At 36.2% G+C, this 72,089-nt stretch overlaps 2 protein-coding genes and 1 non-coding gene across 3 annotated transcripts; 1 reads left to right on the top strand and 2 right to left on the bottom strand.

The window, feature by feature from the left end:
* Window positions 1-17,649: 17,649 nt before the first annotated feature.
* Window positions 17,650-20,319, bottom strand: LOC145048703 (uncharacterized). The gene is made up of 11 exons (XM_078997287.1): window positions 19,803-20,319; window positions 19,619-19,718; window positions 19,435-19,543; window positions 19,123-19,211; window positions 18,959-19,015; window positions 18,755-18,863; window positions 18,564-18,665; window positions 18,404-18,468; window positions 18,157-18,325; window positions 18,018-18,072; window positions 17,650-17,922 (listed from the first exon to the last, which is right to left on the bottom strand). Exons 1-11 carry the CDS (start codon window positions 19,858-19,860, stop codon window positions 17,762-17,764), a joined length of 1,074 nt encoding a protein of 357 aa, XP_078853413.1. The 5' UTR covers window positions 19,861-20,319; the 3' UTR covers window positions 17,650-17,761.
* A 16,760-nt stretch (window positions 20,320-37,079) lies between these two features.
* Window positions 37,080-37,186, top strand: LOC144999080 (small nucleolar RNA R71). Its single transcript, XR_013660605.1, has one exon. It is a non-coding gene; the product is annotated as a small nucleolar RNA R71 (small nucleolar RNA).
* A 9,000-nt stretch (window positions 37,187-46,186) lies between these two features.
* Window positions 46,187-48,045, bottom strand: LOC145048701 (protein VAPYRIN-LIKE-like). Its single transcript, XM_078997286.1, has one exon. The coding sequence runs from the start codon at window positions 47,729-47,731 to the stop codon at window positions 46,334-46,336; it is 1,398 nt and encodes a 465-aa protein (XP_078853412.1). The 5' UTR covers window positions 47,732-48,045; the 3' UTR covers window positions 46,187-46,333.
* Window positions 48,046-72,089: the final 24,044 nt, after the last annotated feature.

Raw genomic sequence — 72,089 nt, 5'->3', positions numbered from 1 at the left:
TTTTTGGCTGGAATTGGACTAGGAACATTACCCTAAGATGTTTTTGGACTTATAAACTTGTTTTTGATGTGGTAATGTTCATGCTAATCCAATTTCAAAGATAATTGTCAATAGATTCATGTTTTGTATTAGTTTAAAGTTTAGACTAATTACATGAAAAAGTTTGATTTGAATTATCTTGTTCTCATGAGTTGCTTAGATTAATAGTAAAGTTGAGTGAAATAGTTGTTTTCAATCCAAATTAATCTAAGAGTTATTCTAAAATGTGTTTTTTGTAACTTGTCCTCAAGTTATATGAAAAGTCACATTTAAGTTTCATAAAACTCATAAAAGTTGGCAAATGTTACAAAAATGAAGAGTCTTGTCTCATTGAATGGTTTTATGACTCCATAACTTGTCCTCAAGTTATGGAAGTTCAAGAGTCACTTCATTAAGTAATAAAAAAATATAACCTTAATTAATTCCATAAGTTATAAAATAAAGAAAAGTTAATTCTTTTATTAGTTTAAAGTCTTCCATAACTTATCCTCAAGTTATGGAACTTGAAGAGTTTTTTAATTAAAACTACTTTAAACACATAAGTTATGGAATAGAAAAGTTTTGAAAGTTACAAAACTTGCCCTCAAGTTTTGGAATTTGAAAAGTTTTCACTTATGAATACTTTAATTCCAAGTTAGCCCTTAGAATTTTAAAAGTTAAAATTCAACCCTTAAACTTTAATATATATATATATATATATATATATATATATATATATATATATATATATATATGTGTGTGTGTGTGTGTGTGTATAAGAGTAAAGTCAGTCTTACCGCTAGTACGCCTCATTCACGAAGTCGGTCTATAAGGTGGGTATAAGGTTGTTGCCTATAAAATGACAACTTAATGGGTGTCCACTCTCACCCACCGCTTGCTTGACTGGTGGAGGGTCGTCAGCCGAACGGGTTTGACAGGACTATAATTCTCCCTTCATTAAAAATGTTAATGATAAATACTAAGTAACTAAACTCTTAATAATACCCAATCTTAGTTACTTAGCAAAATGTGAATAAGGTGTTAATCCATGAAATTACACTTTGCACTTTGTTTAAGTCGGTTAGTGGAGCGTGTGTGGTTAACCGACACACTAACTCGTATTTAACAAGGTAGGCAAAGGGTAACTTAATGTTTATCATAGTATCGATGGAGCGTGGGTGGTTAACCGGCACATCGATTGAGGGGTAAACACTTAAGGGTACCAAGTAATTTGCATGGTTACTTCACACCTTGTTTTGTGATCCTCGGCATCCCAGTCACAAAACCTGAAGGACACACTCGAGATTGAAACATGCCATTGAACAGTTCAATGAATCTCAAAAGATCTAGGATTTTCAAATCCAATTAAAACCTAATTATACATTTCATTTATCTTGGTGGAAATTGGTGAATCGTTATTCACCTACCTTCAAATATTTTATAGCTTGGATTACGACATCCCTCTTCTAAGTTATAAAATAGTTTGTTGGGTCCTAGCCTTAATATTTCATATTGGTTGTCATATTAAGGACTTAAGATCAACTATCTTGAATATCTCCCAAAAAGATGTCTGGTCTAGACATATATGATCTTCCCAAATCTCTTGAAACAAGCTTTCCTAAATGAAGATGATGTCATTTGGAAATCATACTTCTTTAACCTCCTCCAATTATTCTCCCTAACCCACAAGTTCAAGGTCACTCAAGCCCTATTGGAAAGACAAGGTCTAGGTGTGATCATATCTTGGAGATGTAGTCACATATTGACAAGCCGGGAGAGTTGGGTGTCAAAGTCTTGAGAAGGTTGGTGGTTTAACTACTTTCTAAGTCACATAGTGAGTTCTTTTGGAACACCTATGAAACAGACTATGGCAAAACCCTTAATGATCTTATCTATTTGCTATGATCAACTTCCTAAAACTTTATGGACATTGATAATGATGACATTGGATATCTAGTAAAGCTCTCTCTTCCCAGTGGAAAGGGATCGGCCATAGTCAACTCGGTTGACCAAATGGTAAAGAGAAAGGCTAAGTCTGAGACAGTCCCGTGTACCATTATCAAAGGGTCCATATGTTTATATTGCCAAAGAAAGGGGCATTAGTTGCAAAGCTGCCAAACATACCTAAGGATGTTAAAGTCAATAAGTCTGACTCTACTTCAGGTAAAGTCCGCTATCTAACTCTGCTAAGTTTATATTATGAGATTCTTGATACATGATGTGACTGGGTCACATGGTGATGTTTAAGAATCAAAGAAAAGTGAAGAAACTTAAAGAAATAATATGTTAAATCTGATCGCGTAGATGGATTTCTATCGCGCAGTTTGAAGATCGGATTCTTAAGCTACTTCTTAGGAGTTATGACATATTGCTTAAGAATAGATAACAAGTTTTCATATGGATTGTAAGGATAAGTTTTCCGCAAAAGTTTTAAAATAAAAGAAAAAAATTTATTTTATTTATTTTAAAATATCCTTACAATGACATTTGAGGAAAAATTGTTGCTTATATGATTCCATTAATAGCAAGAGTGGAAATATGTAATTGATTCTTTCATTTGTGGTAATGTCTAAATTTCCCAAATAAGGAAAGATTCTCATCACCCAAGTTTCAATTGGACCAGAACTTGGAATCATGCAAGTTTTATAGCATGATGAATGAGAACTTTCAAGTATTGGAAAATTAAGTCTAAATACTTGTTCACATGGATGTGTGAGTCAAGTAACGGACTAAGGGATCGAGTACACATTCTTGTGCACTGGTCAAGTCCACCACAAAAGATCGATAATATTATTCGTCATAATTTACTAAAGCTCACTAAATATGATTATACTTGCAAGCTTAAGTGTAACTCTGAGACATTGGGAAAAGATTCTAATGTATGACAGAGCGAATAAGAAGAATCAACTTAGGCAGAAGGATAAAAGTTTCTCAAATCTTAAAAGATGGGAGAGTACTTTAGTATCAGTTTTGTGATCATCTTAATGATTAAGAAACCATAGCACAATTAGTTCTCTAAGGAAATCTTAGTGCATTCTTATGACTAAGAAGAGGGATCTTGAATTGTTGAAATGGTTAAATCAAGAAGATGAGCCATACTTCGTTCCAATACAAGTCTTAGAGTCATACTCCAAGATTGTAATTTGAGTGACATGTCTTAAAGAAGGTTTAAAACACTTGTCAAATGTAAGAGTAAAAGTTTCCTACTTTTGTAGATTTGAAATTGTTAAGTTGTGATGTTTTGAATAAAACAAAGACCAACTAAGGCCAATTGTGTGAAGTGTTTGTCTTGACTAGAATCCGCACTATCTCTTGGATGCTTGACAAGGGAGTCTTATAGGTCAAGAGGACAGTGGGAGTCTTAAAGGTCTTGAAAGTCTCAAGAACTAATCAAGAATAAAAACCTGAAGTTCTTCACTAGCACACGACTTGAGGTTTATAACCTATCATGTTGACATATTCTTTGCCCATTCCAGTTAAAGTTGGCTTTGCATATGAGTTCTTAAAGTTCTCAATTGGTTGCGCAACAACTTGGAAGCAATGGCAGGCCCTTGAGTTGCCAGGTGGCAAGAAATCAAGATTGAGTTCAGTCCATATGAGTTTGGATTTGTCATTATCCTTGTCTTGTGACTATGGTTTTGACAAATTCACATGGATAGGAATGCTTACACCATAAAATCTAAGTGTCATAAGGTTTCTCTTCGATTCATGAAAATGATGGTAAGGAAACTCTTTCACTAAGTAGATTTTAAGTAGATAGCAATTGTGATATTTGCAGTTCTCAAAGTCGTTAGTGGAGCGTGCGTGGTTAACCGACACACTAACATTGACTTATGAGAAATGGAAAAAGGTCTAAACAATTTAGACTATGATTACGGTATCCCTTTTCATAGTTCTGAAATTGTTTAGACACACATGTGAGCTATCTAAGAGAGGTGTATGATATTGATAATGTTTTATCAAAGCAATCTAGTATCAGAAATCTGAACTTTGGTAAGAAAGTCAATAAAGTATTGATTTCTAAAAGTCCAACCAATTTCTGGATACATGTCAAAGCTAGTGGGAGCATAAGTGTTATGCTAATAATCATCATGTTAGTGGGAGCATGATAATTATGATAAGTATTGCAAGTTAGCAATGTTAATTATAGAAAACAAAGTTTCAATTGGGAAAGAGTTGTTTTGTTATAATTAAGGGAGAGGAAATTATACTTCATCTCAAATCTAAAAGCTCAGATTAAGGTTTTAATCCTATTTAGTTAAGGAAATATATATGAATTTCATGTTGGAATGGCTCAACATAAGGAAATTTTGTATATGGGTCCATTATTTGTGTTCTAAAATTCGATTATGATTACGGCATCCCTTTTCATAATCTGAATTATGAGAACTTGGCAAATTGAAATGGAAATAGTATAGCAAAAGACCGGTGTAGTCTTTATGTGAGACATCATGAATCGTGTCTCATATGCTTCGGATATAGGATCAATTACATGTGCTATATTCATCCGTTCTAAATTTTTCCAAATGCCTGGGGTATTAAGAAGGGAAAAGGTCTAGAATTGGATATGACTAAAAGGATTAAACAATTGTTGAGGACGATCTAAGGTTTACCAAAGATTGGGTGCTCAAGGACAGTTGGAAGTATAGTGATAATTCTGGAAGGACCATATTGACATAATCTGTAAGGAGGTAGCTCTTGTTCAGAAGTGACAGTCAAAATGGAATTTGGAAATTTTTCAAAGTTAGAAAGTATTCAATCTGTAAGATTAGGAAACTTAATGCAAGAAGGATGTTTCCAAGGAGTTGATCTCCATTGGAATACTCTATAATGATTGTTGCCAAGTCTGGCTGAATTTGTGCATAATCATTACAAGAGGATCAATGCATATAAGTTTAGAATCTAACAGATTTCAGTAAATGGCATGAATTTAGAATTCTTGCATTTGCAGTAAGGATTTGGGACTGTGAAAAGAGGATCATTGGAGTTATGCTCAATTGATCTAGTTCATAAAGTAAAGATCATAGACAAACATAGTACGATACTTGGTGTATGGCATGACTAGTGTTTAGAAAACATAGTGTACATGCTTGGAGCATGGGAGAACTATTGTTTTAAATTCAAGAATAAAGTTGATAGCTGAAACAGTATACAATGAATAATGTGTAATCATATGGTGATAAATAAAAGGTGTTTTATTTATGTTCATAGGTTTTGATACCATATTGGATTCAATTATTATTGTGTTTCATTTTGCATGTTTTGACTTCCAGAATAAACTAGGTTATTCTTCCGGAATGACTAAGTTATTCAAACCATCCACAGTCGGTCATATGTTGGAAGTAGATATGAATCAAGACTGTCATGGGTTGGCTTGTAGAGGTCTAAGATGTTGGACAAAGGGCTACAACACTCATGAGTGCTCATAAGTTCTGAGTATTGGATTCAACCCACGCTCATTGGAAACACTTCATGGATTTTATCACGAGTGATCATGAGACGATAATATCTTATATTCTTCAAACCTAGAGATATGAGTTGTTACTATGAGTTGGTTGTACATTGATTGCACGAAAACGCATTCGGTAACTCGGTGTTATAAATCGTGCCTTTGTGTATGATTCAACAAGTAGCAGAACAATCCATATGAGTCGAAGTTTATCCATTCCTCTACCTTCGGGATAAAAGCGATATATGTGGGCCCCTCGATGATTTAATGATGACACATGTGAGTGCTTAGCCAAGCCAGGATTGATTTGATTTGTTCAATCAGTCAGTCGTCATGAATCGGAAATCGGGAAACAACAAATGGACAAAGAGAATGATTATAATCCATGTCTCAGTCCATATGATATCTAGAATGGAGGAATATACGATCCCTTATCTAATGGACAAGTTCGTTGACAATATCAGAGTTCGACAGCGGCTTTAAGAGCTACGATTGCCAGTTAGGTTTTGAAGTCATACTCAATAATAGTTTTAGACTTATCCAAGTGGGAGACTGTTGGATTAATGTCTAAGTCCATAACTATAATTGGTATGTACTTGACCCAACCCGACATGGTCCATTTGGGTTGCACTTCACCGACACAATTTATATGGATAGTCTTTTGAGAATAGTATATTTATGATTAATATTAATATATTATAAGTTCTAATATATTAATATGGAATCATATTATTTAATTAGTATTAATCAAGAATTAATTTAGAATTAATTAAGTGATCAAAATGAACTAATTAAATATGGACTCTTATATATATATATATATATATATATATATATATATATATATATATATATATATATATGGAATGGGCCAAGTTCATTTAGGTTGGGCTAAGCTTTCATGGATATTCCATGGAGCGTTTAACCCATGGATCATATGAAATGAAAGGTCATGGGTTTAACCCTAGTCTCCATACTATATAAAGATGTCCTTGGTTGGTGAAATTGGCACTAGTGTGGTACACTAATAAGGGCTAGCTGATTTCACTAGATAGAACCAAGTATCCATATTCTCTAAAGTCTTCCAAGGTGTTTTGGTGATTTGTGATTCCACTTGAGGCTTCCACACTATTGGGGCTAAGCTCTTAAAGCTTGAAGACATCAAGCTACATCAAAAGGTATGTCATCTAACTAGTACTTTGTAGTATGAGATCTTCATAATATGCTAGTTAGGATTAAAAGCCTTGGAAAGTTCTTATTTGCATGTATAATAGAGAAAACATAGATCCAAGGTTTATAGGGTTGCATGTACACCATAGGAGTGTTAGAATGCTCAAAACCCAACACCATCACCACCTCTGAATGTTGCTTCCGTCGACCCATTATGTCCAATCACCACTCTAATTTGAAGGTGATTACCTTCCCCCTCTTATTTGCTTCGTCCGATCGAGACAAGAGACTCACTGTGATGAGATTGTTTCCAATCGATGTGGGTGCTTTGCATTAGAATGTGTGTGTCTTTGTGTTTGGGTTTCAATTTCTTTCTATTGCTTGATTTTGGATTTTGTTCATCAATTTGGGGTTATCAGAGATAAATTCCATGAGATTTTTGAGAGAGAGAGAGAGAGAGAGAGGGTGGGGATACTTTTTTTTCTTTTTTCTTTATTTTTTAATTAAAACAACATTAGAATAATTATAAAAATACAAAAAAAGAAAATAAAAGTGCATAATCGTCTTTTTAAGTTTTTTTGGACCAAAAACCCAGAAAAACCTTGATTTTGGACCTTCCATGCAAGCTGGAAACTTTTTGGACCCCATCCAAAGGTTTTTGAAAACCACAAGGACCAAATTTGCAGTTTTGTCTTTTATTTAAAATAAGAACTTGTTGATAGTATTGGGTTTTTACTTTTTAGGTTACAATAACAATGTAATTGCGGAATTTCACATAATACTTATGAGTACATGCAACCTAAAACATTTTATAGCTTTTCACTATTGATAACAACATACTTTATGAAACAAAACTAAAACCCTATGATAATCGAAATCACAAGTAGGAAATATACATTTGCTTAAATCGAATTAAGCTAATCATACTCTTTGAAGACCTCATTGGAAAACTAACTCCAATTGTGTGGTAGGCTCTACTCCATCACACCCAAACCCTAGGAAACCTTAGGACCAATAATATGAGAGAGGGAGATGAGAAAGTCAAATTTCTCTAAGTATGAGATGTAGTGGCCGATTTTGGCTAGGGGCACCTCTATTTATACCTACCATGTAACATCCTGACTTGAGGTATTTCCAAAATTCACTCTTATGTATGAAGCTTTTTGATTTTTAGCCCTTGGGTATGAGGAAGCTTGCAAAATGGCCCATAGTTGCAATTTGGTAGATTTGGCCAAGAGGTTAGTACGTTGGGTGTACGTTGTGTACGTTAGGTGTACTGGGCCTAGGCGTACGTGGTAAATGCTCAAAACCTAATTTTTAGCGTTTGGTCCATATATAAGCATCATTAACTCTTCATTCCTCATTCCCGCTTCAGCCTCCAAACTTCATTTCGTCCTTTGCAACCCTAGTCCATTGTGTGTGATCATTTGAGCTCAAACGTGTGTGTTTGTGGTGCCTTTGAAGCAAGGTGAAGAAAGAAGCATCATCTTGGAAGATCAAGACCTTCTAGATCCAGGAACACCTCACCTTCAAGATCCATTTTGAGGTATAAAGTTATGAACTTGATGATTTTATGCATAGATCTAAGTTAACCATGGAGTTTGTGTAACATCCCGATGATGAGGTACTTCTAAATTTGGTCTTATAATTGAATTATATTGCATTTTGATCCCTAAGTGTTAGAAAGTGTGAAAAAGAGACTCATAGTGGCAAATTGGTAAAAAAAGGGGGGGGGGAATTGGTGAGTACGACGTGCGTACATTAAACGTACTAAGGCGTGCCTTAGTACATTGGGCGTACATTCATATGCAGGGCATATGTGGCCTTCATGCAAAACCTAATTTTTGGGTTTTGGCTCCTATTTAAGCAAACTTATGGACTCATATCCTCTTCTTACCCAACCTCCTTATGTTATTTCGACCTTCAAGCAACCCTAGAGCAAGAGAGAGCAAACTTTGAGCTTTAAAGTGAGTTTTGGAGTGGTTTTGGATAAAGAAGAAGGTGACGAGAAGATCTTGGAGTTGAGTGCACTTTGGATCTAGGATTTCTTCTTGGTTTGCAACATCTTGAAGGTATAAAGCTTGAATTTTTCTCACTCTATCTTATAGATCTAAGTTTATTCTCTTTAAGTCGCCTTTTTGGTCCCAAAATGATGATTCTTGAACAAAGCATGTTCGTGACCCATTAAGTTGTCCTTTCAGACCCTTGGAAGGGTTTTGAGTCATAAAAATGGGTTTCAAATGGTTGGCTTTGCTCCATGCATCATTTAGAAGGTCTTAATGGATTAAAAAGTTGAGTTAAGCTCTTAATCGACATGCTAAGTCATAAAGTTGGAAACTTTATGACTCGTGAGGGTATTTTAGCCATGGATCTGAAAAAATGGACGTGAGTGCGAGTATACCCCGCGTACGAGGTCAACCACCCCGATGGTGGTCAACATGTGAGTATACCCCGCGTACTCACTCTGAGTTGACTCGGTTAGGTTGACTCAACTAGGTTGATTTAGTTGATTTGACCAATTTAACTTTGACCAAGTTTGACCTTAAGGGTATTTTGGGATTTTGATTGAGATTGGTCATTAGTTGGAATAAGTGTCGATTAGAGCTGAGATTCGGAGTCGAGACCTCAGCAGCTTTTGTCCAATTGTAAGGTGAGTTTTCCTCACCGTACTTGCGAGTCAGAGGCACTAAGGATGGCCCATTAAATTAGATATCTTGTTATATGATAGTGCGTTATCATGTTGTAGTGATCTGTTAGATCGGTATCCTGGTATATATGATGATGCTAAGCCTACTCTTGGCCCTGATGCCTAGGGCCTTGAGTACGCCCTGCGTATGTCCGGAGTACTCCCCGCATACGAAACATGAGTCGACTCGGCTGAGTTGACTCGGTTGTGTTGATTTTGTTGACTTGTGGATTTTGACCAGCTTTGACCAATGGTATTCTGGGAAAATGTTATTAATTTAGAATGGGAAATGTTTTGACATTTAGGATTTGGGTTGAGTCGGTTGTCAGAGTGGAGAGTTATTCAGATTGCATTCATACTGTGAGGTGAGTTTTCATCATTGTACTAACTAGGGGTGTAAGTGAGCCGAGCTACTCGTGAGCTACTCGAGATCGACTCGTTAAAAGCTCGACTCGAGATCGAATTAAACGAGCCCGAGCCGAGCTCGAGCCTAGATATGAGGCTCGTTTACTAAACGAGCTCGAGCCGAGCTTCAATTAATGGGGCTCGTGAGCCTAAACGAGCTTAAACGAGCCTCTATATATATATATATATATATATATATATATATATATATATATATATATATATATATATATATATATATATATATATATATATATATATATAGACACACACACACACACATATATATATATATATATATATATATATGTATAGAGGCTCGTTTAGGCTCGATTAGGCTTGCGAGCCCACTAAATTTCTCATGAGCCGAGCTCGAGCTTCATTTTAAGGCTCGAATCGAGCTCGAGCTCGAGCTCGAGCTTCCTCAAATTAAACGAGCCGAGCTCGAGCTTGGTCAGGCTCGGGCTCGGCTCGGCTCGTTTACACCCCTAGTACTAACGGGTCGAAGCCACCAATGTCAGCCCATTGGATTGGTATCATGGTTTATTGTATGTCAATATGTTATACTGATCTGTTAGATCTGTAACCTATTATATAGGATGTTATTATGTTGTGGTGATCTGTTAGATTTGTATAGCTACCTATGTCTGTTAGCTATTGATTGTTATGGTATATGTTGATATGTCTCGATATACTGGGTTGAGGCGGACCTGCTAGGATTGAAGGCCAAGACACCCAGGTCGGTCCGGATAAACTAAAGATTATACGATATTATCGTCTCACAATCACTCGTGATAAATTCCATGAAGTGATTCACATGAGCGTGAGTTTAATCCAATACTCAAATCTTATTTCAAGAGTACTCAGCAACGTTGTGGCAATCCTTTACTATGTCTAAGCACTTATACAATCTACAAACCAATTCATGACAGTCTAACCTCATAACTTAATCCCAAAGTATGATTGATTGTGGATAATTTGAACAATCTAATTATTTTGGAAGTAAAACATGCAAAAGTGAAACAGTAGTAAACAATTGACACAAGATAGTAAACTTTAATCTTAAATAAATCTCCATGTTAATCATCAAATGTCAATTACATTTGTATATTATAAGTTTCTAAACATCTCTCTAATCACTAAAACGAATATCATCCCTCATACCAATGCTTCTTGCATGCTGAACGTGCTTAACCCTACTCAGACCCTTCTGTGAGGGGATATGCATGATTTTCTTCTAACGATACCCTCTTAACCACGAGGAGTGCTTTTTCTACTCCATGTCTGATGAAGTGGTATTTTTTGTCAATGTGTTGGGATCTACCATGATCCCTTGGTTCCTTGGTCAAGGCAACCGCTCTTTTATTATCACAGAAAACTTCCATGGGCTCCTTTATGCTTGGTACAACTCCAAGGTCTCCAATGAAGTTCTTCAACCATATCGCCTCCTTCGACGTTTCGCTCGTTAATATGTACTCTGATTCACACGTTGAATCAGCCATGGTCTCCTGCTTGGAACTTTTCCAAGTAACCGCTCCTCTATTTAGGGTAAATATCCAGCCCGACTAAGAGCAAAAATTATCTTTGTCGGTCTGAAAGTCGGCGTCACTATACCCTATCACTCTCAGTTATCACTCCCACCAAGTATAAGGACCCAGTCCTTTGTCCTTTGCAGGTATTTAAGAATGTTCTTCACTGTTGTCCAGTGAGCTCTACCCGGATTCCGTTGATATCGATTAACCATGCTCAATGCAAAAGGCACATCAGGGTGGGTACATGTCATAGCGTACATGATCGAGCCAACGGTAGAAGCATATGACACTCGACTCATTTCTGCTATCTTGGCATCGACACTCGAACTATGAGTCTTACTCAGCTTGATATTACTCTGGATTGGCAGTTCCCCTTTCTTGGAATTCTCCATGCTAAAATGTTTCAGCACCTTGTCCAAGTAAGTACTATAACTAAGTCCTATTAGTCTTCTACCCCTATTTCTCAAGATCCTTATCCCCATAATATAAGCAGCTTCCCTTAGATCCTTTATAGCGAAACACTTCCCAAGCCAAGACTTAACCTCATGCAAGGTTGGGATGTCGTTTCTTATGAGTAGTATGTCATCAACATACAAAACTAGAAAGCTAACTATACTACCACTAGCCTTGACATATACACTTAACTCATCCTCACTTCTAGAGAAATCAAACTCTATGACTTTCTCGTCGAAGCAAAGATTCCATCTGTGAGACACTTGCTTTAATCCATAAATGGATTTCTCAAGCTTGGACACTCTATTTGGGGTATTTAGCATCTACGAAGTCTTCTGGATGACACATGTAAACATCTTCAGGCAGCTTCCCATTAAGTAAAGTGGTTTTGACATTCATCTGTCAAATTTCATAATCATGAAATGCAACGATTGCTAACATGTCACACCCCCAAACCGGAACAATGGAAACGTTCGGGGCTGAGGACGTCATATGTAGTATCACAACACATGCATCATAGTAATCAAAGTAACAAAAAACCATTGCATTAATATTAAAGTGTTTACAATGTATGATTCACAAAATATTGACTCCAAAAGTAAATAACAAAACAAGACATGAAGCTACTATACTCCATCTTCAGAATCCCCATGCGCGTACCTGTCTACTAGTTTCCTGAGAATACAAGTTATTTTGAAAGAGTAGATCATCATTTAAGCTGGTGAGTTCATAAGTATTTTAGTTATGAAAGTAAGTTATAAGTTCTTTTGAAAAGTTCACTTGTTCCTACAGAAAATCGTATATTTTTTAATGTGATGAAAGATAAGTAAAAATGACTTTACAATTCCTTCTATGAGTATTAAATGGATACAAGTTATATAAAAATTAGAGTAAACAAAAAATCGACTGTGTGAATCTGCCCTAAGCTCACAACCAAACATGGAACAGGAAATGAAGTGGAACTCACACATCCCATTGTTTGTTAGATCTTCATTATATATAACCATGGCGTATCATTTGGTACTTACAGAGTTAACTGTAATAGTTCTTTTATATTTGAAGAAAACATTCCTTAATAAAATCATATATTTCCTTTAGTAAAATGGTAACCACAATAGTTCCTTCTATGATCACTTAGTTTATACTAGTTATATATAATCTCATATCAAACGGACAGTTAAATGTGTGAATCTATCCTAAGCCCACAACCAAACAAGGAACAAGAAGTAAGGCGGGAAACACACATCCAACTGCCTGTCGGATATTAATTATATATAACCTTGATGTATAAACTAAGGTATTATAGAATTAACCACTAAAGGTCCTTTAAGTTATATTGGTTTAATAATGAAAATCAAACCTTTTATAGATAAGTTTCTAGTTTCACTTACTTTAGTCCGATGCAGTTTCCGGATTTCGGTCCGATGTAGTGGGCAAGACCCAGTATGTGCTTTATATGTTATTGTATGGTATGTGATAGTTTGGGGGAGCTTACTAAGCTTCGTGCTTACGGTTTCAGTTTTTGGTTTCAGGTACTTAGTTTTCAAAATAGGAGCTCGGAGAGGTTGTAGTGCACACTCCATAGTCAGTTAGCCTGGGAATGTGTTACTGTGATAATAAGATTATGTTTTGAATTAATACTCGGAAATTATGTTATGACTATGATACGGTTTTTATAAATATGGTTTTAGTAATGTTTTAAAAAAAAAGTTAGTCGTGATTCTTGGGTCGTTTCATATGATTTTGGGTTTTTTGGGGTCTCATCCTAAGATACGATATTGCTTTCAGGTGAAATATACTGCACAAAATTTAAACCTTAATTTCACTCTGCTATGCCATTTTTGCCATATTTCTTATTAAATCAGGTTTCCGGTTAGTAATTTCATTTGGTGTATACTTTCATTATAAGCTTTATTTAATAAAAGTTCTTTCTTTCGACAGGCACTTACCAGGGATTCTAATTTGCTATAGTTAGGAACCAATTTTCACTACCAGAAGACTCTGTTGTGACGGGAGAGTCCAAATTCCTTTCACTTGGAGCTGGCTATCTTTTTTTCTCGGTAAAATGGTCAATTTTTTACCCCACATCTCATTTCATAAAGACCTAACATGTATTATTTTATATTTTGACCGCATTTTTTGTGATTGGTGGTTCTGCAGCTAACCCACGTGATTTGTTTGGCATGTACACGTATTTTCCTTTGCTTGATTCGTTAAGGACCTACCATCAACTTTAAAGAGTAATGCTTCATTGCAATGTAATATAGTTCTCCATGAGATTGATTCAAAAGTACGTCCATATCGACCATTATATGACTTATGCTAGAACAACTTCATATTGATACAGTTTATAGCTGTAAATTGCAAGTAAGTTAGAAAACCGTTTCATTTCCACCAAATCCATTTGACTGGTTCAAAATTTTCTCTGTTATTTGACAGGTATGGATCCTTATTGTACAGTGTTAGATGAAGAAGATGTAACTGAGTTAATTATAGTTTCATGTGCTCTGCATATGGATCCTATAAGAAGTAGTCATGCTGGCTTGAAAAGTGTTATGCATAGGTACATATAGTAGAAAGATTAGCTGAGTTGTATCTGTTTGAAATTGTAAGATCTTATGTGATTTTATGAGTTAATAGAATTTAGGAGTTTGCCCTCGATTTAAGAAAGTTTTTTTGACATATTGAGGAAATTGCAATTATTTGTCATCAGAAAAAGTATGTTTTTTTTATTTTTTATTTGCTAGAATTAATCATGTCTACCACAACAACAAAGCAATGGATCGCTACCGCATGAAATCTTGGTTACTTCTATTCCAATCATAAACAATCATAAACAGTCAATTTGATATATTTTTGATATAATTTGTCAAATTTTATATATGTTGTAAAAAATGTTGATTAAATATTGTTTAAGTGGAATGGTACAAATAGATGTATTTATGGTTGTACATATGTCTTTGGGCTGTTGGCACACATAACAGTTGTATACAATCAGTTTACCTTATTTTTTATTTGGTATTTATTGAATTATATTGTCATTCTTTTGATTTGTTATTTTTATTTTTATTTTTTTGTATTTTTGGGTCCATTAAAAAAAAGGGATGATGAAATGTGTAATTAGTATGATTTCACGACTTCTTTGTCTTATTAGGTTGAATATAAAAATAATGTTAAATTTTTTTAAACTTCTATAGATGAATTAATAATCTTCTTTAAAGCCGACAACCCATTTGTAAAAATTAGAAAACATAACAAGGTAATCTTTAAATCTTCAAAATAGATGATATATATTGTCATTTGTTTCATGTATTTCCTTATTGAGTTATTTTATTTCGTTTCTGTTATTTTTAGAAAGGGATAATAGTGGCTATATGAAGTTATTTGTGTACGTATAGAAGGATTTTGTTGAGTTTTGGTAATTGTCTCTTGAGTTTTGCAATCTTGCATGTTTGGAGTTGTCCAATAATAGTCGCCATTGTTCTGTTGCTTTTTTCAAAAATTGAAAATCATATGTAGGCTTTTGGATCTAAAACATCATTTTAACTAATGTGCCATTTGACGTCCATCAGATTTTGAAATCTTCTTTAGCAATGGAATTTGGCTCAACAAGTATTGCTTGGATGATGGTAAACATGATGAACAAAGCAAGGTTTATGAGTTGTGTGAAATTCCAAAAATACCCCCATCAGAGGAAGAAGTAGACGGATTAAAAGAGGAGAGTGGTTGTCATGAGGATGTGGAGCCATGGTAAAAGATAAGGGGCAAAAAGGTAACTTGTGGAGTTTGTTAACACCCTCCACCAATCTGATACAAATCCAAGATGATACTAAAGTGCTTCAATTGACATGAAATCTTGAAAAAATGTCTTCAAAATTGGTTGATAGAGTCTATTATGCTTAACTTTCATTCAATCAACAAAATGGTCTTATAAAATGTCTTCAATACCAAGCAGAAGTGAGTGATAAAGTTATACCATTGTTATTTAGAAGGTGGGGGAATAAATTGATTGGAATAAGAAGACGGTGAAGACTTACGTGTACATATGGAACAACCTCATTTCACCTTATAAATGATTATTCTAATGGGAAGTTTTTTATTGTTGATTGCATGCCATACATCATATTTATTAGCACTCCACCAACTTAGATCACTTGAGAAACTTGGTTACATCATTTTCCTTACAGAGGTTATTTGTATCTGATTACAATGTTTCTTTTGCTTAGGTAAGTACTGATTTACCCATTGGAAACTCTTTTTGAGAACCTCCTAACAACATGTTTAATGTTTTGTATTAGAATCTTAATGCATATAAAATGTGTTGTTTATTCAAGTATAATTAATATGTTATTTCTGCATTTAAATTTAGTTACATACAAGAAATAGCAACCTACTTTCATAACTATGTCTATTGGTTCATCCTCCTGTTATAATATTATACTTCAACATTGATTTCAATCCACATGCACCATTCCGACCCATACAACACCATTTCCGACCAGCGCAACGCGCTGGAACGCTTCTAGTTACATATTAATAGAAGGTGATGTTTATAAAGAAAGCGCGTATGAAAAAAAAAAAGGTTGTTGTCCGTAGGAATCGAACTGGCATTTATCTAAAAACTACAACGCGCTTCAGCCAACTACGCCAAATCAAATTTATGTTTCAATTTGAATCAAATAATATATATATATATATATATATATATATATATATATATATATATATATATATATATATATATATATATATATATATATATATATAATTGGCTAAAAACCAGTCCCTAATTTTTTCAATGTTGTGTGCGACCGCACACCTTGCACTCCCTTAGGGTCGGCCCTGCATATATGACATGAGTTCTATTTATAATGCTACAAAGAGAATAATTTATATAGTTGTCATCTTGTAAAAAATTCTTTGGTAGAAACATATTGTTAACCTTGCCATCTTGTCTACCACAATCCATGCTGGATCAACCATGATGTGGAAACATGATCTAGCCACAAATAAATTATAATTAGCTGAAACGATAAAGATAAGAGTATCTGAATAGTTGATAAACCTCTGTATTGACATCAAATAACCATTTTTTCGTGGATATTTAATCGATAAATGTCCATATTTACATCAAATAATCATTTTTCAGCATCTTTAATTTCTTTTTTAATGTCGCTAATCCATCTTTTTTATTATTATTATTATTATTATTATTATTATTATTATTATTATTATTATTTTACGTGCAATAATTTCCTTTGCACTTGTTTGATGTCTCTCTTTAATTGACTTCTCCTAACACCAATATTATTTTTGTGGAAATTCTTGATCATGATAAAAATCTTATGACATGGGCCAACAACATGTTTAGGATTGAACAATGATAATTACATTTCTTTATATCGAGTATCGAGGGTACTTGTACTATTTATCGGTTATCATAGATGATTAAAATAATATTTTATTTGAGCTAAAAACAATGTAAAAGAAAAAGAAAATTATTGTTATTTGAGTTTGTATAGAAATAAAAAAATAATAATAATGTTATTATAACACAATCAACTTTTATCTTTGGCTTTTAATGGCTAGTTTTTTTTTTTTTTTTTTTTTTTTTTTTTTTTTTTTTTTTTGCATTATATCTCCTTAAACTTCATTTTACCTCTTAAAGAGAGAACCACAACATTTGATTCCATTTACTTCAAGACCATGTGTTTTATTTTATCTTTTTCTAAAAAGGATAAAAATTAAAAATTAGTCGATGGATATTTTTATTTTATTTTTTTCCTTTTAAAAAAAAATAGAATTCAACAAAATACAACCCAATAATATAACGTCGCATGGCTTGATACGAATATTAATATCAGAGAATGTAGGCAAGAACTGCCAAATTTGCATTAATTGAAATGGACCCTGCCTAACAACGAACGTCCAAATAATAATAATAATATAATATTATCTATTAATAAGAAATAACTCAGAAAGTATAAACTAATAAAAGTAACACTATTAATTCCAAAGAAGATAACTAAGAGTCGAAAACTGATTTACTCAAGAGCAAGGATTGGGAAATCTTGAATGAACCTCATCTATGTCTGCAATAATTTCCGAGCTAAGCTTTGTATCACATGCATTAACAATCTCTTCAAGTTGCCATAATTTTGTAGCCCCAAAAATAGCACTGCTCACAAGAGGGTGTCTCAAAACAAAAGCTGCCCACAATTACCACATACAAAATAAACTTAATTTCTTTTTATGATATTTTATAAAACAAAACTTAAAAAAAAACTGTAACAATATTGTATACCAATTGCAAGAGATGCCGGATGGATACCATAACGTTCTGCAATCGAGACATATGCCTGCAAAATCAATTTTTTTAAAATGAAGAATATGAACAAATTGATGTGAAATTCATTATTCATACAGAAGGAGAGTGGATTTACTTTAGTAGCTTCTCTAATGGTGTGATTTGATAAGTTATATCTGGATTCCCCTTCTGAATACCTTCCTTTGAAAAGATTCAACCGAGCATCATCTCCACCACCATCAGGTAACATATACTTTCCAGAAAGCAAACCCATTGCCAGAGGGCTATATGCCAATAACCTAACCCTAAAAAATTTATTTACAAAAAAACCATAAAAGTTTGAATATTTGTAGCATAAACCATAGTAAGCAATGAAAAGCTACCTCTCCAAATGACAACACTCTGCCAATCCTGAATCGAAATTTCGACACAGCAAGTTGTACGAGTTCTACAAGATCAATAAAAGTTCATGCTAATTGCAAAAATAGTCTGATGACTCAAAACATTATTATTGTTTGAAGTCAAAATAATATGATAAAACACCTGAACAGTGGCTATTCTTGGATAACTAGGGTTATTTTCAGCAGCTTGTAAGAACTTCATGACTCCATATGGCGTTTCATTGCTTACACCAATGAATCTGATCTACATAAAAAGCATCATTTTCATTATCATTAGTTAAAGCTGATTTGGCGTATAATTACAGTTGACAGATGATTGGTGAGGATACCAACCTTACCAGCATCAACTGCTGTTCCTAGAGCATCAAGTTGTTCATCAAAACTAACAGGACTATATTGTCTGACAGGATCATAATCAGTTTCTCCAAACATTGGAACATATCTGCATCAAATAATCTCCAAGAAAACAAAACCTTATAATTGTATACACACTACACAGCTTCATGTTAATGAAGTTATATTAAAGGGGCAACAAACCGATCAGGCCAGTGGAGTTGATAAAGATCAATATAGTCAGTCTGTAGTCTCAGCAAACTGCAGCAGTTCTCCAACATACAAAATGCACCCATCAACTGAAAAGTTACCATTTTTTACTAGAATTACAGCAACTTACTATTCTTGTAAGATGATAATACACTAACCTGTTGTCAATAGCCATCTTTATATTCCTTCCATCCAAACTAGTTGGACCCCCTCGAATCCAACTCATTTGCCCAGAAGGGCCACTAACCTGCAAATTTTACTTTCAGAAGAGTAATTTTACATTCCCTAATGGACTTTTTAGGAAACAAAGCTTGTCGACTTCATACAATAAACCAATTCTATAATTCCTAAGCAAACGACATGTATAGTAACACATTTCATTATTCAATTTTAAACCTAATAACAAACAGACATACATATCGAATTCTGAAAACCAAGCAATCATTAGCAAATAGGAAGGAGACAAAAACCTTGGTGGCAAATACAACACGATCACGAGGTATTTTTCTCTCTCTAAGCCAGCGACCAAAGTATTCTTCGCTCCTTCCTTGTGTTTCTGCACGCTGTGGCACTGGATACCTGAAATTTTCTCGGAAATTATTCAATACAAATTACAAAGTAATAATCAATTAATGAGAAACCAAAATAGGTTACATTTCGGCAGAATCGAAGAAGTTGATTCCAGAATCGAATGCTTTGTCCAGGAGTTTGAAGGACTGTGACAACGAATTTTGCTCACCGAATGTCATCGTCCCTTTCAAAGAAAAAACAAAACAAAACAAAAAATTTGAGTCCATTGTTACTCTCTCTGTAAAAGGAGGAGAAGGTCGAGGACAACCTAAACAGAGCTTTGAAACAAGGAGACTGGGAGTGAGATTTGAAAGAGGGATAGCCATTTTAGCCGAACTGCAAGCAGTCTGCACTCTGCAGCAGCACCACCAATAAGCTTACTTAATACAAACCGATATTGTATATGGTCGTGAGCATCACCAGCCCTCCTTTTTCAAAGTTGATGTGCTAGATCCTTCTTTCTTGTGCTGGAAACCAACTGAGTTTTCAGGAATTCAATAACCTTTCCAGCCGATTACCTCCTTGCCCTATTCATTTGACAATCTACCAGACGAAAGAGGGCTGATGGCCTGATTGCTTGCCTTCTTGGTGTTCTTCACTTCTTCGCACAACACAGGTCACGTGATGGGAGGCAGAGGGGTGGCCGGCGTGAACGGCGGCGAAGGAGTTCGTGGGAATGGCGAGGGAGAACCCAGTCGGTAGTGAGGCAGAGATAAGGTATTCGCGGGAAAAAGAAAATAGTTAGAACTGAAGAGAAGATGTGTTCCAAAGTAGGGCGTAGGGCATAGCCTTCGCTCAAAACCATTTTTACATTTAGGAAAAACTGCTACGTATTCGATTTAGTTTCTAGATTTATTATTTATTCAATTAACTTCTAAATACCGATAATCATATTCAATTTAACCATTTATCCGGTCAACAGGTCATTCAACTTTCAAAAATTATATTTTTAACCCAGATTTCAAATACTTTTACAAATTTAGTCCAAAATTTATACTTTTGGCCCAAATTTTAAATTTTGTTACAAATTTAATCCAAACATTACCCTTTTTACCTAAATTTTAGAATTTTATTATGAATTCATCTCAACTTTAGTTTTTTTACAATTTTTTTTCTCAAAAAAAAATTTCTAATATGTTTTTTCTTTATAAAATCATATTAATACAAAAAAAAATGTATTTTCACATAAAAATTTTATATTTTCTATATAAAAAAAAAGTTTTTTGTATATTAAATATCTAGTTTAAAAAATATATATTTATTAAGTATATAAATATATACAAATTCGTTTTTATAAAAAAATGTATACAAAAACTTATTTTACAAAAAAATGTATACAATCACACACATACATATATATATATATATATATATATATATATATATATATATATATATATATATATATATATATATATATAGGTGTGTATCTATATTTATTTTACAAAATCGTGTTTGTATATATATTATAAAATCGTGTTTGTATACATTTTATAAAAACGTGTTTAAATAATTTTTTATATAATACGTGTTTGTATATATTTTATAAAATCGTGTTCGTATACATTTGATAAAATATATACGAACACGTATTATATAAAAAACTATTAAAATAAGTTTTTATAAAAAATGTAAACAAACACAATTTTATAAAAAAAAATATAGATAAAATAGGTATTTGTATACATTTTTTTTATAAAAATGGATTTGTGTATATTTATATACTTATTAAATATTTATTTTTATAACTAGATATTCATATAAAAAAAGTTTTTAAAATTTTTTTTATATAGAAAATATAAATTTTTTAAGTGAAAATACGTTTTTTTGTATAATCATGATTTTATAAAGAAAAAACATATTAGAAACAATTCTTTGAGAAAAATAGTTGTAAAAAAAACTAAAGTTATGATGAATTCATAATAAAATTCTAAAATTTGGGCTAAAAGGGTAAAGTTTGTACTAAATTTGCAACAAAATTTAAAATCTGGGACAAAAGTGTAAATTTTGAACCAAATTTGTAATAAATTTTGAAATCTGGGTCAAAAATGTAATTTTTGAAACTTGGATGACATGTTGATTGGGTTAAAGGGTTAAATTGAATACGATTACCGGTATTTGGGACTTAATTGAATAAAAAAATATATATATGAACTAAATCGATTATGAGGCCAATATATAGGGACTTTATTGCAGTTTTCCCTTACATTTATACCTACCGTCATATATAGTGTTTGAATTTCCTTACATTATACCTCACTATATATAGTGTTCAATTTCAGTGTAACTCTATATATAGTGTTTAATTTTAGGATAAGATTATATAATGTTGAATAAATAACAATATACCTAAAATATTCTTTTTAACGTTAAATATTATAAAAGGTTAGATAACTTTAATGTTTACATTATATTTTATAATTATTGGGAGAATTTTTTATATACCCTTAGTAAACGTCTAAATATCGTATTTGCTCTTCTTAATGTTTTAAAATGTCGGATTTGCACAAATCTATTTTGTAAATAGTTTTTATTATTATTTAATCCTTTTTTACAATTTAAAATCATTAAAATTGAAAAAAAAAAATAACTAAATTGACAATAATACCCTTTCCTTCTAAATCGCATGAATCCATTTACCCGATGGCAGATTGAGTCTAAGCGATCATCATAACCTTCGTCGACCTCTTTTTTTACCGTGTCGTCTCTTTTTTGTTGCAATCGTCTATTATTATCTGGGATTTTTTTTGGTTGGCTTTGTGAATTGAACATTCAATTCGTTATTACAACTAATGAATAGCTTATTTTTTTTAGAATGTGTGATCAGAATACGTGCAATCGGATACAATCGATAGGTTATTTGTTGGCATTTTTGTCAATTAAACTTTGAATGTTTCATTACAACTAATTATATAATGTGCTATAATGTGCAATACAAATGGGATTACAATCAACATGTTATATTTATACGAATGTGTTACATCCCCATTTTTTTTCGGCCAGAAAATACCGATTTAGTTTATAAAATAAAATCAGAGTAATTTTTCAAAAGATGTTGCAGAATTTGTTCCCAAAACAAAATATAATAAAAATTTATCAAAACATTTCTTAAGGAAATATATTTTCATTGTATAATAAAAACCTCGGAATGTCATGATTCGATACAGACTAAAAACATAAACAGTAAATTATAAGCCTTACAATAGATATTTACAACTACTGACTTATAATTCAAAAATCTCTCTTCAACCTCCAAACTACGTTCGGGTCCACTACCTATAATATAAAAAACTGAGTGGATCAGGCTTGGGAGCCTGTTGAGTGTATAAGGTTTTCAACCCACAAATAATAAATTTATTTAATTTTCATCAACCAAAAATAAATTTATTAATTTCATCACCCAACAATAAATTTATCAATCCAAAATAAATTTATTAATTTTATCAACCAACAATAACTCTGATTACTTATCCTAACTTTACGTCCCTAAACACATATCACAAGGGACCTAGTCTAAGGCTTTTCATCGGGGTGATAACACTGCTTTAAGTGATTCCTCAACAATTTATTTTAAATAAGGCAACCATGTGGGGGATGAAGTATACCATTGAACACTAAGTTCACAAACACCTACATGTTGCGAGCCTACTAGCGTTCCACTTGAATGTCTAGAAAAATCTGTGATCGTCATCTGTACTCCGTTAGACGACTGAAACAACAATAATATCGAGGCCTCTCATCATTTTAACACACATCAACTATTTCATCTACCCATGTTATACCCAAAATATTTTAGATAAAAATACATATACAATTTAAATCATTTTAAAACTTGTATAAAACATTCATTCAATACCCATCTCAATTAGACAAACAATAAATATACACATAGCACGTATTTTATAGAAAAGACTTGATATATATGTGTAAGATGAAAGTGACTACACACTCACTTGATTTAACAATAATCGGGCAACACTTTGTTTCTTAAAACAATATTCTTCGATGAAACCGGGGATTTTAGTTGAAAACCGGCCTTACACGGGCAGAGTTTCAACTTGAAAATATACTTTTCTCGGGAACATCAGAGCATTGGGACTTGCTTCAGGTGTCGGGAATGATACTCGGGCTTTAAGGGGTTAAAAGTAGGCTAAAATAGAGTAAAGAGTGAAAGAGAAATGAGTTTGTAAACAAAAACCTGTAAGCCATCGTTTTCTATTTATAGGTTTGAACCATCGGGTATGCTGGGCGTAAATTTAGAGTACACGAGGTGTACTACTAATTCAACTAGTACGCTGGGCGTACATCATGGTACGCGGGGAGTCCTAAGGGATAACTCCGGACTCATCAAGGCTATGACACGTGGCACTCATGCAAAGGAGTAATGGAGGTGAGCCACCTTGCCCACCAGGGCCGAAACCCTGAACGAGCCAATATATTGAGGCCCTAACTTGCCCCTCTTCCAGAAACTGATGACTCCTTTCCATGGCGACACTTTCAGTAAAACAAAGTTCCCCACCTGGAATTCAAGATCCGATCAACGCCGGTCAACATAGATTTTCTGACAGCTCTGTGCGACTCGCAGCTAGTCGCGCACATACTTAATCAACCCGGTAGTCTTGAGCACTACCTCGGTGCTCCCCATGACTTGGTGTCCAACCTCGCCCCAACAAACTATGGTCCTACACCTACGACCATACAACATCTCAAATGGGGGTCGGTCAATACTACCATGATAATTGTTATTATATGAAAACTATGCTAGTGGGAGGTATGTATCCCAACTTCCTCCAAAATCCAACACGCATGATCGAAGCATATCCTCGAGTATATGGATCGTCCTCTCGCTTTGTCTATCTATCTGGGGGTGGTATGTCGTGCTAAAATGTAACTGAGTGTCCAGTTCCTCATGGAACTTCTTCCAGAATCTGGATGTAAATCGAACATCCCATTCAGATACTACTGACATTGGCACCCCTTGCCTAACCACCACCTCTCGCATGTAAATGTCCGCTAACTTCTCAGCAGAGATGCTCTCGGAGATCGGAATAAAGTGGGCACTCTTTGTTAATCTATCCCCAATGACCCATATGGCATCCACACCCCTCGCCGTCCTCGATAACTTTGTGATGAAGTCCATGATGATCTCTTCCCATTTCCACATGGGAATGGGTAGCAACTGAACCTTGCCATGAGGCCGCTGATGTTCGGCCTTGACCTTCCTGCAAGTCAAGCACTGCTCCACAAACCAGGCGATCTCCCGCTTCATGCAGGGCCACCAGTAACTCAGTATGAGGTCTCTATACATTTTTGTATCCCCTAGATGTATAAAGAACTTGGACTTGTGTGCCTCCTTTAATATCTTCTGTCTCACTCCTCCAGATGCTGGAACCCACACTCGGCCACACTGAGTCAAAAGACCTCGACCATCCCAAACAAACAAGGGAATCTGACCTCGTATCTACGCTAGCTTCTAATTTTCTCTCTTCAAACCCTCCACCTGATCCTCCTTGATCGTATCCAACAATTGTGATATCACCGTCATCCTCAAACAAACATTCCCAATCGGGGAACCTGCCATCTTGCAGCTCAAAGCATCAGCCACCACGTTGGCCTTCCCTGGATTGTATAAGATCTCACAGTTATAGTCTTTCAGTACATCTAACCACCTCTTATGTCGCCTGTTGAGGTTATGTTGATCCATCAAATACTTCAAACTTTTGTGGTCGGTAAAGATGGTGCACCGTACTCCATACAAGTAATACCTCCACATTTTGAGGGAAAACACCACCGCCCCCAATTCTAGGTCGTGAGTGGGGTAATTCGCCTCATGAGGCTTCAACTGCCTCGAGGCGTACGCGATCACATGCCCCATATGCATCAGTACCTCCCCTAACCCTGAGATCGATGCATCACAATACACCACCAAATCATCCAGCCCCTGCGGTAGCACTAGAATTGGAGCCTCACATAACCTTTGCTTCAAGGTATAGAAAGCCGACTGCTGGTCTGGGCCCGCCAGAAAGTCACATTCTTCTTGGCCAACGGGTCAATGACACAACAATCTTGGAGAAATCCTAGATAAATCTCCGATAATAGCCCGATAAATCTAAGAAGCTATGAATCTCAAATGCATTCTTCGGTACTTCCCACCACATCATTGCCTCAAACATGGCTGGATCGACTGAAATACCCTCCTGGTTGATGATGTGCCCCAAAAACTGCACCTCTTGCAACCAGAAATAACACTTTGGGAACTTGACATATAGCCTTTCCGTTATCAGTGTCTCCAATACCTCCCTGAGATGCTGCTCGTGCTGATCCTTGGTCTTAGAATATACAAGGATACCATCAATGAAAAAAAATCACTAATCGATCCAACATCGGTCTACACACCTTATTCATGAGATCCATGAATGTTGTTGGTGCATTGGTGAGCCCGAATGGCATCACCACAAACTAAGAGTGCCTGTAACGAGTCCTAAAAGTTGTCTTCAGTATATCCTCATCTGATGGTACCTGTAACGCCTGTCGATCAGGGCTAGTCAATTTAGAGACGATAAGCGTCAAAAAATGACTTTTTGATGAAAGATTATTTAGAATGAGTAATCTTAACTAAGTTATAATATATGTTACAAGGATTCCGTACATATAAAGTACGCCGAAATCCGAGTTATAACGAAGAAGTTATAACCAATCGAAGTTTCGTGACAAAACCGGCACAACACAACGCGACGTAAAAAATGAATTTATGTTAGAGCAATATTTAGCCTTAGCGATCTAAAAAAAATTCATAGAATATGTTAAACCGTGAGTGTGCATAAAAAAGAACGTCCAAATCTGACTTTGTATGAGGAAGTTATGATTTTTCTAAGTTTCGACTTAGCGATATGCAACCCGAATACTCGATTTGAGATCGAGCGGTTTTTAGCCGAAAAAATCTAAACGAGAATCAAAGATCTCGTTAATAGTAGTGAAACGATAAAAAGATAGGCGAAAACGGACGTCGGATGAAGAAGTTATGAATTTATAACGGAGTTTTCATGTCCCGACCTACTAAAAATAAATAATAAAAATAAATTCAAAATTAGCCAACAGATATTAAACGAAAGTTGTAGAGCGTAGTCTCACCTACGCGGGGATATAAAGAACGTCGAAAACGGAGCTCGTATGAGGGAGATATGAATTTTTGAAGTTTATTAAATAATTTCGATATTTAATTTAATTATAACATAACCGATATTATCCAAAGGGGGGGAGTCAGCGAGCTTATCCAAGTTACGCCTAGTGTAACCTTAATTACGCCCAGCGTAACTCAGTGGTTTAGCCCCTATAAAAGGGATGCGAGGGCAGCTGAGTTCTTTGCTCATTTCTTTCCTTTCTCTCGCGTTTTTGCATCGTTTTTCGTGTAAGAAATATCCCAAAGCCCCGATATCATTCCCGAGGCCCCGAAGATCTCGAGAAGTGAAATTCCCGAGCCAAAGCTCTGCCCACGAGGAGCCCGGTTTTGTGAAGATTTTCCAGATCTACTAAAGAATACTACTTTTACAAGTCGTAGTGTTGTCCGATCATCTTCTGATCAAGTGAGTGTATAGTTACTTTCTTCTAACACTTAAATATAAAGTATTAGCTATGAAATACGTGCTATGTGTTATAGATTGTTTGTCTATTTGAGATGGGCTTGGAATTGATGTTTTATACGGGTTTTAAATGATTTAAACTGCGTTTGTATTTATATCTACAAAAGTGCTGGGTAGAACATGGGTAGATGGAATAGTTGGTGACAATGCGACTTCGTGCTTATTGAGTAAGCCTTGGTGATGGTGCGACTTCGTTCCTATTTGATAAACCTTGGTGACGATGTGACGTCGTGCCTGTTGTGTAAACCCTGATGACTATGAGACGTAGTGCATGTTGTGTAAACCTTGGTGACTATGAAACGTAGTGCCAATTGTATGAACCCTGGTGACTATGTGACGTAGTGCCTGTTGTATAAACTGTGGTAGCAAATGGACTTTGTGCCAGTTCCTTAGGTAAATCCTTAGGAATAAATGAATTAAGGATAGTGGATTCTTAGGGTAAACCCTTGAGAAAAATAAAGTAGATATGGGGATGGGTATTTGGGTTGATTGTTTGATAATTGAATATTATAAATGTATTATTATGGGTTGAAAACCATATATGCTCACCAGGCTCCCAAGCCTGACCCACTCAGTTTTCTTTGCATTACAGGTAATGACACAAGGGTATAAGTTGGTGGACTTGATGAGAGATTTTGGATTATAGATTAGTAGTTATAAATAACTGTTGTAAGGTCTATTTTATATTGTTTATGCTTTTGGTCTGTATTGGAACATGACATCCCGAGGTTTTATTATTAAATAAAAAAATACATTCTCTTTGAGAAATGTTTTGATAAGTTATTATCATATCTTGTTTTGGGAACAAATTCCGCAACCGTTTTCTTTAAATGATTACTCTGATTTATAAAACAAAGCATAAACAAATCGGTCTTTTCAGGCCGTGAAATTGGGGATGTCACAGTACCCTGATTGAAGATCAATCTTGGAAAACCAAGATGCACCCTGAAGCTGATCGAACAAATCATCGATCCTAGGGAGCGGATAAAGGTTTTTCACTGTTAACTTGTTCAACTCCCGATAATCAATGCACATCATGTGCAACCCATCCTTCTTTTTCACGAACATGATCGATGCTCCCCATGAGGAACTGCTCGGACGGATAAACCCTCGGTCTAGCAGCTCTTGAAGCTACATAGATAGCTCTTGCATCTCGGGCGGAGTTAGTTGATGTGTGTAAAACACACTTGTTTTATCCCTAGTTTTTATAAATTTAGCACACAAAGGCAGTGAACCTGTCTTTTAGTGGTATAGATTAGTAAGTAAGGTATCGAACTCAGGGAACGGAAAATTAAACTAATAACTAATTTTAACTAAAACAATTAATAAAAGTAAAGGGGTTTCTTCTAGTTTTGCAAGACTAGAAACTTAGGCACACTAAATTAACTAAATAACTAAAGCAAACAACTAATTCACCAAATTTGATAAAGATGTTTCTATTTAGGTTCAACCAATTCACTCCTATGGTTATTTGTATTTATGATAGATTAATTGTTATTGGTTACCAATTATAATGGTTAGGTTCATGCTCATTACTCCTAACCCTTAGACAATTAACTAATTTAAGCGATGATCAAGTGTTTAAACTAATTAATTCCCTAGATTTATGATTTGGATTAAATAAGATTTGTAGTGGTCAATTAAGTTACTAATTCAATTAACCTCTTGTTTGATGGTTTCTCAAACAAGTTCACACATTAATCTTCCTATTGTCTTATTAATCTTAGTTTCATAATCATTACTTCTAAGCATATGGTTTAGTGTTCACATAGACATATGAGGTTAACAACTAAGAGATGTTCATGCAGCCAAATTGTCTTCCAATTAACAGAAAATAGTAGTGATTAATGCATAAGTTTCTTTAACAAACTTAATTTAATAGATCACCAATAAACAATCAAACAAAAACTAATAATTAAACCATAGAAGTTCCTTGGTATTCCCCAAACAGAAACAAAAACGACTTTAGTTCATAGTTGCAGTAGAAGCAAACACAAAAACAAGTTTTACTAGATCAAACATATTCAATTCCTAAATCTAAGTGGTAGGATTAACCTAGTTGCTTGAATTCATCAAAATATTGAAGCTTAGGGTTCCTCAGCGTCTTCTAGGGCTCTTAGTCGCAGCTTAACCTTCAAAAATCGCCAGGAATGTTGCCCCATTGGATAAAGATTCGGTTTTTATAGATATCTCAAAACAGGGTGTACTCGGCGAGTAGCAGGACCAACTCGCCGAGTAGGTGCATATTTATTCGTCTTGAATCATGAATCGTAGCTATCTTCTGGAACATCCTCGTGTACTCGCCGAGTAGAGTCGTCTACTCGCGGAGTAGGTGGTCTTTTGTCTCTTATTTTCATTATTTGGTCTTCAATTGCTTTCCCTTGCTCCCTTTTACTTCCAAGCATGTCTTCTGGACTGAAAACAAAATTCAAACCATTTTAAGTACCTTTTGTCCACATTGTTCACATAATTAATTAAAAATGATTAAGAATATGTGGTAAATAATTAACTAATTATGCACATATCAAAATACCCCACACTTGACTTTTGCTTGCCCCCAAGCAAAACTAAATTTTAAGCATATTAGAATCACATATAATAACTCCAATCTAACCCAGCCATTATGCCAAGACCGCAACGCATGCATTTGTGTCTAAAATTTTCCTAAGGACCCCCATACTTCACTCTAATTTCTTCAGCAGCAATACTCCCTATGACCCTCGACTCTCACGGACTCAATCATAAGGACAAAACTCCATAATTGCTTGAAAATCTCTCATTCCTTTCTCGACCCTCGCTAGTTAGTATGCTTCCCTATCTTCAATCCTTGAAAAAAATAAACAACTAACAGTGACAATAATAATCCACCCATCATAAAAATCCAACGTGTTTAACAATTGTCTAGAACAAAACATCATAAGCATAAAACATAAAAACAAAACAAATTCTTCAATCTTCATCATCCATTCCAGCTCCTCCTGCTCCACTTCCTCCCTCTCTGTCTCTTCTTCTCATCCTCTTATCCCAATTCATGATATAGGGATAGTCGGGTCCAGGTCTCGGGGAAATTTGCATTTGTTGAAAGAGGTATTCGAAAGATTGATTAGTGTAGTTCACCCCTTGCCCAATATCATCCAAGTAGTGTCGGTACTCTACTTGGTTCCAACCATCATTGTCCTCCACCGGAATAACCGGTGGTTCTTCCCGCACCCGTTCGCTCCTTTGTCGGACCCGCCTTCCCGGCTCCTCGGGGACCGCCGGCTCATCTTCATGTGGAATAATGAAGGAATCGCCAAACTTCTCAACTATCCGTGCCCTCCTATAAAGTGCAGTGTTGAATGGTGGAGGGTGGATAACCGTTAGTGCTTGAGCTTGTGGCAAATCCAAGATCCCAAATGACTTGGCCAGTCGGGTAATAAACATGCCTCCATTTATCTTTGAATTGATCTTCTCTTTGACCGCCCCCTCAGCAAGGAACTTGGCAATGCAGTAAGGAAGGTTGCAAAAAACGTCTGGAGTGATGATGCTCCACAAGTAGAAGATGTCAAGGGTGGGGACTTTGTCCCCATCCTTCCGCATGTTTATTGTACTAGCCACAAACCGGTGAATGAGTCGATGGATTGGAGAACGAATGTGACCTTCTTGCGCGGTGGAAGGGATGTAGACTCGGTTGGCAATTGTGTTCCACCATGTAGAAGCCACCACCTCCTCGGGAAGTTCTTTGTGACAATTCTCCAAGAAAGCTTCAAAATAGTCTGTCATTACCATGTCTTGATCATAAACACCCAACCTCCATGAGAACTCCACCATGCTGCATTGTCGCAGCTCCCCGCCCAAAGAGAAAGAGATTGTGTTAGGATTATAGAACTCACTACCACCTCGAAATGAGATGGTAGCAAAAAATTCCCAGCACAACTCAGCATAAACCGACTCTTGGATCTTAAATAACTGCAACAACCCATCACAAGTTATGTTGGCATATCCCAAATTGCAATCCTTTACCAAGTACGTGGTGAGTTCTTCTTCCAACCCAACATTTCCCATCCACTGCATTTGGAAGGTGAAATCCCTTCTGCCTGAGTGCCTCCAGTCTGTTTAGGGCTCTTGTTTTTGACCATTTGGAAGTAATTTGTTGAAAAGATAGCCATGGCATAGCACCATGGCTTCCCCCTCGCGAAGATTGACCCCTTCTTGCCATGATACATGCATACAAACATCAAGAACACACAAACAAACAACACCCAGTAATTAAAAACAAAAAAAATTGGGTCTGACTGTTACCTACTCGCCGAGTACACGACTCTACTCGGCAAATAGTATGAACACCATGACAGATCGAGTGTCGGATCTGTGTAGACTGACCAAAAGTCCAGTTTTTTCATAGGGTTTTGTTGTAATTACTTATCTAACCATAGATATTGAAGAAAATACTCCTAACATTATCTAATTTGTGACTAAATCAAAACCCTAGAGTTTGAGGAAGACCCCCCAAATCCGAAATCACTTAAAATCTGGACAAATCTATGATAAAAATCAAACCTTTCATGAATTTAAAGGGTAAAGATGTTACCTTTTTGCTTGAATAGGGAGAACTGAGTAGAAAATTGAAGAAATCTTGAAAGCAACTTGAAAATGGTTGAAAGGCTGCTGCACGACGAGTAATGGGATGGAATGTTGAAAACCCTTTTTTTTTTTTTTTTTTTTACAGATTTACGTTTCACTCTTTTTAAACTGGCTACTCGCCGAGTAGAATGGGTCTACTCGCCGAGTAGAAGTGCTTTTAAACATCATTTTAACTGAACCGGGCATCTACTCGCCGAACACACGACTCTACTCTGCGAGTAAATGTCACAGATTGAAAAAAAATTATATTTAGAAAAAGTAATGTATTAATTCATGTTTTTAAACCATCCACCCCACACTCTAAGCATGGCTTGTCCTCAAACAGTTATGGGCATAAAAGTAGATGAAGAAAAATGAAAAAAAATATATGAAAATAAAGAAAATGAAAGAAAATGCAAACTTGAGACTCGGGTTGCCTCCCGAGAAGCGCTTCTTTTTATGGAGTCATTAGCTGGACTCCTCCCCTTCTACGTAGTTGCAATCCCTTCCAGCAGCAACTCTTCCAATCCTTCATTCCGGGGGACTCCTTCTTCATACTTTTTTACTCTATGACCATTAACTTTGAAGGGCGTGCCATCTCTTGTTAACAACTCTATAGCACCGTGTGGAAACACCGTCTTCACCAGAAAAGGACCATCCCACCTTGATTTGAGTTTGCCCGAGAAAAGCTTTAATCGCGAGTTGAAAAGCAACACCTTTTGGCCTTCATGGATTTCTTTATCTTTAATCCTTTTATCATGCCATTTCTTGGTCTTCTCTTTATAAAGCCATGAACTAGAGTATGCATCATTCCTTAGCTCTTCAAGGGCATTCATTTGCATCAACCGGTTGCTCTTTAGTTCTTCCATGTCGAAGTTACACCTCTTTATAGCCCAATACGCCTTATGCTCTAGCTCGACCGGTAAATGGCATTGCTTTCCATAAACTAACCTATATGGTGTAGTACCAATAGGTGTTTTGAAAGCTGTACGAAAAGCCCATAATGCATCATCTAGCTTATCCGACCATTCCTTGCTATTTCTTCCCACCGATTTCTCTAGAATTCGCTTCAAGGCTCGATTTGTCACTTCGGTTTGTCCACTAGTTTGTGGATGGTATGATGTGGAGAACTTATGGGTAACCCCATATTTCTTTAGCACCTTTTCCAATTGATCATTGGCAAAATGTGTGCCTCGGTCACTGATTAGGGCCTTCGGAACGCCAAAGCGTGAAAATAGCTTCTTCAAGAATCGCACCACTACCCGTCCGTCATTGTCATTTGTTGGTAACGCTTGTGCCTCTGCCCATTTTGATACATAATCGACCGCTACTAGTATGTACTTGTTTCCTTTGGACATGGGAAATGGTCCCATGAAGTCAATTCCCCACACATCAAACACGTCGCACACTTGGATACTATGTTGTGGCATTTCATTTCGAGATGAAATGTTTCCCACTCTTTGACAAGCATCACATTCTTTGACAAATTGGGCTGCATCTTTAAAGATTGTAGGCCAATAAAACCCAATGTCAAAGATCTTCTTTGCAGTGTAGTGTGCTCCATGATGTCCTCCCATGCGCCCGCTATGGCAATGCTCTAGTATTCTCCGGCTTTCCTTCCCGAACACACATCTTCGTATGATACCATCCGCACAGCTTCGGAAGAGGTACGAGTTGTCCCAAAAGTAATATTTTATTTCAGCAAAGAATTTCTTCTTTTGTTGACTGCTATAGTCCTTCAGGATGTATTTTGTAGCTAAATAATTAGCTATGTCTGCGAACCATGGCTCTTCTCCCACTGACACCATAATGTATTCGTCCGGAAAGTCGTCTCCATCTTTGTCTTCTTGAAATTGCGGGTTCTCTATCCTTGACAAGTGATCAGTTGCTACGTTCTCCATTCCATTCTTGTCTCGTATCTCTATGTCGAATTCTTGAAGAAGTAGCACCCATCGTATCAGTCTTGGCTTAGCATCCTGTTTGGAAAACAAATACTTGATAGCCGAGTGGTCAATAAAAATAGTAGTTTTAGATAAAACCAAGTAAGGGCGAAATTTGTCAAAAGCATATACCACAGCTAACAACTCTTTTTTAGTGGTGGTGTAGTTTTCTTGGGCTGGGTTTAAAGTCTTGCTAGCATTATATATGGGTTGAAAGTGCTTATCAACCCTTTGACCAAGGACAACTCCTAATGCATAGTCACTAGCATCACACATAATCGCAAAGGGTAAGTTCCAATTTGGTGCAATAATGATCGGGGCATTAGTTAATTTTTCCTTTAAAAATTCAAATGCCTCTAAACACTCTTTAGTAAAATTAAATGGTGCATCTTTTAGTAATAATTGTGTTAGAGGCCTAGTTATTTTGGAAAAATCTTTTATGAAACGCCGGTAAAAACCTGCGTGTCCTAGAAAACTCCTAATGCCCTTCACATTAGTTGGTGGGGGTAATTTGGCAATGGTGTCAATCTTTACCCGATCCACTTCAATTCCCTTTTTGGAAACTTTGTGGCCCAAAACTATACCCTCCTTTACCATGAAGTGACATTTTTCCCAATTGAGGACCAAGTCAGTTTTCTCACACCTAGTAAGCATTGAGTCAAGATTTGTGAGACAGTCATGGAAAGAAGATCCGAAAACGGAAAAGTCATCCATAAAACTTCCATGAATTTTTCCACCATATCGTGGAATATAGCTGTCATACACCTTTGAAAAGTCGCAGGTGCATTGCATAGCCCAAAAGGCATGCGTTTATAGGCAAAAGTCCCACTTGGGCAAGTGAATGTGGTATTTTCTTGGTCCATTGGGTCTATGTGTATTTGAAAATAACCCGAAAATCTATCTAGAAAGCAATAATAGCTATGGCCCGATAGTCTTTCTAACATTTGATCAATAAAAGGTAAAGGAAAATGGTCTTTATGAGTGGCATCGTTTAGCTTTCGATAATCGATGCACACTCTCTAACCGGTTACCGTTCGTGTCGGGATTAGCTCGTTCTTTTCGTTGGTTATGACCGTCATCCCTCCTTTCTTGGGCACCACTTGGACCGGACTCACCCATGGGCTATCAGAAATGGAGTAAATGATTCCTGCATCTAAGAGTTTGACCACTTCCTTCTTGACTACTTCTTGCATGTTCGGGTTCAACCTTCTTTGGTGTTGTACCACCGACTTTGCTCCTTCTTCTAGATTGATCTTGTGATAGCAATATGATGGGCTTATTCCCTTGATGTCGGTGATGCTCCATGCTATGGCCCGTTTCCACTTCTTCAACACTTGCACGAGCTCCTCCTTTTCAGACTTGGACAGATCAGAGGCTATGATTACTGGCTTTTGATTGCCTTCTTCCAGAAAAGCATACTCCAAATGGTCTAGTAACGTTTTGAGCTCTGTTCGTTGGTTCTGAGTGACGGACTCGCCGAGTGCAGGTAAGGTACTCGACGAGTTGGTGGCTGCATTCACGAATTCTGACTTTTCTTCAGAGGTACTCGGCGAGTAGATTGGTCCTACTCGGTGAGTAGGACTGTCAGATTGCTTCATTAGCTCTTCATACTCTACTTCTTCCAACAACCTTTCAATTTCCATTAAATCTTTTTCTGGATCAAATGCTTCATCTAAAGCTGTAAACTTGCTGGAATCTTCAGGTATGTCTTCCTCCAATAGTTTGTCAAGCATATCTATTGAGAATGCTGTGTCGTCACTACTCCTAGAATACTTCATAGCTTGGTCCACCCCGAATGTCACTGAATCGTCTCCGACCCGCAAGGTGAGCTTTGAGTCTCTCATGTCTACTATAGCGCTGGCCGTGTTGAGGAAAGGCCTTCCAAGGATGATTGGAACTTGTGGATCCGCCTCCATGTCTAGAATGATGAAATCAGCAGGAAAGACAAATTTATCCACTTTCACTAGTAAGTCTTCGCATATGCCTCTTGGGAAGGTGATTGTCTTGTTTGCCAAATGTATTGCCATGTGAATTGGCCTTGGTTCCGGGAGGTCCAGCTTCTTAAAGAATGAGTGTGGAATTAGGTTCACACTTGCTCCAGAATCAGCTAAGGCATGAATAGCAGCCAAGTTGCCAAATTGGCAAGGTAAAGTCAAGCTCCCCGGATCACCCTTCTTCTTTGGTAACTTACTTAGCATCGCAGCAGAGCAGTTTTCATTGAGCACTACCTTCTTCACTTCTTCCATCTTTCTTCTATTGGTGAGAAGTTCCTTAAGGAACTTTGCATACTTGGGCATTTGCATGACGGCTTCAATGAAAGGTATGTTGATTTGAAGAGTCTTGATGTGGTCTAGAAACTTCTGATACTCCTCTTCCTGCTTCTCTTTCGTAGCTCGGGCTGGGTATGGCATTGGAGGCTGGTAAGGCTTTTTAGGAACCTGCTCACCGGTTTTTGATGGTGTACTCGTCGAGTCCATCGGCCCTACTCGGCGAGTAGGACTGTCAGATTGTAAATTTTGGTTTTCTGCTTGCTTTTCTGCCTCATCCTTCTGTGAATCCTTGGGTGCTTCAGTCCGAATAGGTGCCAGGGGAGTGATTATCTTCCCATTTCTTGTTGTGACAATGTTTATGTGCGCGCCTCGTGGGTTATTTTCGGTTTTGCTAGGAAGTTCGCCCGGTGACCTTTGGTTAAGTTGTTGAGCAAGTTGCCCAAGCTGTGTTTCTATATTGTGGATAGATGCTTGCTAGTTCCTGAGCATGGTTCTTGTTTCTTGAATTGCAGCATCATGATCACTATGCCTTTTTTCTGACGCAGCTACAAATTTAGTGAGCATATCTTCCAAACTCGGCTTCCTTTCTTGCACCGGCTCCTCCTTTTGGTAGAACCCTCTCCCTTTTTGTCTATACTTCTCCTCCTTGGCTTTCTTGTACTCATCATAAGGGAGCCACCCTTTCTTTTGTTTACGCCAATCTTCATCATATCGGTCTCCACTCGAGTAACACGCTTGCGCCTTCTTGTTGCCATTCTCATCTAAATCGCAGTCTCTAGTGAGGTGAGGCCCATTGCAGTTTTCACAACCCACCCGAATAGCATGGATCGTTTGATCCATTTTATCCATTCTCCTATCCATGGTTTTTAGCATAGCCATGACCGCGGATAAGTCTTCAGTAGCAGCATAAGCGGCTCCCCTAGTGACATCATGTCTAGGGTTATGGTATTCTCTAAAGTGTTTAGAGAATTCTTCAATCAGTTCTTTAATCACCGGGGGCGGCTTCTTTGTAAGTTGGCCTTGCGAGTCTAGTAGTTGCCTAGTTGTGACATTGACTCCATCATAGAAGATGGAGACTTCTTGCTGGCTGTTTAGATCATGGTGGGGGCAATTTCTTAGCAAACTCTTGTACCTCTCCCATGCTTCATATAACGACTCTCCAGCTTGTTGTTCAAAGTTTGCAATGGCCTTCTTCAGCTTGGCTATCTTAGAAGGTGGGAAAAAGTGATCAATAAATTCTTCCTTCATCTTGGCCCAAGTAGTGACTGATTCGGGGGGAAGTGACTTGAGCCAGTCTTTGGCAGCACCCTTGAATATTACCGGAAGCATACAAAGTAGTTGAGTCTCGCGGGTTACATTTGGAATATTGAAGTAATCAGCTACATCATTGACTTCATCCAAATGCTTGTAGGCATCTTCATGATCTTTCCCATAAAAGGTATTTCTTTGAGTGAAGCTAGGATATGACCCTTTAGCTCGAAGGTAGCAGTCGCGGGAATTGCGGGTTGCACAAGTCCCGAGCCATTATCGTCGCGCATCCTCTTCTTCCATTCTCCCATGGGGATTCAATCAATGTTAGCCATTGTGAAAGCTAACTCTTCCTCGGACTCGGTTTCGTGCTCGTATGTAGGCTCCTCTTCTTCCTCGGTCTCGTACCCGATATCTTCTTGAATTGGATCTTCAATTATCAAAGAAGCACTGGATGCTCCTGATTTACAACTCTTCTTTTTCCCAAAAACGGTCTTCAAGTTGGACAAAGGCAACTTCCTTGGTGTACTTGAACTCTCCACGTCCTTTCCTTTGTTCCTTTTCAATGCAGATTCGGGATCTTCAAACGGGGGTACCAGTGGTATGTTTGATCCTCTGGTCATGAAAGTCCTGAAATAAATAGAATAAAAGCGTAAAAAGAACAAAAAAAATGTACTAAAAAAAATAAAAATTAACTGCTAAATAAACTGGTACTCGCCGAGTAGGTGCAACTGCACTCGACGAGTATCAGTGAAATTTTGAAAAATTCTAAACGTAATATTAAAACTAAAACAGATGCTAAAACCTAATTACTAATTACTAAATTGCAATAAATGAACTCTATGCAAGTAAACTCACACAAAGGATCGAAAAAATTAGGAATTAGATTAGTTATTTAGAACCGTTCCCCGGCAACGGCGCCAAAAACTTGATGTGTGTAAAATGCACTTGTTTTATCCCTACTTTTTATAAATTTAGCACACAAAGGCAATGAACCTGTCTTTTAGTGGTATAGATTAGTAAGTAAGGTATAGAACTCAGGGAACGGAAAATTAAACTAATAACTAATTTTAACTAAAACAATTAATAAAAGTAAAGGGGTTTCTTCTAGTTTTGCAAGACTAGAAACTTAAGCACACTAAATTAACTAAATAACTAAAGCAAACAACTAATTCACCAAATTTGATAAAGATGTTTCTATTTAGGTTCAACCAATTCACTCCTATGGTTATTTGTATTTATGATAGATTAATTGTTATTGATTACCAATTATAATGGTTAGGTTCATGTTCATTACTCCTAACCCTTAGACAATTAACTAATTTAAGCGGTGATCAAGTGTTTAAACTAATTAATTCCCTAGATTTATGATTTGGATTAAATAAGATTTGTAGTGGTCAATTAAGTTACTAATTCAATTAACCTCTTGTTTGATGGTTTCTCAAACAAGTTCACACATTAATCTTCCTATTGTCTTATTAATCTTAGTTTCATAATCATTACTTCTAAGCATATGGTTTAGTGTTCACATAGACATATGAGGTTAACAACTAAGAGATGTTCATGCAGCCTAATTGTCTTCCAATTAACAGAAAATAGTAGTGATTAATGCATAAGGTTCTTTAACAAACTTAATTTAATAGATCACCAATAAACAATCAAACAAAAACTAATAATTAAACCATAGGAATTCCTTGGTATTCCCCAAACATAAACAAAAAAGAATTTAGTTCATAGTTGCAGTAGAAGCAAACACAAAAACAAGTTTTACTAGATCAAACATATTCAATTCCTAAATCTAAGTGGTAGGATTAACCTAGTTGCTTGAATTCTTCAAAAGATTGAAGGTTAGGGTTCCTCAGCGTCTTCTAGGGCTCTTAGTCGCAGCTTAACCTTGAAAAATCGCCAGGAATGTTGCCCCATTGGATAAAGATTCGATTTTTATAGATATCTCAAAACAGGGTGTACTCGGCGAGTAGCAAGACCAACTCGCCGAGTAGGTGCATAATTATCCGTCTTGAATCAGGAATCGTAGCTATCTTCTGGAACATCCGCGTGTACTCGCCGAGTAGGGTTGTCTACTCGCCGATTAGGTGGTCTTTTGTCTCTTATTTTCATTCGTTGGTCTTCAATTGCTTTCCCTTGCTCCCTTTTACTTCCAAGCATGTCTTCTGGACTGAAAACAAAATTCAAACCATTTTAAGTACTTTTTGTCCACATTGTTCACATAATTAATCAAAAATGATTAAGAATATGTGCTAAATAATTAACTAATTATGCACATATCATTAGTCGGTACAGTGCCTTGGATATCGGAGCGACACCTGGCACTAAGTATATGCGAAACTCCACTTGCCTCTCTGGAGGCACTCCAGGTAACTCCTCAGGAAAGACGTCCTAAAACTCTTGTACAACAGGTACACTGCCCAAATCCATCGGGGTCTCAACCATTGTATCCAATATATATTCCAAAAATCCCGAACAACCCTGCTGAAGAAGTCTCCTAGCCTTTGCAGCTGAACAGAGGGTTGACCCCCTGCGAGGCTCTCTCTCCATGAATAACCAGTTCTACCCCATTTGGGGTTCAAACACTCACCAACCGACGCTCGCAATCTATCATGGCCCCATTGACCCCCAACCATTCCATCCCGACGATCACCTTCAGCCCTCACAACGATATCAGGACTAGATCAACACGAAACCTCTCCCCAATCACATTCAGGACACAGTCCCGGTACACCCTTACAACACTCAGGGTGGTGTCATCCACAATCTCAACCTCAAGCGGGGAATCCAAATTCCCTGGCTCATCCCGAAACATCTTGCTAAGCACATGAGATACAAACGATCGGGTAACACCCGAGTCGAATAGAACGTGAGCCGAAATAACATTGACCAAAAGGGTCCCTATACATGAGCACAAATGTATACACATAAGCAATGCAAATCAATATATAGTGGAAGATAAATACATACCAACCACAACGTTTGGCGCTACCCGAGCCTCCTCTGTAGACAACTGAAATGTGTGGCTCTTCACCGCTGGAGCAGTTAGCAGGACAGCCATCCGTGATCCTCATCATGGCAGGCGCAGGCGCCACCACCGCTCCTCCTCCTCCCTGAAACATCTAACAATCGGCCCGTTTGTGGCTGGTTTGGTTGCAGTGGAAACAAATCAAGCCCTTCTTGGGGCAATGCATGATCACGTGGCTCGATTAGCCACATGCGTAGTATCGCGATCCTGCCGCTCGATAAGCCGCACTATGCAGTTTACCGCACTTGGCACACCGGCTATGACCCTGCTGGCCCCTACTGGAAGAATCCGATGTCTTAGGATTTTTAGCCTAACATACTATTGTCGATGCTTGCTCAGGCTTCCGCTTAGTGCGAAAGTCCAACTCCATCTCCCGCTCATGGGCGTTCTCTATCATCTCATTTAGGGTTTTGCACCCTGTAAAGCTCACAAACTCTCGGATATCATCCCTCAATATGGAATCATACCTCTCCTTCTCATATCCTCGTTGGTAGCATGTTGTGGGATCAATAGTGCTTGTTCCCGAAACTTGGCGGTGATCTCCGTCATAGTCTCAGTGGTCTATTGGAGCTCATGAAACTCCCTCACTAGCTGTTGCACCTCGATGGGTGGTGCAAACTCCAAATCGAAACTCCTAAAGAACTTTGCCCATGTCATCTCAGCCACACCGGCTACTCCCACTTGGCTAGTCACCTCTCCCCACCAATCCCAGGCTCGATCCATCAACATACATGAAGCAAAACCCACATTTGTCGCATCAGGGCAAGAACTCGTGCGTTGGGTGTTCTCTATGTCCACCACCCAGCGTCAGCTAATTATGGGGTCCCTATCCCCAAAGAACTTTGGCGCCCGCACGCCTTGAACTCCTGGAATGAGGGAGTACGAGCCCCGACTGGCCCACAACAATCTCGGATCTGAATGCCCCGAGCCTCTCCTCCATAATCTCCATCATCCCTTCCTTGATTGTCCCAAAAATCATTGGGGTAGTGTCAAGGGTGCCCCTCGTAACCTCGAATGTAATAAGCTCGCACAATCTCTCATCAATGGGCTCGGTAGTGTCACCCGACCCATACCCGAATCTTGATCTTGATCCTGATCCCCCTGCTCCAAAATGTGTCACCACTATAGTGCACTATTGTTGGATTAGGTGTCTAAGCCCATAACTATTTTTGGTATGTACTTGATTTAATTATGAGCATGGTCCTTTTGGGTTGCATTCACCATAGCAACTGATAGGATGAATCATGGAGAAAGAGGATTAATTATGATTTATTAATATATTAAAATAATAATATATTAATTGAGAAATCTTATTATTTAATTAGTATTGATCAAAAATTAATTTGGTGATCAAAAGAGACTGATTAAATTAATGGGGACTGATTATGTAAATCGGTAATATTTATAGTTTGGGCTTATGGACCTTATTGGTATAAGGTGGACAAAATCTTTATAAGAGTCCATAAAGATTTCGTCCAAGGCTTGTTCAATGGGAGTCCATATGTTTCTTAGGGCCTAAGCAAAGGGAATTAGGGTTTCATGTTCAATACCTTAGAAGCCTCAACTATAAAAGGACTCCATTAGCTCCCAAAAACGTGTCCAAGAGTTCTAAGAGAACCCTAGACGTTTTTGAAGCCTCCTCCTCCTCCTTCTCTCTCTCTATCTCTCTCTCTCTCTCTTGTTCTTCCTTGTTGCTAGTGGTGTTTGTGACTCCATTAGAGGTGCAACACTTGGGGCAGTAAGCTTTCAAAGGTCAAGGAATTCTTGTTATTACAATATAACAAGTGAGGTAAAGTTTCTAATGCTAATCATATGTGATTTTCGATATATGTATGCTAGTTATATGGTTATTGCTTTGGTATTCATAGTTGTATGTTCAAGTTAGAAAAACCTAGATCCAAAGCAATTAGGGTTGCATGTACACCATATGAATGATGTTATGATCAAAACCTAACAACTGAAATACCATAAAACATACTGATCATGATGCCAAAAGAGGGGATCCTCCCACACCAGTTCTCCTTAGAGCTTCCATATCTAACATTGGTTCAGGTACATGTCCTGTGCTTTCAGTAGTACAAGCCCAATACTACCTTCCACACCTACCTGTACCTTCCCCAAGGATCTACCTGATAAGTCTAATTCGTCCCAAAACAAATCATATCTCACAGGCTACCGCATAGCTCAAATCCTAGGTTATCCTAAGATTTACTCCATCCATATCAAACCAGAAGTCAATCATAACAGGTTGCCTTATACATACAAATTATTCACAGAATAGGATCAAATAGAATTTTGAAACACCAACTCTACCCTAAGACCATAACCAGACAAGGAACAGAAAATAAGGCCAAATCAATCATTTTGAGGCTATAAGACCCCAACCGTATACATTTTCGAAAGAAGACACATAGCACGATTCATACGATTATCATAACTCAAATATCAGTATACCATGGCTAACATATTGGGGAACTGATTACTTGGCTCGACCGATCACGCGCATTGCACTCTCCTCTTTTCTATTTTAAGAAGTTTTTAACTTTTATTTCTGAAAACAATTTTACCATTTCCTTAGTTTGAGTCATGACACACTCGAGAGTGTGTCCGAATCCCTCAAACCAAGGCTCTGATACCAACTTGCAACAACCCAAATTTTCAAATAAATTTTCATTTTTAATTAACTAAAACATTCCCGTAAAATATGAAGTAACAATGACAATTATTTTCAAAATCCATAACATCGACATTTTATTGCAAACATCACAGTGTCCCATCAAATCAAATGCTGAAGAGCGTATGTCGTGCTATCAAGCCTTGCGCTTTCCCTTAGGCTCAAATGTACCTAAAACAAAACAACAAAATGTAAGCTAATGCTTAGTGAGTTCCCCAGAGCATACCCTACACAGTCCACATAATCACATAGATCATATTAGCTATAAAAGCTACATAAACAATATAAGCCATGCATAAAACATATAGGGATGACGTAGGCTCCCCCCAGGGTCTTACTCCAAGATGCCATGGGCTCCCCACATGGTCTTACATCCAAGTGCCATGGGCTCCCCATAGTCTGTAATAGGAAAGCGATGGGCTCTCCATATCATCTTACATCTAAGTGCCATGGGGTCCCCCATGGTCTTTCATACAAGTGTACCACATATACAACTAGCATACCTACTAGCATATAATCAACAATGATGCCACATAACACTACATCAACTGGTGTACCACATATCATAAAATGGGCCAGCCTTGGTGCCTTCGACCTATTGGTATGGTGAGGAGACTCACATTCTCAAGAATGCTGAACTGATAAGATAAGATTGGACAAGTCCCAACGCGCAGCTCCAACTCAACTGCCTACAATCATCATTTGACTATTTTTGTCAAAATTTTGAAATACCAAAAATACCCTTAAGGTCAAACTTGGTCAAAGTCCAAGTCAACAGTCCATGTTGACCCCAACTCATCGAGAGCATCTAGCAACTCGTCGAGCTCCTTTAGAGTCCAGAAAACCGGGACAAACCCTAGCCAACTTGCCGATTTGCTTCATCAACTTGTTGAGTGCACTCAATATCTAGTAGACTGGGAAACCCGATCCAACTCATGGAGTTGCCAGAGCAACTTGTCGATTTTTACCCCCTGTTTGCTCATTCAGAGGATACGTTGATTGCAAGGACTATATGGCTTAGATATGAAATCTAAATGTGTCGAGAAGGATAATGTTTCCAACTTTATCCTCTAGAACCACTCCGAATGCTCGAAAGCTCGAAAGCTTAGCCATATGGTTCAAGACTCTAGAGATCTGGAATCCCTCCTTTCCAGAATAGGTTCTAATCCTCAAAACGTTCCAAAGATGGAGACTTTATGGACATACATGTCTAATGCATGTCTTGAAGTCAAAATGGCCAAAGAGGGAAAATATACCCTAAAATCTAGATCTATCCCACCATGTACATGCTTGACCAAAAGCTAGATCTAGCCCACTATGGGACCATTTTTGCCCTGTAGATTCATAAAGTTGAAAACTTTATGAAACCCATGCATGTAATTGACAAGAATGATAGGAAATGAAGAGTAAACTCAAGATCTAGCCATACTCTAAGATAAAAATCAAATTTTGAGTGCTTACAATAGTCCACAAGATGGTCAAGCTCAAGAGTGAGGACTTTGTTTGTTGGTCTTTTCCGTTTTCTTACTATCTTCTTCTTCTTAAGCTCCAAAAGTCACTCTAGCTCACAATATGAAAGACAATAGAGATTAGGATTTTGCATTGACGTTCTTAGGGTTTGGAGACTGATGGAAGGTCAGCCTCAAGGTTGTAAGGAGATTATATAGGGTGCAAACCCCTAAAAATTAGGGTTTTCCTTTACAACGCCTACTCGTCGAGTTGGGCCTTCCAACTCGTCGAGTGGATCCTAAATCCCGCGTCCCACAAATGATCTCTACTCAACAAGTTGGAGCTCCCCAACTCGTCGAGTTCCAGTCTAAAACCCTAAAATTTTGAAAAGTAATTGATACCTGAAACAAGCATTACAGATCAATACTCAAACATCCCAAACACACCAAATTATTACTCAAGCCAAGAGTTTATGAATTTGCTACAAGGAACACTAATTCAATAACAACCAATTTTCAACAATTAGCAACTCCCATACTAACATCTCAACCTTAACAAATATTAACAAAAACCCAATACATTCCAACAAAACCTCTTTCCACAATCCTCATACCAATAAAACTACCCACAACCCAACCCCAATCAATATCAACAAAACCCATTCCAATACTGGCAACCACAACCTTCACAACCAATCAATATCAACAAAAACCCATTCCAAGACGATGGCATAATTGTTGCCGAAACTCAAGAACCCAAAAAAGCACCGCGAAAGAAAAATAAAATGACGATTCTCAACATTCGAAAAACTAAAGTGGAATGATGAAGAGGAAGCGACTTTGTTGCAAGCTTGGATGTCGGTCTCCATCTATTCTAGAAAAGGCAACAATCAATCTACTTCAGCTTTTTGGAAGCAAGTTTTAACACAATTCCATAATATAATTGGTAAGTGCATTTACCAGAGAAACGACGACCTAAACGAAAAATGGCGTGAGTTAAGGCTAGCTTGCACAAGCTTCAACGACATATTTAATAATCTTCAAAATATGTGTGCTAGTGATAGAAAAGATTTCAACATTGTGAGTACGTTGCTTGAAACTTATAAAAAAACACAAAGGAAAAACATTTTCACATCAAAAAACATGGTGCGTATGTCGTAAGGGGCCAAAGTGGGTCCTTCAACCGAATTCAACTTCGCAGTCTAGTGGATCAAAACAGTCAAGAACATCGAAATCGAACGCCGGATCGTATGATCCTAGACATGATAAACGAGTCGGATCGTATGATCCTAGACATGAAAAACGAGTCTGATCGTATACGGATCATATTTGGGGTATGATCGTATGATATTCGTAGGTAGGATCATAAAATCGAGATTCGATTCGATCCTACCTTCCATTGATTTTTTTTTGAAAAAATAAATTACCACTGTATGTCTTTTAGTATTTATTAGTTTACCGTTTATCATTTTGTATTATGAGTTGTGACAAATGTTTTGAAGTTTTTATAATTTTTGAATTAAAAACCAAATGTTTGAGATATTTTTTATGTTTTAAAATTATAAGTTAAAATTATGTTTTATTTTGAAGGATTCTAGGATCCTAATCCTAATTTTACGATCCCGGTCTTATATTCCCAAAAACCATCGTGATCTTAACAATCTTTACAGGTATAAATTTCAAAAGAATTGTTATGGGAGGGGAAGAGAGGGAGTGATAGTGATGTGGAAAGTAAGTAGTTGCACTGAGCCTAACTTCCATTCTTGCATCGTATCAAAAGTTATGTTGCATCAAAATTCTAAATGGTTTTAAGAAATTTATAGATCATATATCTTTGTAATATACAAGTTCCCCGAAAAAAGGGTCGAAAAGATCTAATGATTTCTGATAAGTAATCTATTTCCGTGATTATTAAGACTACGAAGTATAAACTATACATTAGATTACATACTTGTTAATAAGCTCTTTTTATCTTGCGAATAATTCTTAAAAGAATCTAAATCATGGACAGCAAGAGACTTCATGCTAGCTTTTGCTCCATGACCGATTAATAGCATCGCCACCTGAACATGCCCTCCCTCCACCGCCCTATGAAGCGGCGTGTACCCACTACCATCCACCACATCCACCCGACCACCATGATTCAGCAACACCTTCACCCCTTCAAAACAACCCTTAAAAGCCGTTTTATGCAACGCCGTCCACCCATTCTGATCCCTTCCGTTCACCTTCGCACCTTCTGCTAAACAATTCTTCATTCCATTCACATCTCCTTTTCTTGCTGATCGATGTAAAACATCTCCCAAATGTAACATATCGTAAAGATCTGTATGCTCGTTTTCAACTGCAAGATCGAATGCAGTCTTTCCTTCTTTAGTTACCGCATATTTCACATAACTGATACAGTTTAGCAGGAATTCAACCGCTTCTGAATGACCTTCCATGGAACAGCAATGGAGGGCAGTCCAGCCGTTGTGATCGGCTAAATCGGGGTCGCTTCCTAAAGTAATCAAGAACTCAAGTACTTCAATATAGCCATGACATGCAGCAACATGAAGAGGTGTTTGACCTTCTGAATCAATCGAATTCACATCGATATCCAAGTAACCCATACACAAAACTTCCATTAAATCCACCCGGTTTAAAGAAGCTGCATCGTGCAAGAGTCGGTCATTTCGATGATCAATCACACAATCAGACTCCATCAAAATCCGAACCGTGTCCAGATCTCCAGATCTGACAGCCAGCGACATCACGGAAACACCATCGGAATCCCGGTTGTTAACATCGGCTCCGGCGTCGAGCAGAGAGGAGACAACGTAGGACTTCCCGTTCATAGCAGCGGATCTCAGTAAGCAAGTGAGCTGTGACTCTTCGCACAACGAAATGGCTTTTGATAAAGTAAATGCGATTTCTAGGGTTTTGGAAGAGGAAGATGAGATCAGGTGTTCGATTACGTGAGTCCCAACAAAGGAGATCGGAATCGTGACGTCCTTAAAGATATGCGGGCCATGTTTGGAGAACAGTCTCCGGAGATCTTCCTGGTTGGCTTTTCCGGTGGGCAGCATGGATGACCGGACAAGAACGTTGTCCGGTGGGGTCGAGAGCGGCGGATGATCGGACGGTTTAGACAGGATGAGAGTGAAAGAAGCGGTACCGAGAGGAGGAATGATGGAGAATTGGTGAATGAAGGAGAGGAGCGATGGGTTTGTAGTATTGAGAGAGACAGCAACGGACATGGTGTGCATGAGATTGGTTAATCTGAAGGTTGTAGAACACTTCTGACCTCTGGTAAACACCATGTTCACCTCCTTCACATCTGCTTTAACCAGTCTGTCCATTATTGCCTTAATTCAGGCAACTTCTGAATCTTCTTTACCTCTGATCAGAATAAGAAAGATGGAAATGGGAGTTTCTTTCTTTCTTTCTTTATTACATCATGGTCATTATCTTATGGACAATAGTTTAAGTTTAATTTTTGAATTAATAATCATCATCATAGAATAATATAAAGATATATGGTATGCACTAGTTTGACATTTAGGAAGATGGTTGGAAGAAGGAGAGCGATTGCATACAGAAATTAAATTCAATAATCTAAAAGAAGTAGGTACTATTATGACATATTGAAGAAAGACTTTAATAGTAATTTTAGAAGCACATTACTGACTTTCCTAAAATCAAAGAAGATTATGGAAATACTTGTTGTGATGAAACATGATAACTAAAATACATAATGAACAATTAATACAAGAATACTTTTTGGGGTAGAATTATTGAGAGTGGACCACTAGAAAAGAAATGTGGAAAAACTGTAAGTTAAGACAAACTAATTTGTTATTATATGCATCAATATTACTATACAACGATATACACATATTAATAATATAATAGTGATTGTATTATTTTATATATAATAATAACACAAGACAATAGACATTGAAATTTATTAATGATTCCAAGTCAATCGCCATCAATCGTCAAAGGAAAAGTCTAATCTCATTCGCACCAAAAGAAAACAAAGGATGAAAACGTCCAACGTAGTCCCTACACATGACACAACGATTGGTGGTAGGGAGTTTGAAAATGTCCCTACCCATAAATCATAATTGTTTTTACAACTTTGTCTACTAATAACTACAAGAAAAGAAAAAATAATCAAATCAATTTCATATGCTGGCATATAACAAATTATAAAAAAAAGGTTTACCTTGTATATTTCTACTGCAAGATAGCCCCGAGAAACATTACTATTTGTCTTTTACTTTGCAGGTGAAAGAGGATTCGAATAACAGGTTAAAATTATCAAAATACCATAAACCCTGAATTGATGTAAGTAAAAGCACCATGTTTTTACTTTGTGTAAAATAATCAGTACAATAATATCCAATGTTGTAACGTGATATTTCTGTTACTTGTGTCTGTTATTGAGTTGAAGACTTTGAAAGCCGTGACATGGTAACATGGTATTTTTCATAATGTGCAACCGAAAGAGATCAACCGGATAAAGTGATATTCGAATTTGCAAAAGAAAACAAAATTAGGGTTTTACCTTAATATTTATAATTTGTAACAATTGATCTAAAAATTGTCTTAAATTTCAGGAAATATGTAGTTTACCTGAATGCCGACATAAACATACTTTGTATTGTATCGTAAATTCGTAATCCTTGAGTTCTAGGCATTAAGTGTCTTTAGAAGTGGACATGGGCCAGGCGTCAATACCCGAGCCCAACAGTCCAGGCTAAACTCCGAGAAAAAGTATGGTTCACCAATTTGTTCAGTTTGATCTAATCTAAAATTCCAATGGTATCAGGGGAATTGTGTAATTTTCATTAATTGAATTGAATAACAATATATGCTTAAATAGAAAAGTCAAACAACTAGGCTGAAAATCAGGAAGCGATAAGTGATAAAGATAAACAAAATATACGATAATTACATTATCCGATACTCCCCCTCAAGATGGAGCGTGTAGGTTCTTAACGCCCATCTTGCCAAGCAGAAATTGAAGTTGATTTGTACCAAGACCTTTTGTCAACAAGTCAGCAACTTGCATTTTGTTGTCAATCTTCATTAACACGACTTCTCGAGAAGCAACCCTCTCACGAACAAAAAAACAATCCATTTCAACATGTTTTGTTCGTTCATGAAACACTGGATTGTTAGCTATATGACGTGCCGCCTGATTATCGCAAAACAATGTGGTTGGCGAGTCAATAACAACTTGCAAGTCTTTTAAGAGCCATCTAACCCATAAGACTTCACTTACTGTGGAGGCCATAGCTCGATATTCAGCTTCAGCGGAAGAACGCGACACAACTGATTGTTTCTTTGTTTTCCAAGAAATCGGGGCACCTCCAAGCATAAGTAAGTAACATGTTCTGGAACGTCTCGTGTATGGGCATCCGAGCCAGTCAGAGTCGCAGAAAGCTGTCAACACTGGTTCTCCAGTTCATGGCAAAAGTATTCCTTGCCCCGGTGTTCCCTTTAGATATCTTAAGACTTGAATCATGGCTTGCATGTGACTATGTCGTGGATCAGATACAAATTGACTCAACACATTAACTGCATAGGTAACATCAGGACGTGTAGCTTGGAGATAAAAGAGCTGACCTACAAGTCTGCGATATTGAGTAGCATCAACTTGAGCTTCTTCTTCTCGTCGGTCTAGCTTTAAGTTTTGTTCAATGGGAAAGGAACTTGGTTTACACCCCAACATTCCACTATCTTTGAGAATGTCCAAAACATACTTCCTTTGACTCAAAACCAAACCATCTGAAGTTTTTGCCACTTCTATACCAAGGAAGTACTTTAAAAGTCCAAGGTCTTTGATACTGAAGGCTTTGTCGAGTTGCGTTTTTGTTTGTTGAATTCGGTCTAAATTGTTTCCAGTTATAATGACGTCATCCACATAAATCAGAATGGCAATGTAACTGTCGTCATGATCTTGTAAAAATAGTGAGTGATCGGCTTTAGATTGACGAAAATTTATGCTCAAAAGAAACTTAGTAAACTTGTGGTACCAATTTCGAGAGGCTTGCTTTAGCCCGTAAATAGATTTCTGTAGACGACAGACACGAGTCTCATTTTCTTTAGAAAAACCTTGAGGAATTTTCATGTACACTTCCTCATCCAAATCTCCATGCAGAAAGGAAGTGTTGACGTCGAGTTGGTGTATGAACCAATTTTTCTTGGCAGCAACTGATAGAAGAGTGCGCACGGTAACTAGCTTTGCAACTGGTGTAAAGGTGTCATGATAGTCAACGCCTTCCAGTTGAGTGAACCCCTTTGCTACAAGTCGAGCCTTGTATCGTTCTATCTCGCCATTTGGTTTATACTTGATCTTATAAACCCATTTTGAGTCAATTGCCCGTTTGCCCTTTGGTAGGTCGGTAAGAGTCCACGTTCCATTTTTTTCAAGGGCTCGAATTTCTTGTTGCATGGCTTGTTGCCAACGTTCATCCTGAGAAGCTTGGTTAAAAGATCGTGGCTCATCATGTAAAGTGATGGCCGTTAGGTAAGCTTTATGATTTTCGGAAAAACTTTCATATGAAACAAAATTAGAGATAGGGTGTACCGTTGAGGCTTCTTGATTGGAGTCGGGCTACTGGTGGTTGATCGAATGGGGGAGTTTGACAACAAAGTCCTTGAATTTTTGTGGCTGTGATTTCGTTCTGGTGCTTCTGGTAACATCCGGATTCTGTGGTTCATCATTTTGTGCAGGTTGATTTGTGGGCTCGGTTTGATTCGTGGGCTCGGTTGGCTCAATATCCGAACTCGTTTCTGCGCTATTGGGCTCACTCCATTGAACATCCTCATGACTATGTTCGTCTTGGAGATTGACGGAAGCATTAAATTCGTCATGAGATGACTCGTTTGTGGGAATGGATTCCAATGTTTGATTGGCTGGGTGCTTTCCATAACATGTGTCATCATGGTATTTTACCGGTTCTTCATCTTCACTGTATTGATTGGCTTCAACATTCCTGAATGGGAAAACGTCTTCACAAAACAACACATCCCTACTAATGATGATTTTATGTGCTTTGATGTCATAAACTTTGTATCCTTTTGTTCCTTGTGGGTAACCTAAGAACACACCGGGCCTTCCTCTTTCCTCAAATTTGCCCCCCTTTGTATCGGTATTTCTGTAATAGGCTAGACAACCAAATATTCTCATGTGATTGTAAACGATTTCGTAAGGGGTTTTATTTTTAATAACTTTGGAAGGGAGACGATTAATTATATAAGCTGCCGTTAGAACGCATTACCCCCAAAATCTTTTTGGAAGATTGGCTTCAAAACGGATTGCTCGAGCTGTTTCAAGTAAATGTCTATGTTTTCTTTCAACGACACCGTTTTGTTGCGGTGTGTGTGGACAAGTCGTTTCTAGCAAAATTCCTTCTTCGTGGTAAAATTGAAGCATAAAGTTGGAGGTGAATTCTCCACCATTATCGCATCTAATTCTTTTGATGTGTTTCTCAAATTGAACTTTCACCATTTTGTGAAAATCAACAAGGAACTTACTAGCATCACTTTTATACTTAATAAGAAAAACCCACACAGCCCTACTAAAATCGTCAATAATGGTAAGGAAGTAGTTGGACTTAGTGTAAGATGGTACCCGATACCCGCCCCAAATATCACAATGAATCAAATCAAAAACTTCTTTGGTTTTAATAGAACTAATAGGAAAAGGTGTCTGGGAAAGTTTTGCCTTTGCACAAGAATCACAAATTTCGTTACTAAAATTAATAGAATTACTTTTAGCTAAATCGATTCTAGAGAGTTTCTCTTTTGAAGCGTGACCCAGTCTTTTGTGCCAAGTGTCTGCGATAGTCACCATAGCCTTTCTACCCTTGGTCATCCCCATTCGATACAACCCTCCATGGTGTCTACCCGCTCCAATCAAGTTCCTCGTTTGTAACCCCTGCATTACACAAAAATCAGGAAAAAACGTTACTGCACATTGGAGATCATTGCTTATGCGACTAACGGAAAGTAGATTGCAGTTAAATTTTGGAACACATAGGACTCCATTTAATTTTACTCCCCCTGAGATAGTACAGTCGCCTCTTCCTTCGACAGATGCAGATTCACCATTCGGTATGACAACAGGAGGCTCAAAAAAAGTTCTCTTCTTATTTTCGAGCAAGTCGGGTAAATATGTTAAGTGGTCGGTGCTACCTGAATCAACAATCCAATCATCTTCATTACCCCTTTTACCTGTCATATTAGCAACGCGTTCTGTTACATTGTTGCCGTTGGTGCTAGAAAAGTGCTTTAGGAACATTTGGTATTGCTCGTTTGTCAACTCAAGTATTGGGCTCGACTCCGGCTCGATACATGCAGCTCTCGGTTTTTCCTTTTCTTTCTTTCCGGGCCACCATTCTAGGTATCCCACTAACTTGAAACACCCTTCTTTCTTGTGACCCTTCTTTTCAAAGAATGTGCAAAACTCGTTTTCTCTACCTTCTTTACTGTCTTTAGCAGCCCTTGAAGAGTTTCTTTCTTTGTTCACGTTAGAGTTGCCATCTCTCCTTTGAAAAGCCTTGAACGCAGCAGACTCGGGTTGAGCTCTTTTGTCGTTTGAAATTGATCTTTGCCTCTCGTCTTCCGCCACAAGATGATAGGCGGTACCCAAGGTGGGTGTGGGTTTGGTTGCCAGAATTTGGGTCTTGATGACATTGAAATCGGCATCGAGACCCATGAGAAATTGATACAATCGCTCTTTTTCTTGAAACTCGTCCATCCTCTTCCCGATATCGCAAGAGCAGTTGTCGCATGAACAGCGAGAAAGAGGTTGAATAGATGAATTCTCGTCCCACAAAGATCGAAGGTTTGTGTAGTATATTGATACGGAATCCCCGTCTTGTCGAGCAGCTGCAATTTTCTGCTTCAGTTCGTATGCTCTGGGAGAGCTTTCTCTGCTGAATCTTTTGAGTAAATCTGCCCATATTTGCGATGCAGTGCTCGCGTACTTCACGCTGTTGCGGATGTTCTTCTCCATTGCAGTGGTAAGCCACCATTTAATCATCGCATCACATCGCATTCAAGACATGTAGTTCGGAGATCCCTTTTTTGATTTCTTGATAGTCCCGTCAATGAACTCGATCTTGTTTTTGGCTAGAAGAAAATTTTCCATCTCTTGTGACCAGTCGGGATAATTGATGTCTGTGAGAACATCATTCACGTGGAGTTGCTTCGGGAAGTCCGAGGGATGAAGGTAATAAGGAGAATTGTGATCGATTGCTTGTACCAAAATTCTCCCCTGTACCGGAACCGGTTTTGGGTTGATCTCCTGCCATTCTTCAAGGTTTGATAATGGAAAGGGATCTGGTTTGAGATTTCAAGACCTGCTCTGATACCATCTAAAATTCCAATGGTATCAGGGGAATTGTGTAATTTTCATTAATTGAATTGAATAACAATACATGCTTAAATAGAAAAGTCAAACAACTAGGCTGAAAACTAGGAAGCCATAAGTGATAAAAATAAACAAAATAGACGATAATTACATTATCCGATATCTAATTGATCCGTTTTCCCGGAGTTATGTTTATAATATTTAGCGTATTAAGATTATATATTATAAAAAATAGCAAATCGACCAATTTATTAACATTCTTAATTTGTAGATATTGTGATTTTTTTTTTTAAATAAGCATTTTAATTTACTTTCTTAATCTGTAAGCATTATAAGTTACATAAAATTACAAAAATAATGGTCTATCTCCTTTACAATATCGTAACTGATCAGAAAAATAGTAAAAAGCTCGGTAAATCCGGTCCAATGATTGGTAAAAGTCTAGTATGCTCTTAGCATGACATGACATGGTCTAAACAAAGCTCGGGTAAGTAAAACCCGAAAAGACCGGTCCATATCTGAATATTTGACGGCTCAAAGCCCGCCGGTCGAAGCAAGACTGATTTAAGCCCAACTTAATTTGTCCAATACGTAAACAAGCCCGAAAGATTATATTTTGTGCCCCTTTATTCCTTTAATAGAGCGAGTCAAATAACTTTTCGACAAGTGCATGGACCACTGAATTACAATTTACAAATAAGCAACGTAACTTTAAAAATTCTAAATTTAATCCACAAAGGGTTGAGGGATCAATGAGTACTCCCAACCACCATGCCTAAATTTTCTTTTATTTAGACTCCACTTGCACCATTTGAATAAAGACAAAATACAAAACTAGTCTTGTGTACTTTAGTAGCTCTATCAAAAAGGGAAATAAGAGTTATGATGCTCTCAAAAGAAATAATTAAATTTATTACGTTATAATTCTAACATATTCATAGGTTTCTTCATTTTTGTTGATTTCTTAAGCACTTGTGGACACTTCCCCGACTGATGCACACGCACAAGGAAATGGATGATTACATTGTAATTAATATGTTAACCTTGATTAATATATTATTATTATAATTAGTTTTGTAACGTCCCAAAAATACTAATAAAAATTTTCATTTTCAAACAATCAAATCCATACGACATGTGTTCAAAATCCATAATGGTACAAATGTATCTCAAACTTCAAAGTGAAATGATAATAATCGGTGTAAAAATCATTAGTGGAGGTTGTGTAGTCAAGTTGGGCCAGTTCGTTTGGAATTGGAAGTGCTTGAAATATTCAAACCATTAAATCGTAAGCACAAAGCTTAGTGAGTTCCTCAAAATATCATATACCATACACACATTCGTCATGAGCTACCTCGAGGGTCTTACATCCAAGTGTCATGGGCTACCTCATGGTCTTTGCTTGGAATTCCATGGGATACCCATATGGTCTTGCATCCAAGTGTCATGGGCTACCTATATGGTCTTTCATACAATGTCATGGGTTACCCCATGGTCTTCCATGCAAGTATCACAAAGACAACAAACATCCTACATAGTATAGTGAGAAGACTCACCTCGCAACACAAATCATAGCTAACATCTCTCACAGACAAAGATCGAGTGTTATACACCACCTAATAAACCACACAGGGTGAACCCTTTATCCGCATTCTTAAACTAGCAATTGACCAAGAGTCAACCAAGTCAAAAAGTCAACGGTCAAAGTCAACTTCCGCTAGCCTCCACGTCGTGTCCTCTCATTGGCAAATACATAGCAGAATAACGACAAAATAATCGGGCATCCCTTATTCACCATCTCATGGCGGCCAAAATGCTACGTCGTGGAAACTAGGTCTCAACAACTTAATGGATTAAGTCGTTTCCCTTCTACTTTAAGAGCTCCAAAGCTCATATATAGTCCTTCCCAAGGTCTTGATGGATAAAGTTTCCAACTTTATCCATTAAGACATCACAATAAGTCAAGATCTATAAAACTAGGTCCTAAATGACAACTTAAGGCACGAACTCAACCATTAAGCACTTAATCACCAAAGCCACACGTCCATAACTTCTAGAAGGATTTCCTACACTCAAACCATCATAAAAATCAGTGCTTTATGGACATGCATATCCAATATATGTCTCATCCAAACTAGGTCAAAGCATGGAAGAAATGAACTTAATCTTGTGCATGAGACCAAATACACCCTAGAACTCTAGATATAGAACATATAACCCTAAAAGGACCTCAAGGATCCATAAAGTTGCCAACTTTATGGAATCCATTTCTCCAAACTTCCACAACATGAAGAAAAAAATGACAAGGAACCTAGATCTAGAAGCATGCAACATAAATCTTGGTTCTTGAACACTTACAATGGTCCATAAATGTGTTAGACGATGATGTCGCTTGCAAGATGAATTTATGCACCAAGGTAGCTCCCTTCTCCTTCAAGATGCCAAAAACACCAACAAGAACTTCAATAACTCATCAATGGAGGCTGGATCTGATTGGGGTTGGAAAGGAAGGTGTTGGAGGTTGATGGTGTGTAAACCTTAGCTCCCATTTTCCTTAAATAGGGCCTAAAGACCAAAAAATTAGGGTTTTGCCTTCAGATGGTCGCCATGTCGTGGCCTAATACTTGCCTCGTCGTGGGGCACAAAATGATTTGCGATCACTTTGGCCATGCCACATTGTGGGGACAACTTTCCCACATCATGGCCATTAAATCTCATAAATAATTTTTAAATTAACTATACCACATCGTGAGGACAACATTATTGGTTGATTTCACATTTATGATTTTGTTATTACTCTGATATTATTTTGAAAACGCTTTTCAATACTCTGACTATCTTTTGGAAGTAATGAAAGAGTGAATTGGTTGATTTAAAAATAAAAATTTTACCTTGTATTTTGGGACATTACAAATTGGTATCAGAGCCTTGGTTTGAGGGATTTGGGCATGCTCTCGGGTGTGTCTGAACTCAAATTGAGGAATTGATAAACTATTGTAACACTTGGTTTATGTGTTATTTAGTTTTCAACAATTTTAGACTTTTGGGCTGGAACTCGACGAGTTGGGGAGTTCCAACTCGTCGAGTATAGATCATTTTGGACATAGAATGAAGGTTCTACTCGACGAGTTGGAAGGCCTAAACTCGATGAGTAGACATTGGAAAGGAAACCCCTAATTTTCAGGGTTTGTACCCTATTTAAAGGCCTTAAGCCTCACTTGTAGCCTCCCTTATCAGCCCCTTTGTCCAAAGAAACCCTAAATCGTGTCTCATCTCCCATTTTGAGTGTGTGGGGGCTTAAGGAGTGCCTTTATGGTGTCTATGTGAAGAAGCTTGAAGTGGTTGGTGCATAACTGAAGGGAGAGGCTGTACATCTAGTGTTTACTCTGTTGTGGCAACCATTTTAAGGTATAAAGTCAAAACCTTGACCTTCCATTGCTTAGATCTTCTTCTATGAAAGTTTATGGCCATTATTAGCCTAGTTTGGTACCATTTTTGGTTTTGAGCATGATGTGAAGATATGGCTTCAGATATGAACATCTTAGGGCCTTTGGGGACTTAACGTTTCCAACTTTATCAAGTTTTGGACCTCCTTCATGCTCTAATTCCCTTAACAAGCTTTGATTAAGTGGTTTTAACCTTTAATGGCTTGCATGGATGTAAAATTATCAACTTTACGTGGTATCTTAACCCTAGGGGGCTGGAACCATAGTTTAGGGCTTTAGATTCGACTAGAAAGGGGCTGAATATGTTGAGACAGGGGAAACTCGACGAGTTGCCCTGGAAACTCGATGAGTTGGGTCGGGTTTTCCCGCTTTCTGGATACTGAGCAAACTCGGCGAGCCGATGAGATATCTCGACGAGTTCGCTAGGGTTTTTCCTGGTTTTCTAAACACTGAAGGAACTCGGCGAGTTAGGTTAAGATGGATTGTTGACCTTGACTATTGACTTTGACTTTGACCTTTGGCTTCGGGCAAGTTAGTCCGAAGGGGTGCTTGGAGTAAACCAAATTATAATGAAGGAGATTACGGGATTAGAGTAAGGCCCGTAACGGGTTGCGGCCCAATTTGGAAAATCGGGCCATTGCTGGAGTTATGGACATTATAGTGTTGGGATTTTGGTTTGGGCTTGGGCCTTAGTTTTGGATCATACTGGGCTAGAGGTAAAATTGTTATTTTACCCCAATGTATGGATTATGGATTATAGTATGGAACTCAATTGCTAATTGGGTATACTGATTGGTATTGATAGCTCAAGAAGTCGGTGGGGCAACAGCTAAGGATGTCATTCTAGAAGCTTCTGCATCGAAGGCGAGTCTCCTCACCATACCAATAGGTCTAAGGCACCAAGGCCGACCCATTTAGTGATGTGCGGTACACTAATTGATGTAGTGATATGTGGTATGCTAGTTGGAATGTGTTATGTAGCATGCTAATTGGTTATGTGATATTTGCATGAAAGACCATGGGGGAGCCCATGATACTTAAATGTAAGACCATGTGGGGGAGCCCATGGCATTCCAGGTAAAGACCATGGGGGAGGGGGGATCCCATGGTGCTTGGATGTCAGGCCATGTGGGGGAGCCCATGGCATTCCAGGTAAAGACCATGGGGGAGCCCATGACACTTGGATGTCAGACCATGTGGGGGAGCCCATGGCATTCCATGCAAAGACCATGGGAGGAGCCCATGACACATATGTGTAAGACCATGTGGGGGAGCCTATGATATCCTAGGTTAAGACATTGGGAGGATCCCACGACATCCCTATATGTTTATATGCATCGCTTATGTGATCGTTATGGTTTATGTAGCTGATATAGCTAATATGGATTATGTGGTTATGTAGATTGTGTGGGGTATGCTTTGGGGAACACACTAAGCTTCGTGCGTACATTTTTGTTTATTGTTTCAAGTATCATCGGTTTGGAAAGGAAGGGCCCGACTTGATCGTAGCGCACACACCCGTGTTTTCCGCATTATGTGATTTTGGGAAGTAACTCTGATAAATGTTTTAATTAAGCAATGTTTTTTAATGGTTGGATTAAGTAACAATTGTATTGGACTATAATAAAAATGAAATTTTTACCCTTGATTTTTGGGTCATAACTAATATTTTAGAAGAAAAATGATTTTCTAAAAAGGTTTTTATAAGATAAAGGGGTGCGATGCATGCAATCAACCGAGATCGAGTAAGTAATTGCCAAAATACCCATACATGAATGTTATGCTTTATTATGCCATTATTGGAGTTTCATGTATGCTAGTGGATAGGTTAAGGATCCCTCCAAGAATTGCATGATAGAATTGTCTGACATCTGTGATGCCTTATAGCCTAGGGACTTGTTTCTTATGTGCTACCTAAAGTGTAGATTGATGATGTTAATTACTATGGGTATGTTTTAGAGTTGTACATAATTAGAATCATATAGCCTTAGAATGATTGATTTAGTCTTATTTCATGTTCCCTATTTGGTTGTGGCCTTAGGGTAGAATTACTTATTCTACAGTTTATTTGATCTTGTATTGTGTATATAACTTGCATGCACGAGGCAACCGGCGGTGATGGTAGAGACTCTTGGCAATACGAGAGCAAATAAGAGGAGGATTCCTATGAGAGACTAGGAAGTTTTGTAGTACGTTTTGTACGCTTTTTTAGCACATAACTTATGAGATTTGCCATAGTTAAGTGATTTAGAGGATTCAGGATGATTCTTGAGGAAAGTACAGATAGATGAGGAAGGTAGTATTGGGCCTGTACTACTGGAAGCACATGATCCATACTCGAATCAAGGAAAGTCATGAAAAATATAAGGAGCTTATAGCATGGGGGATTCTTTGGGGTATGTTCTAATCTTTTTTATTATTGCCTTTCAGTGTGGTGGTGATTACCCAAAGTCTTGGTTCTGGTTCCGGTTCAGGCACTGATGTAGAACCAGATGACGAAGATGATATACAAGCTAATTACGTAATATATCACATGCAATATCTTGGATGTGACCCTATGATGTTTGGTACTATCAAGGAGGTCATTATGGAGTTACTGGATGTAACACCTGCAATTTTGGGCTAGACGTTTAAAGTATAATTTTATTAATTATAAATTTTCTCGAACAATAAAAATTGTTGATTAGAATAATTGTTCTTCATATGTGTTGCGAGCTAATAAATATTTATCATATACACATTAACATTAAGTAGAAAAAATATTAGGATTATATAATACAACTTAAAATAAAATATATCATTGAAACAATAAAATAAAGATTAAAAATAAAATATTAATTAGGATAAATAATTTCAACGAAAGTTGTAGTAGACATAATCAATTATGTGGATATAAACAACGCTCAAGTCTGATTTCGTATACGGAAGTTATGATTTATCTAAGTTTCGTACTCAAACCAATACGACAATATCCGTCATAAAAAGAAAACCGAAGTTAAGTTGCCTTTTAGTCAAAGTAAAAAAAAGTCAAAGTACTCTTCAATAGGAACGTGTCAATAAAAAGAACGTCAAAATCTGACTTCATATGAGGAAGTTATGTTTTTCAAAGTTTCGAGTGCGACACAGTACAACACTGTGCGAGATAGAAATTGAAATTAAAATTGGCTGATTGTTAACCAACATAATGTAAATGAGAATTGAATATCTTGTAAATACAAATCGTCAATATAAATACATTCGAGAACATAGCTCATATGTGTTGGGTATAAGCGAAACTTGGTCCTCAAGTTTTGAAACATGACAAAATTTGTTCATATTTGTAAAATTGAAATAGATTGAGAATTAGCTAACTGAGTCTAAATGAAAGTTGTAATACTCTTCGATAAGATCCCGGGGATATAAAGAACGTCGAAAACGGATTTCATATGAAAAAGTTATGAATATCACAGTGTTATTTATAGTTTAACCCTGCTCGAACTGAAATACGAAAAATAATATGAGAATTAGCCAACAAAATCTATATGAAAGTTGTAGTACTCGTCTATAGCTACACTTGGATATAAAAACCATTAAATATAGAGACCGTATGTGAAAGTTAAGAATTTTAGAAAATTAATAAATTCGGACGACCCGGATCAATGCGATGTGTCACAATCAGAATTGACCCTTCCTCCACAATTTCAGGGTGTGACATCCCAATTTTCATGGCCAGAAAAGACCGATTTGTTTATGCTTTGTTTTATAAAATCAGAGTAATCTTTTAAAGAAAACGGTTGCGGAATTTGTTCCCAAAACAAGATATGATACTAACTTATCAAATCATTTCTCAAAGAGAATGTATTTTCATTTAATAATAAAACCTCGGGATGTCATGTTCCGATACAGACATATAAGCATAAATAGAACTTACATGCAATTACACTAATGATTTATATCTCCTTTAAATCTCTCTGTGAAATATGTCTTCGTATCGATACCTGTGATACAAAGAAAACTGAGTGGGTCAGGCTTGGGGGCCTGGTGAGCATATAGGGTTTTCAACCCACAATAATATAATTATTATATTCAACCATCAAACAATCAATTCAATTACCCATCCTTATTATCTTCTTTATTTCTTAGGATTTTACCCTAGGAATTCAACTACTCGTCATTCATTCATTCCTAAGGATCGACCTAAGGAATTAGCACAAACTTCCATTGCTACATAAGGCGCATCTGTCAACATTATCCTTTAAGCGCCTCTGCTAGGATTACATCATACACTATGAGACGCGACTGCCAGGTTTATGTCATTCTCTTTTAGGCGCATTTGCCGACATTATCCTATAAGCGCATCTGCCAGGATTATCCTATAAGCGCATCTGCCAGGATTACGACATTCACTACTTGGTGCATCTACCGATATTATTCTTAAGCGCATCTGCTAGTATTATGATATTCTCTAATTGGTGAATGTCCCAATATCATTCTTAATCATCTTTCATACCTCATCGTTTTATCACATACCAACTATCTCATCTACCCATGTTCTACCCAACATATTTGTAGATATAAAATACATATTAAGTTTAACTCATTTAAAAACTATATAAAACATCCATCCCACATTCATCTCAAATAAACAACAATATATAAACACATAGCACGTATTTTGTAACAAATACTTCATATTTATGTGTTAAAAGAAAGTAACCACACACTCACCCAAACATATACTTAATACATTCAAACAATACTTGTATTATACTCGTGTTTATGAAAGGGACTATACACCCACACATATAAACAACTTTATATTATACACATAGCACATATTTTATAGCAAATACTTAATATTTATGTGTTAGAAGAAAGTAACCACACACTCACTTGATCAGAAGATGATCGGACAACACTACGGCTTGTAGAAGTAGTATTCTTTGGTAGATCTGGAAGATCTTCACAAAAACCGGGCTCCTCGCGGGCAGAGCTTCGGCTCGGGATCTTCGGGGCCTCGGGACTTGCTTCGGGGCTCGGGAATGATACCGGGGCTTCGGGATAATTCTTGCACGAAAAATGATGCAAAAACGCGAGAAAACGGGAAGAATTGAGCAAAGAAGTCAGTTGCCCTCGACACCCTTTTATAGGCGGCTGGAAGCCCATTTACGTTGGGCGTAACGTGGATCAGATCGCTGACTCCCCCCATGGATAATATCGGTTAATTTATAATTAAATTAAATATCGAAAATATTTAATAAACTTCAAAAATTCATATCTTCCTCATACGAACTCCGTTTTCGACGTTCTTTATATCCCCACGTAGGTGAGACTATGCTCTACAACTTTCTTTTAGACTCCATCGACTAATTTTGACTTTATTTTTGTTATTTATTTTTAATAGGTCGGGACAGGAAAACTCCGTTATAAAATCATAACTTCTTTATCCGACGTCCGTTTTCGCCTATCTTTTTATCGTTTAACTCATATTAATGAGACCTTCGATTCTCATTTAGATTGTTTCGGCAAAAAACCGCTCGGTCTCAAATCGAGCATTCGGGCTGCACACCGCTAAGTCGAAAGTTCGAAAAATCATAACTTCCTCATACGAAGTCAGATTTGGGCATTCTTTTTATGCACGCTCATGGTTTAATGTATTCTACAAGTTTCATTTAGATTGCTAAGGCTAAATATCGCTCTAACGTAAATTCACTTTTTACGTCGCGCTGTGTCGTGCCGGTTCTGTCGCAAAACTTCGACAGGTCATAACTTCTTCGTTATAACTCGGATTTCGGCGTTCTTTATATGCATGGAAACCTTGTAACATATACTATAACTTAATTAAGATTATTCCTTCAAAATAATTTTCCATCAAAAAGTCATTTTTGACGCTTAACGTCTCTAATTGACTAGCCCGGATCTACGGGCGTTACACAGGGGATGTGGACGCCCCAGGAGCTGCTATGTGGATAGGGTGCAGCGCGCCTAGGCACGATGCGTCGTTCCTGTTTGGCTATATATACTTCCATTTTCTTATCACTTTTCTTCACAAAACTCCTTCTTTTCTCTCTTAAATTTTCTCAAGGCCCCGAGGCCCGACTTTAGTACTTCTTGATGGGTTTTATATGTTACAAAGAATCTATTTTTGGCAAAAAAACATAAACCTGAAATTCACATACACCCTAAGGATCTATGTTTTCACAAATGAATGCAATAACCAATTGAATATTAATAACCCCACAAGAACCCTAGTATTTTCGAAAATAATAACAAGGGTTTAGAAAACATACATTTTGATTATATTAGTAGATAATCAAATCAAACCTTTCTTGTAGTCACTTGGAAGCTAGCACCAGGAATTTCGTGCCTCTGATGGTTGACACTCAACCCTATAAACAATGAGGCTTAATGAGAGAGGATAGAGGGGATATGAGATTTTTGGTATTACCTTGTGAGAATGGAATGACCAAAATTCAGAACCCCATGGAGGGTTTATATTGGTGATGAAGAGAGCTATGGACAAGGCAGTTTCCTAAGATAAGCTTTAATCCCATAATTTCCTCCCTAAGGCATCCAAGACTCCCTTAATGCCCAAGGAAACCCTAGAGCCCTTCTAGAATTCGTCCCCCCTCATACAGAGGTTCTAGAATGGCTTAATGTTCAACTTTTGGACATTGTAACCTTTAGTCCTTCTATTTTTAATTATTCCAATTAATCCTAAAATTAATTCTAATTAATTTTAATTGAACAATACTATTTTTAATTAATATATAATTCAGATAATATATTAATAAATTATTTATTTTTGTTTTCTAATTAGTTTATTAATCAAAAATTAATAAAACAATTTCTCTCTCTAGAAGTCATCATATTCAATTACTAGGTTTGAGGGCAACCCAAAAGGACTTTGCTAATCATTCAAGTATATACTAATTCAGTTATTGGCTTAGACACCTAATCCAACTGTCTCCCATTTGGATAAGTTTATAACTGTATTTACCGGTATAACTTCTACATTTGACAGCAAAGAGTGCTTCCATAGCAACTATCAAACTCCAAAATGAACAAAGATTAGTCCTAAGATAAGTGATCAAATATTCCTTCATTCTACAAGATATCATACAGACATAAGACATGGATCATAATCAATCTCATTGTCCAAGTTTTGTTTCCCGATTTTTGATTTGTGATGACGGCATAATACTTCAAATTGAATACATCAATTAAGTCCTGGTTGGGCCAAAACACTATAAGTCAACACCAAATTACTTAGGGAACCAAAGATATCGATTTTCCTATTAGGGAAAAAAGAACGAATAAACTTTGAATTATATGTTTGTATTATTTACTCATCAAATCATACATGATATTGCGTTTTATAACATCATTTTACCAATGCATTTACACAACACCAATGCACAAACGACTTGTAAATTACAACTCATATATCTATGTTTCAAGAATATAAGATATTATCATCTAGGTAATGTGTGTGTTGCTATGAGATATGATATGTGATTGTTGTTATGTTATGCATATCGGACTTTGGTCCAATGCCGAGCGGGGACTGATGTTGGGTAGGACCTGATGTCGGACTTTAGTCTGATGCTGGGCGGGGACCAATGCCAGATTCATCCAATGTCAGGTAGGGCCCGATGTAGTGGAATAGGCCAAAGTTATGTTTATGTTATATGCATTGTTGATATGTTTATATGTATACTGGATTTCAGTTTGATGTTGGGTGGGGCCCGATGTCGGACTTGTCTGATGCTGGGTGGGGCTCGATGTAACGAGCAAGGCCCATTGTATGTTATTATGTGATGATGTGTTGGTATGTGGTAGTTTGGGGAGACTCACTAAACTTCGTGCTTACAATTTTCAGTTTTGGTTTCAAAACTTCCGGTAGCAAAGGGAAGAGCTCAAGATGATTGCGGTGTACACACCATTCACGCAACCTAGGATGTTTAGACTCTGATATTTTAGGACATGGTTTTGATACAACATTTTGTATAATGTTTTGAGATACATAACTTATGATTTTATTGTGATGTTTGATGGGCTATAGTTTTCTTAAATGATTTTTAAAACAAAATTTTTGGACTATATTTTTGGGATGTTACAAGTTGGTATCAGATCCATGGGACAAATGGTAAACACAAGCTATGTATGTCCACCCAACAGAACCTACTTTTCCATTTCTTATTCGAACGAGCTAAATATGGAGTGAGAGGAAAGTGACGGTGACTGAAATAAAACTAGTCACCATACTTCTTCAAGCAATAAAAAATAGAAAAACAAGGAGACATCAAGTGTTATCTCATCAGCAACACAAAAAACTTCGAAAGTGATAATCATTGACACTGCATTCGGACATAGTTGGACAAGATGAACTTGTAGTGACAAAAACTTCTAAGAAGAAAGGAGACAGGGGTAACCGAAACCCACATAAAGGATGTCGAAGATAGAAACCAATCTTACGTGGCGGGACATCAAGAACAAACGAAGATGAAGACAAAACATGGAAACCAAATACATGAGAAAGGTGATATTAATGAGTATACCACTCCAGCATGCAGCGCTCCACTTTGCGCGCCACTACAGACATGCCATCACTCATATTAGTCATAGTGATGCAAAGTTAAAGGGAATGCATGTGAGGAAGTTTCTACAAGAACAATCAGGCTTACCCGATAATAATCAAAGGGACCAGTTCAATAATTTACTAAGGGCAATCTAATATAAGAAAGAAAGATACCGTGCGACGGCGCAAGCATTTAATGCACAACATGCGAAGGATTTTATAGTACCTGATATGGATTTAAAAGTATAAATGACAAAAATATCTTAGCAATATTCTTTTACCCTTTAGAATGGGGGCTTAAAGGTGTACCAGGTCGGTAGTCCGAGGAAACCCACTATCGGCCCGGTACTCACCAGATCGACGCTACAAGCATTTCCACTTCGTTCGGAAAAATATGAATTAAAATAAATCGTATGTAAGCATTGGAATCATATCCCAGAAAATATACCAAATAATATAAAGCAAATAAAATAAACAAAGAAAGGACAGGAAGTGCGACCTCTCACAGACCGGGTAGTGGGTGAAAGACCGATCTAAGAAATGGGTTTACTAACCACAGATACCCTATAAATACCCCCAGAGACATGATAATGGCAGGTAAGAAGGGAGAACATATACTCTTTAACACAAAAGCAACACCAGAAATGTAACACCCAAAAATATGGTCCCAAAAATTTATTTTTTAATAATAGATAAAATAGTGATTCCAATAACATCCAATCATCTCAAAAAAAAACCAATGTATTAATTGTCTTAAAAACAGAGTAAAACATCATATGCGGAATCCAATGGTGTGTGCGATGCAGTCATCCCAAGCTCTTCCCTTTGGAACCAGAAGTACTTGAAACATAAACTAAAACTATAAGCAAAAAGCTTAGTAAGTTCCCCGAAAATACCACATAACAATCATACAGTAAACATATAGTGGGCCCGCCCAGTCTTCAGGCCTCGCCCGATCATCGGGATCCACCCGGTCATCGAACTGAGCTCGGAAAGCATATAAACACATACACATGTAATATACACATCCTACAAATAGTCATTGGGCTTCACCCGACATCGGAACTTAGTCCAAGGCTGATTTCGGTCACCAAAAACTGTTAACCTCTAAATGGTCATTACAAGACTCCTTTTATAGGGAACATAAAGATACAAGCTCACCCAGAACTGAGAACGCCAACGGACTGAAATCAAGGTTGATTTCAGTCTACCCAACCGAAAACACAAACTAAGCCTAAACACAAACATTTACAAATCCTACAATGTATAAGCCTAACACAAGCCAACAAAATATGTCCTAAAAAGAATGTTACAGGAAAAAATTAAGGAACTTGACTACAATAACACACATCATCCCATTTGTTTTAAATCTCTTTAAACTAAAGAAATATATATAAAAAAAAAAGCTATTTTAATTATAGAAAAGGGCTTTAAATTACAGGAATTGAAAAAAAAGACCAAGTTGTTGCATACCAAGCATCGAACTTCATAGCTAACCACCCTTGTTTGATTGACATAAATAAAAAAAGTGTCCAACTTCATCCTATCCATTATAAACATCCAAACAAAAACCTAGCTAAAGTATTAATGTAAGCAACAAAAATCAAAATCAACAAAATTAACTAAAAGTAAAAGTAAATAAGCAAGATTTGGTTGGAGTGTTGATAGATAATTGAGATTTATGTCTAAAAATATCATGAAAAAGTTCACCAGGTTCTCAGTATTTTGATCGTTGAGCGCTCAGGTGGGGGATTAGGTCGCTGGTTAAGGTAGATAAAAAGGCCAGGGTTAAAGAGTTAGAGAGATAAAAGTAAACAGTGGTCAAATTTCATATATATATATATATATATATATATATATATATATATATATATATATATATATATATATATATATATATATATAGAGAGAGAGAGAGAGTAAAAATATATATTATTAACACCATGGGTTTAATAGTATAAAATCAGTTGATTTCACCCATTAGTTTCCTCCTACCCTCTTTGTTGACATTATCGAAATCGTAAAGGAAGAGAACTGAGTACCAATGACAAAGTAATTAAGTTGTTCATGAACTTGACTAAAAGCTAATCAAACTCTCTGGCAGGAAAAAAAACCTCCGAATTATGTCCCAAAACTTCAACAACGCCCCAAAACCACAAATCCTAAAAAAACTAATTCCTATGTAGAAAACAAAATAGGAAATCAACACCTTGCTATTCATGAGTATTTAAACAATTGACAAACTCAAGGGTGGAGCACCAGTGGACGGTGGCAGTGACTCAAATATTATGTGCGACTGAACTATGAAGATGCAGTAGTGGTAATCGGATGGTGCGGTGCAGAAGAGTAGGTGACGGTGGAGACCTGGTGGCAGAAGAAATCGTCAAAATGGGGAGGAATGAGTAAGAGCGAGTGTAGAATTGAATAATAATAATAATAATAATAATAATAATAATAAGATTTTATTTTAGGATTAAAAATAGATAAATCAGTTATTGATTTTATAGGATTGGAATCAAAAAATTAAGAAACTAATAAATAGCAACCCAATGGAAAAGCAAAGTTTGAAATTTTTGTTTACATATATAATAGGTAATTTGAATGCAACGTAATTGGATATTAGAACTAGTTAGCTTAATCTTAGGATTCAAGTTATTTACAATTGAAGAATTACATGAGCAGGAAAATCAGCCCAAGAGTTTCTCCGGGATTCACACATGGCATAGAGTAGGTGTAGAAAGGTGTCACGTGGCGTTGTAGAGAGTTTTTTATTAGGGAATATATATATATATATATATATATATATATATATATATATATATACACACACACACAGAGGGAGAGAGAGAAGAGAGTTCAATTATGAAACAAAATGGTTGAGAATAGATTAATCATTCTCAGCCAATCATTTATTTTTCCTATAAAACCTTGCATTGTATCGGTAGAAATGAGCAAGGAATGTACGTGAGTTTTCAAACCAAACATGTTTCTTTAAACTATGTTAATCATTACCTTAATATATATAAAAACATAGTTTTTCTTGTGTGTTTTTTAATTTTTAAGAAGCAATTTTATCGAAAAACTATTTTAAATATATCAAAATTCATAATTTTTTATTCTCCATAAATAGACATTCATATTAATATAGTTTTAAGATAAAATACAATTTTTATTTATTTTTTATAATTTCAGCTCCTTTATTCATAACTGAATAAAAATTCTATCAGATTTTTAATATAGTACATTCGATATTCATTTATGAAAAAAACATATGTTTAATTTTTTACAGTTTATGTATCATTTATATATGAATAAAATATTAATCAGATTTTTGTTATAGTTTATTTATATTTTATATACGAATATGTAGTATGTTAATAAAACACGAATATAACGTGTGACGAGAGCTGATGTAAAATGTAAAAAGTTTATTACATGTTATATTCATATATGAATGTTATTGAAACTATAAAAAAAATTAAACATATTTTTTATTCATAAGTGAATAACGAATGTACTGTAACAATAATACGAGACACTTTTATTTACTTATAAATAACAAGAAATGAAACTATAAAAAAAATTATTTTATCTTAAAACTATTTCAATATTAATGTCTATTTATAGAGAATAACAAATGTACTGTAATAATAATATGAGACACTTTGATATATTTAAAAAAAAATCAATAAAAATAACTAGTTAAATATAATAATAATAATAATAATAATAATAATAATTATTATTATTATTATTATTATTATTATTATTATAATTATAATATTAATAAGATTAATAAACTATATTTTTATATATATTAAGACATAGTTTAAAGAAACATGTTTTTTTTTTCGAAAACATATGTGTTCCTTTTTCTTTCTCCCGGTACGATTGAGGTTTTAAGGCAAAAATAAATTATTTTGAGAATGGTTCATTTATTCTCAAAACTCATGAGTTTTGACACTTAATAAATGAATGTTTTTTTTGCCACATGTCAAGCTCTCATGAGTTTTGACACTTGTTATTTTATGGTATTTTTGAAATAAATATTATCCACTTGTTAATTTTTGATTTCTTTCAATTTTTAAAATTAAAGTCATATACCTATATACGTAAAGTATTAAATATCATATATATGATATTAAATTGCAATAAATACGTCTATTTTTTTTCTTATTTTAAAGTTGTACATTAAAAAAAAATTGTTTATATTTTAATGTTTAATCTTTTTTTAAATCAACCCGTGTAATACACGTGTTTCACACTTATTATATATATATATATATATATATATATATATATATATATATATATATATATATATATATATATATATATATATATATATATATATATATGTTCAGGTTCATTTGTGATCATTCTAATTTTGTGAAACCGTGAGACCAAATCTACAAATAAATTTAAAATGCAAAATATATGGAAAAATCCAAAAATTCTTTTTTTAAATATTATTTTCGGAACTTGAATTAACTAAAAAAAATTAAAAAAATAAAAAAAAATTCCGTTTTTTTTTTAAATAAGTGAAATATTCTAAATAGAATATTACGCTAACATATTCTAAAAAATAATTTTAAAATGCAGAATAAATGGAAAAATCTAAAAAATCTTTTTTTAAATATTATTTTCGGAATTTGAATTAACTAAAAAAAATAAAAATAAATTCCATTTTTTTTGAAAAATACGTGAAATATTGTAATAGAATATTACACTGACATATTATAAAAAATAATTTTAAAATATAAAATAAATGGAAAAATCCAAAAATTCTTTTTTTAAATATTATTTTTGGAACTTGAATTAAATAAAAAAATAAAAAAAATATAAGAAATAGAAAAATGCGACTCACGGTCTCAGAAAATTAGGTCATCTCAAATGAACCTATATATATATATATATATATATATATATATATATATATATATATATATATATATATATATATATATATATATATATATATATATATATATATATATATATACACTGTTAATGAGCTGGATAATTTTGAATGTTTTAATTGACTTTATGACTTTGAAGACACGTTTTATTGGGTATGTTAAATAATTAAAAGCAACATTTTTTAATTAGCTGTATTTTTTGTTTTTATGAGCCATGAATATGATTTCCGCAAACGACAATATAAGCAAAGTCCTTGTCAAGTTAAAATAACATTATCCCCAATTTAATTTTCTTTTGTATTATTTAATTGATTTTGATTTTAAAAAATAATAATAATTAGTATCCAGTATTTGTTTAATAATATATTTGAATGGTAAAAAATATTTTTTTTCTAAGATTCTACACAAAGTTTGACTGGTTTGTTCGGTCTCAACGAAAGATATTTGTTTTTGAACATGACTTAAAAGACTTTATAATTGTCATTTGAATGGTAAAAAATATATTTTTTAAGCGTAATTCCAATCGTATCATTAATATATATATATATATATATATATATATATATATATATATATATATATATATATATATATATATATATATATATATATATATATATCCAGAAATATCTTAAAATTTTAATCCAATTTATGATACAATTCCAAACTAAATTTTGTTTACAGAAAAACACACAAAATATCGGTTAAAATTTCGAAAAAACAATTTTCGGTCGATTTTGCAGATTTAGCCGGTATTCTGTTTATTTTTGTTAGTTTGATTAAAATTTTGAGATTTGGAAACTACCTGATAACCAAAATATAAAAATATTCTAAAAATTATTATGAAATTAATGAATATTATTATTAACAAATCATTTATAAACATAACAAATATTTTTATTATAAAAAAAGAAATACACTTGTTGCTAATTTCTAGGAATAAATTTGTAGTTTAAGTACTCCTTTATTACTTATTGACAACATCAAACTCTCTACGTTCCTCATATGTATCGTTATAGGTATAGTGGTGAGATGTACTCAGTGAGGGTTCCTCTAATATTGGTGTTTCTTTTCTGTTGTTTAACCTAACTGCCAACCAACATTCATACCTCATACAGTAACAATCATAGGCTAACACGCATCTATCAAATGTGAAAAAGTGAATCATGAATGATAGTTTATATGGAAACAAGTGTAGGGTGATTATTTATTTAAATTGTCATTCAAAGTTTATTTTTCACTATGTGTGTAATTTTATGGTTGCAACTGAATAATGTATGGAGGTTAAGTGGTATTTTGGTTAAAGAACATAATGAAAGATTTATATTTTCAATAATCATTATGCAATGATATTTTCTAATAACATGTGATCATATAGCGTCACACCTAATAGAAAGTAGATAC

This window comes from Lactuca saligna, chromosome 5 (genome assembly GCF_052625555.1).
Source record: "Lactuca saligna cultivar CGN05327 chromosome 5, ASM5262555v1, whole genome shotgun sequence".
Classification (NCBI taxonomy): domain Eukaryota; kingdom Viridiplantae; phylum Streptophyta; class Magnoliopsida; order Asterales; family Asteraceae; genus Lactuca; species Lactuca saligna.
This window is presented reverse-complemented; position numbering and strand designations above follow the sequence as displayed.

Excerpts from the sequence above, each read along its gene's own strand:
- LOC145048703 (XM_078997287.1), bottom strand. The coding sequence starts at position 19,860 with ATGGCTATCCCTCTTTCAAATCTCACTCCCAGTCTCCTTGTTTCAAAG. Across the intron at positions 18,326-18,403 it reads GAGTGTTGTCATTTGGAGAG|GGTTAGGTTATTGGCATATA; the intron begins GTAGCTTTTCAT and ends TAAATTTTTTAG. Across the intron at positions 17,923-18,017 it reads TCCGGCATCTCTTGCAATTG|CTTTTGTTTTGAGACACCCT; the intron begins GTATACAATATT and ends AATTGTGGGCAG.
- LOC145048701 (XM_078997286.1), bottom strand. The coding sequence starts at position 47,731 with ATGGACAGACTGGTTAAAGCAGATGTGAAGGAGGTGAACATGGTGTTT.